The sequence below is a fragment of the Danio aesculapii genome, chromosome 9 (assembly GCF_903798145.1).
Source record: "Danio aesculapii chromosome 9, fDanAes4.1, whole genome shotgun sequence".
NCBI lineage: Eukaryota > Metazoa > Chordata > Actinopteri > Cypriniformes > Danionidae > Danio > Danio aesculapii.
In genome coordinates this window covers 8,475,145-8,547,233 of record NC_079443.1, presented here as the reverse complement: position 1 = coordinate 8,547,233, position 72,089 = coordinate 8,475,145, and the positions used below count along the sequence as shown (strand labels likewise).

At 35.3% G+C, this 72,089-nt stretch overlaps 2 protein-coding genes across 4 annotated transcripts; one reads left to right on the top strand and one right to left on the bottom strand.

Moving 5' to 3' along the window:
* Positions 1 to 15,516: 15,516 nt before the first annotated feature.
* Positions 15,517 to 39,254, top strand: LOC130234957 (uncharacterized protein KIAA2012 homolog). The gene is made up of 9 exons (XM_056465308.1): positions 15,517 to 15,578; positions 19,304 to 19,517; positions 25,780 to 25,960; positions 27,137 to 27,260; positions 28,049 to 28,497; positions 31,687 to 31,892; positions 31,985 to 32,157; positions 36,482 to 36,701; positions 38,671 to 39,254. Exons 1-9 carry the CDS (start codon positions 15,542 to 15,544, stop codon positions 38,846 to 38,848), a joined length of 1,782 nt encoding a protein of 593 aa, XP_056321283.1. The 5' UTR covers positions 15,517 to 15,541; the 3' UTR covers positions 38,849 to 39,254.
* Positions 39,255 to 42,296: 3,042 nt separating this feature from the next.
* carf (calcium responsive transcription factor) lies at positions 42,297 to 65,676 on the bottom strand. 3 transcript variants are annotated; one of them, XM_056465172.1, is made up of 15 exons: positions 65,574 to 65,676; positions 64,887 to 64,993; positions 63,833 to 64,006; positions 61,028 to 61,139; positions 60,811 to 60,931; positions 60,636 to 60,717; positions 59,246 to 59,435; positions 56,711 to 56,831; positions 56,478 to 56,621; positions 54,736 to 55,011; positions 54,495 to 54,657; positions 52,264 to 52,333; positions 48,470 to 48,582; positions 45,623 to 45,926; positions 42,297 to 42,630 (listed from the first exon to the last, which is right to left on the bottom strand). In XM_056465172.1, exons 2-15 carry the CDS (start codon positions 64,965 to 64,967, stop codon positions 42,608 to 42,610), a joined length of 1,974 nt encoding a protein of 657 aa, XP_056321147.1. In that variant the 5' UTR covers positions 64,968 to 64,993; positions 65,574 to 65,676; the 3' UTR covers positions 42,297 to 42,607. The 3 variants fall into 3 exon arrangements, with proteins under 3 accessions (XP_056321147.1, XP_056321149.1, XP_056321148.1); XM_056465174.1 differs by having other exon boundaries at positions 54,513 to 54,657; positions 65,574 to 65,675; XM_056465173.1 differs by lacking the exon at positions 65,574 to 65,676 and having other exon boundaries at positions 64,887 to 65,540.
* Between the last annotated feature and the right edge of the window lie 6,413 nt (positions 65,677 to 72,089).

Below are 72,089 nucleotides of genomic sequence, written 5' to 3'. Positions count from 1 at the left end.
AGGTTCTACGTTTGTTTTTGAGGTGTCTTATCAGATTTGTTGTGTTAAATGTAGCCTTTTCTTTTTCATCTCTAGCAGTGCCAAGATTACATATCTCACAATGTTGGCAATGGCAATGTTGGCAATGGCAATGTTGTCTTTATCAACTTTATAATACCTCCATACTGCAGACATACTCGCACTTTACGATTCAAGCTGCTTCCGTGTCCTACTTTGCCAGCATTTAACCAATAACGTCTCTGCAGCAAAGTGATGTAATGCTGCATGAGTTGCTGTATCTGTGTGAAGTCAAGAAAGAGGTCAAACTCCGTGCCACCGCATGACTATAGATGTGTTTATATATATATATATATATATATATATATATATATATATATATATATATATATATATATATATATATATATATATATACATACATATATACATATATACATGTATACATACATACATATATATTCGAGTCCTGATCGGGAGGTAACGTCCGATTACGATTGAGTCTGAAACTGCGTGATCGGGCCTGATTTCCAATCACATGATTGGATCTGGACATCCCTACTGAATACAGTATACTGACACGGAGGACAACTATTGAATAAAGTTGTTATTTCTGTTTTATGTGCGCACAAAAATTCTACCACACAAATATTCTTGTAGCTTAACTGCGCTGTATGTACGTTGTTGATAAAAAAAAAAAACATAATATGTTTGCAAATATTTAAGAAACATGCTAAGTGATCATAATTTTTTACTTTGAAAATATGCTTTTTGTGCCATAACGGCTGTGTTTGTTTTGTTCATTTAACCCACCCAATGCTAGTTTAGCCAATTGTATTTCAGCCTTGTTGGAAAACCTCGTATTTTCAATTAAATTCAATTCATCTTTATTTCTAAAGCGCTTTTACAGTGTAGATTGTGTCAAAGCAGCTTAATATTAAAGTTCTAGTAAATTGAAACTGAAACTGTGTTAGTCCAGTTTTATTTCATTCATTCAGTCAGAAAGGCATTCTCAAAGCATGCAGCCATGACCAAAATTTGACCTGCGGTGGACAGTAGCAGACTCTGAAATGAGATGCGGATTCAGAGTTCCAAATGAGGTTGTTAATTAGCAAATAATATAAATATCATACACGTAAACATAAGGTGAGCAGGTTACATTGTAACCCCGTGTCCTAACAACATGCTACATGACGAGATTTGCAGTGATAAGCAATTTGGCTGTTTGCACCAAACGAAACACAACAGAAATTTTAATACAGCCTTTCAGAAGCACAGAATATGCACTCTCTCACGAAATGGTAAGGTTTATAATCTAATTAATACATATTAAACTTCGTTAACATTATTAAATGAACATGCTGAATCACTGATGTGTGTTGGTTTCGAGTTCAATTTCAAACGGTTTATTTTATTTTCAAGATCTGAGGTGAACTATCTGCTTCTGCTTTCAGTAGTATGGCAATAAATGTCATGTAAAACGGCATTCAAACTCACATTATTATCATTGAACACTGAATAAAGCACATGAGGTGTACCTGAGGTCATCATTGTTAGTTTTTTGTTGTTCACCTGTGAGAAATAGAAGCCGTTTCTGAAATGGAAATTTCAGTTATTGGTTAGGACAAAAACTCCTTTTAATATGGAGAATATTCCTTCTATCGCGTGCTGTTGCTTTCATTTAGAACCTGACATAAATCAGCCTTTAGGCTCGATAGTCAGGCACACTCCTGTCGATTTTGTCAATCTGGCAACCTGCGCTTGATTTGTTTTGATATAGAAGTGCAATACCAAGTTCAACCACTGGGTGTCAAACTTACATACTGCTGCTTGAATAATATTCAGATTGAACAACTAAAGAAATACAGTATGATTTTTTTCTGGTTTATTTGGTTTCTTTTTCTGGAGCATTACTCTCTATGGAGGATGAGAGAGCACACAGATTCCATCTAAAATATCTTCATTTGTATTCTGAAGATGAATCAAGGGCTCATGGGATTGAAAAACAAGAGAGTGAGCAATTAATAACATTTGGTAGGAATAATAACTAATGCCATAAGATGTTGTATATTCCTTTTTCTATGTGCGATATAAGCACAGGTCCAGTTAAAACAAATCCAGTGACCTACATTCTGCTTTCATCTCATGTTTTGGAAAGACGTTCAGCAGGGGCTCTGACAGAAACAGACAAAAATCAAGAAGAAGCGAGATGGAGAAAGCAAGCAGAAGAGCGCTCCTGTTGCTTTTTCGGCAGGATGTGTGTCATGCAGGATGAATAATTGAAGTGTTGGGTGTGTGAGATCAGAGGGCGTGGAAGGTGAGTGTGGTGTGGAGAGACGGAGCAGAGGTCTCTCGCTTGCAGCGCACAGCAAGAATGTGGAACAAAACGCAGCCCTTCTCTCTGGAGGATGAGGTCGCTGCTGCGTTCACAAGCCAAACTACGAGGCTCTTTCCATCCCCCCTCGCTCCCCCATATCGTCTATCTCCTCCACACACCCGTTGCTTTGCCTCATTGACATCAAAGCAGCGCTGGAACCCATTAAAGCAGACAGACTTGCTGAAAAATAAACCATCACTGGCTGCAAAATAACCGGCCGCTCTGTGTCCAGACTGCAGGCCGTGATCCAGAGAGAGGCACAAAGAAAACACGGCCGATCCTACAGCGGGACACCGAACAAGCTGGCTGTCTCATGGTTTAACGCAGAAGACAGAAACCTGGCATTGGAAAGTGAATATCTGTGTCAGAAAAATACAACGTACAAGTGGCAAACTGAGTAGCTGCGGTTGCTTTTCTACAACCTAAATCAAACCACGCTGTAACTTCAGAACTATTTTCTCAGACAAAAAGACATACCGGATTTGACGGAGAAATGACTAGACATATAAACATGCTATTATGAGTAAATTTAGCATGGCACGCTGTGCTGTGCTGTTGAGGATTTTGTTAGCCATCATGTTTGGCACAGTTACTTGTGCCCCCTGGTGGCACTTTCTTTTTTGTTCATGAGGTTCATCCACATGATGAGAGCATGCTAGACCTTATCCTAATGACAAACCAGAGCATTCGTGGCATGTCAGAATGATTGTGTTTACAAGCTGAGCGCCACCATGAAGTCGTAATTACCAGTGGGAGATTTACCAGCGCTGACTTTCCAAACTGTGTGTCAAAACCAAGATTTATGGCAGAGGCAAATTGGTACTGATGGAAGTACAAATGTTGATGGTTCAGTTTAGTTTGTAGGCAGTTTGTAAACTCAATTTGCTTTTTTGTTTGTGAGCAACCCAACAGGAAAGACAATATGCAGGAATCTGATTAATTAACAGCCATTGGCTGTTTTTGTTTTCGCTTTATTTTATTGCCTTAGCCATTTTTTTTGGTAATGAAGTCAAAAGTAAATATATTTCATACCATAGAAAATGTTCTTAACATTCCTGCCACTGTCATTGACTTTCAGAGATAGTGGTCCTCGATTATGGAGGGGAAAATACATAATAATGATTATTTTACAGTGGTGGAAAGTGTACTGAAAAATCATACTTAAGTAAAAGTACCATTACTTGCCCAAAAATGTAGTGCAATTAGAGTAAAAGTATCTGTTGTAGACATTACTCAAAGAATGAGTAAAAAGTAGACATTTTAGAAGTACTCAAGAGTAGTGAGTATTGAGTATTATGCTTTAAAGGCTGATGCATTCACATGCAATTTGTGTGAAAACATAACATTCTGTAGCGCATTTAGACTATTCGGTGATTTCAGTTGGTAAAGGTTTGTCACCTTCTCGTCAATGTCAAAACAGTCTGGGTCATTGCTTGTAAAGATCTTATACATCTTCTTGGACACTGTTAAAGCTTATAAATAGTGTGCTGCATTTATAAAGTGCCCATGTCTTGAGGTAGTTCAGTATGATGCGATTTACTTTCTATGTGCAATTTGATTTGGACAGGAATCGCAGAACTGGTTTTTCTACGTAGCCAATCCCCATAGACAAGAAAAAATAAAGTAGTGACTGCAGGTTGAAGGAAATTAGTGGAGTAAAAGTACCGATACTGCACTAAAAATGTACTCAAGGGAAAGTAAAAGTACACATTTTTAAAACTACTTGGTAAATTACAATTCCTGAGGAAAACGACTCGATTACAGTAATTTGTAATTCATTTCTTTACACCATTGTTATGTAATCCCGTATTCACGTTTATTTAAAATGATTATAAGTAAACTTTAGAGCCAAAACTTTTTTGATTGATTTATTTGAAGATACAATAGTATACAAATATACAAATAAAACTAATTGTGTTTTAAGCATAGTATTCAGTGCAAAAATTTGCTTCATTTCTTTCTTATTAAAGTTACTAAATATTAATAAAGATATTAATAATAATAATGATAAGCACAGTTGGCAGCAGAAATTTACAGCTTTGTCTACACATGTTTAGGTACTTATGTTTAGCTATTATAAGGGATTTAAAAATTGTCATACAGAATAAGACATTAATATTTGAAGAGTTTAGATACAAAAACCTCTAAATGCCATCTGAAATTTTCTTCTAAAATGAGTATTTTTATCAGTCTCCTTTGTGTATGTTCAGTAATATCACTTGTATGGCAAAGAAAGTCCTTTTCCTGGTCTTTAAAGTAAAATATCTCAACATAAACAAAGAAAGCTGAGAAAAATGTTCATTTTCGATGGAAATTTCATACAGCACTTATAGGTTTTTGCATCTGAACTGTTTATTTGCTTTATATAGGTTGAGCTAAAAGGGCACCTATGATAAAAATCATCTTTTGTAAGCTGTTTGGACAGAACTGTGTGTAGGTATAGTGTGTCCACAGTCATATGGAAGTTAAAGAAACACAATAAGTCTCTTTTTTTAATTTTCTGACATTAAAAATAGGATCCAAATCCCTCCCATTTTGAGGTCGACCACAACATGATGTAGGAATGCGGTTTCCCCAGCCACCTAATTGATTGACAGCCGCATATTAACATGTCTCCATAGTAACACGTATAATCATATCTACAAGACAGGACGTATGCAAATAAACCAGAATTAAACAATTTATTTAGCTTTTTGTGATCAGCAGCTCCTCAAGAATGAGTTTTACAAGTTTAAAACGTTTCTAAAACAGTGCATGTTTGTAATAGACAGAAAAATCGCTTTGTAATTCTTAAAAACAGTCACATACCAGTACAAGAAGATGCTTCAATCCCAGTTTGTGGACGTTAAATCAGGTTCATTTTGTTATTTTGTACATTAAAATAACGGATGTCCATACAGTAGAGTACAGTGCATCCGGAAGGTATTCATAGCGCTTCACTTTTTCCACATTTTTTATGTTACAGACTTATTTCAAAATGGAATAAATTATTTTATTTCCTCAAAATTCTACACACAATACTCCATAATGACAATGTGAAAATATTTTTGAAATTGTTGCAAATTTATTAAAAATAAAAAAGCTGAAAAATCACATCTACATAGGTATTCACAGCCTTTGCCGTGAAGTTCTAAATTGAGCTCAGGTACATTCTGTTTACACTGATCATTCATGTGTCAGAAGCTTAATTGGAGTTCACATGTGGTAAATTCAGCTAATTGGACATGATTTGAAAAGGCATACAGCTGTCTATATAAGGTTCCAGGGTTGACAGTGCATGTCAAAGCACAAACCAAGCATGAAGACAAAGGAATTGTCTGTAGACCTCCGAGACAGGATTGTCTCAAGGCACAAGGCTGGGGAAGTTTACAGAAAAATTTCTGCTGCTCTGAAAGTTTCAATGAGCACAGTGGCCTCCATCATCCGTAAGTGGAAGATGTTTGGTAACACCAGGACTCTTCCTAGAGCTGGCCGGCCATCTAAGCTGAGTGATAGAGGGAGAAGGGCCTTAGACCGGGAGGTAATCAATAACCCGATAATCACTCTGTCTGAGCTCCAGCGTTCTTCTGTAGAGAGAGGAGAACCTTACAGAAGGACAACCATTTGTGCAGCAATCCACCAATCAGGCCTGTAATGTAGAGTGGCCACTCCCTGCCTGGAATTTGCCCCAAGGCATCTGAAGGACTCTCAGACCATCAGAAACAAAATTCTCTGGTCTGATGAGACTAATATTGAACTCTTTGGAGTGAATGCCAGGCGTTACGTTTGGAGCAAACCAGGCACCACTCATCACCAGGCTAATACCATCCCTACATTGAAGCATGGTGGTGGCAGCATTATGCTGTGGGGATGTTTTTCAGCAGCAGGAACTGGAGGACTAGTCACGATAGAGGGAAAGATGAATGCAGCAATGTACAGAGACATCCTGAATGAAATCCTGCTTCAGAGTGCTCTTGATCTCAGACTGGGGTGACAGTTCATCTTCCAGCAGGACAATGACCCAAAGCCCACCGCCAAAATATCAATGGAGTGGCTTCACAACAACTTGGTGAATGTCCTTGAGTGGCCCAGCCAGAGGCCAGACCTAAATCCTATTGAACATCAATGGAGAGATCTGTAAATGGCTGAACACCGTCGCTTCCCATCCAACCTGATAGAGCTTTAGAGGTACTGCAAAGAGGAATGGGCAAGAATTCCCAAACACAAGTGTGGCAAGCTTGTGGCATCATATTAAAAAAGGTTTGAGGATGTAATTGCTGCCAAAGGTGCATCAACAAAGTATTGAGCAAAGGCTGTGAATACTTATGTACATGTGATTTTTCAGGTTTTTTATTTTTAATAAATTTGCAACCATTTCAAAAATCTTTTTTCACATTGTGATTATGGGGTATTGTGTGTAGAATCTTGAGGAAATAAGTTATTTTAATTCATTTTGGAATAAGGCTGTAACATAAAAAAATCTGTAAAAAGTGAAGCGCTATGAATACTTTCTGGATGCACTGTATAATAACATGTATTTTGTAACATTTGCCGTGCAGAAACAGTAAAAAGCTACAGGCATGTGGGTGTGTTTGTAAGTGTGTTAGTGCGAACTTTATATACTTTATAACTTTATACTTTACTATACGACATTGTGAGTGACTTATTGTTGTAGAAAGACTTGAATTAATTCCACAACAAATACATCAAATAACAGTTGGTAAAGTTCTTACTGTAGTAAAGGAAATCTGTTTTTATTCTTGTATGTCACTTCGCCGCTTATGCTTGAGACGCAGCAAGAAAAGCTTCACCCATCATAGCAGTAGCAAGCAATCTCTTTGGCACTGACATGCATGTGGGAATGGTGAACGGGGAGAACCAGCTCATTCCCATTAAAGGCAAAGGCAACAAAAACAGCTACAACGTCAAAGCAGCTCAAATTTCCAATATACACAAAGGTATAATAAATAATCTGATGGGTATTTTGAGCTGAAACAATACAGACACATTCTGGACACACAAAAGACTTATCTTAAATCTTTTTTTTTTAAAAAAGGGTAAAATAGGTGCCCTTTAATATAGTGCATTATATAAGTTGACATATACCTATGCGTCCTCTTTTTTCGAGACATGAATTTCTAAATCTTCTAAAATGCTAGGGATTCTGCATTTTCTTTATACAGTCATCATTAATTTTAAGCGTTTTTGCAGTAATTTAACCTTTCTGTTTAGGTCTGTTGCCCACCACCATTGGTCAGTCACGTACTTATGCAAACATTGTCCAGTGCATCTCAATCCCTGAGCACCAAGGTCTCAACATAGACCTCAAAAGGCCTCAATCACTCAACCAAGAGTGAAAGCAGCAGCTTTTACATGTTAGAAGGTGCCACATGGCTCCTGAATAGTGTATAAGTAAAAGTGAATAGTGTTGTTCTTTTTAAAATTTAAACTGATTTTATATTTTACTTCAACCAACAGAAAATGAAAAGTGTCATGTAAAAGGTGTTAAATGCCATACATTTTTAATTAGTTTGTTATTCTTCTATTATTCTGGGTCAAAGGTTTAATGGAAAGGATGTTGTTGCTTAATGTACACTGCTCAAAAAAAAGGGAACACTTAAACAACACAATGTAACTTTTGAAACCAAACTGCCCACATAGGAAGCAAGACTGTAGTGCAAATGGAATAGACAACAGGTGGAAATGATAGGCACCCCCAATAAAGGAGTGGTTCTGCAGGTGGTGACCACAGAGCACTTAAATTTCGTATGCTAACTGGCTGATGTTTTGATCACTATTAAATGCTGGAGGTGCTTTCACTCTAGTGGTAGCATGAGTCCACAACCCACACAAGTGGCTCAGGTAGTGCAGCTCATCCAGGATGGCACATCAATGCGAGCTGTGGCAAGAAGGTTTGCTGTGTCTGTCAGCGTAGTGTCTAGAACATGGAGGTGCTACTAGGAGACATGCTAGTACATCAGGAAGCTTGGAGGAGGCTGTGAAAATCTGCTACCTCTAAATATTCGACACAATCTCATGGCAATTCGTAACTTTTTGATTTAGTGGCTGATTCGCATCTCATTCGTACAATTTAGCTTGATTTTCTCATGCCCCAATGATGGTTGGGTTAAGGGGTGGGGTACATTTTTGTATGACTGAACTCCACTTAACTGACAAAACGTAAAATAGTTACGTTTCCTTGGGAGATCAGGCTGGAATAATTGGTTAATTCAGATCAAGGATGTGTTATTTTTGATGTTCCCTTTATTTTTTGAGCAGTGTATTAAACTAAAGTAACATACTGAAGTTTCATGGTTGTGAATGCTTATGTCAAGTATTTACAACCAACCCTATTGACCTTATTCTTCAACGCGGAAGTGCACTCGTTTTTGCGATTGTTTTAGAACTTCCGATTCAGCTGCCAATGGGAGAAATGACTATGAATAATAAACGGCAGAAAACGGTTGAACTACTTTCTCTACAAACAAGTATTTGCATGACAATACAGACAAAATAGAATAATATAATAAGAAAATATCAGTTTGCAACATCAAGCAGCAAAACGAATTAAAAATGAATAAGACCGGAAGTCTCGTGCCAAAATGATTCAAATGGCTGCGCCCACTCGTACGCGGAGAATAAGGTGACTAGAAGTGTCATTAGCAACAAATCTTACTGACCCCAAACTTTTGAATGATAATGTATATTTGATTGCATAATGTCCTGTAAAAAGCAATTTAGAAACATGCTATTTCTGTTTGTTTGCAGAGGAAGTCAGCAGTAATACTGAAGAATCTACTTGGGAACAGCTTGACTCTAGTCATGAGGTATGACCTCAAGCAAACCTTTCCATTCTGCTCACTGTATCTGCTGAGCTGGAGAGACACTTTTATAATCCAGTATGATGTATTTCACAGCGAGGGAGGAGGAATTAACCATGAACTAAAGTTCAGTGCACCCCACCTCGATAAAGCAAAGTCAGAAAAATGCCTTTGAATCAAAGCCAGCAGCTTTTCCATATTAATGATTTTTCCATTACACCGAGCAATCCAGAATGTGTTTCATCTCAATTAATTTCCTCATTCTACTTCTGTATGGAGTGCAGCGTGTGTTGATCAGTCGTTGTTATCAATCAAGTAACATGTAAGGTGCGATTCATTTTTACATTGATTTTGAGAACTCAAGGACACCGCTAAGAGCTTTTTTGGCACTGGAGATGTTTTCCGTCGCTGTGATCCTTAACATTGTGCAGAGCAATGGCAAAAACACAAGAACTTTGCTCTGTAAACTAATCAAACATTTTCTTTAGGGTTTTTGATCTTGACTTCAACGTTTGCCAAGAAGCCTTTAGTGATCTATGAGACTTAAACATCTAGGAATTCTACAGGATAATTGGTTTTGTGAAAGTCACACAAAATGTGTGCGCTGCTGTTTTCTGTAGGTGTTTAAGGTCAACAAAGCTGCAGAGAAAACCAATGCTAAGAAGAGGCAGTGTCTATTAGGTTCCTGCAGTCAAAACGTTCAGGAGACACGGGTGAGTCTTTTTCCACCAATGACTAAAGGAGATCAAATGTGACCTTGGACCACAAAACCAGTCTTGATGTAAGTTGCATGAGTATATTTTTAGCAATACACAAAAATACACTGTTTGGGTCAAAATAAATAATTTTTCTTTTATGCCAAAAAGTATTAGGATATTATCATGTAATTATGATCATGTTCCAGGAGCTCAGTTTCTGATTAGTAATAGCTAAGCACTTAATTTATGGTCTGTTGCCACTGAGTAGTACGGTACAGTACAGTTCGGTCTGCTTTTATGGCCGTTGTCACTGTCAAAAGGTACCAAAATGCGAATCGTACCATACTACTTTTTGGGTACCCTTTCAAACAAACAAAAGTGTACCAAAAGGCAGAGCAAGATCGCTATTGGCTTACAGGGATACGTCACTAGCTCGTGCACAAGCTAGGAGAATCAAAACAAAGGAAGTGCCATTTTAAAGAGTGAAACATGGCAAAACAAAGGAGAAGCCGGAAAAAAAGGAGCAAATGATTCTTTCAGCAACCTAAAAGATGAACAAACTGCCATGTTTAACTATTATCATCACCTTCTGGACTATTATGAACTCGGAATGACGGAATTACTTTCTAACAAGAGGTTACATGTGCTGGTGAAAATGAAAGATACAGATGAGAGGTTACTGTGGGCTATGTTGCGTGTTGTTTTTGAATCCAAATAAGGACTAAATGTATGTGTGTGTAGTTTTTCTGTAATTGGTAACATGTAAGGGTCTGTATGTGTTCATATATGTTGTATTATTTTATTTATTTGATATAATTACAGACGTTACAGTAGGCTGTTCCGCAGTTGATCTGCAGTTATAATCAAATCATGTTCATAGAAAGGTTAGTAATGAACATTTATACACAAGTATTTATGTGTATAAAGCATCTGTTTTGTGAGAAGTGCTTCTCGTATAAAATGTAAACAACCCGTACAGCTTTACTTTGGCATTTCCTCAAGCGAGAATGACGTAGACTGAAACTTGCTGTCAAACACCCCACCATTGGTACCCTTTTGGTAGTAGAAAGGCAAGCCTGATAAAGGTGACCCATATTGACCTGTACTGTACCCCTCAATGGGCCATTATAAACAACTTAACATGCGATTTTCTCAGTATTTTTATATATATATATATATATATATATATATATATATATATATATATATATATTTAAGTTTCAAATAGTTGTATCGCTGCCAAATATTGTCCAGTCATAACAAAACATACATGAATGGGAAGTTTATTATTTATTCAGCTTTCGTTTGATGAATAAATCAATAAAAAAATATATACACGTGACTGGTTTTGTGGTCCAAGGTCTCTTTTGTGGTTATTCAGGATAGATTTTTTTTGTTTGTTTTTTGTACGTTATTAAGGTCAACACTGCTGGAGATATTAGCACAGAGGAGGAGGAAGAGGAAGAAGAGGAAGATGAGGAAGATGAAGAAGAGGAGACTGATGAAGAAGAGGACTGTTTAAATTCTGACAGCAAACTCACTTCAAATGCACAGGTGAGTTTCTTTTCAAGCCATTGTTTCCTTTCAAGCATGCGTTACACATTCAGTTATTTACAAAATGAAGGAACATTTTGCATGGAGAAATACAGTATCACTGCTGAGTTAGTCACATTGTGTTAAAACTTTCTCTAGATGTTTGGGAAGAAGGCTCACACATGGCAACCTAAAGCAGAGGATGATGATGATGATGATGATGATGATGATGATGATGATGATAATGATGATTTTGACTCCAACAGTCCAAAAATTCAAGAAAAAAAGGTGAATATTCCTTGTTTAGTACACCATTATGGAACTGATTGATTAATTGATTGATTGATTGATTGAATGATTGATTGATTGATTGATTGATTGGTTGATTGATTGATTGATTGATTGATTGATTGATTGATTGATTGATTGATTGATTGATTCTTAATGGAAAGAGCAAAGTAAATTATAATTTTTACAATTTTCAAGACATTTAAGATTAATACACATTTCCTTTTTTAAAAAAAACATTTTCCTGAATAGCGCATCAGCTTGGGCAACCTGAAAAAATGCAGATTTAGTTTGATTCAAATGTTTAGAAATTAAAATTATGAGACAGTTGTTTAATTTTATTGGTGGTTCTAAATATGTAATGTAACCGTAAGCTTGGCAAACAGTTTTGGAGTATTTGATGTTTCACCATTCAGACAGAATGCCCAACCATACTGCCCGAGAGGTGTTTCAAAGATGGCCGCCGAGTGAAATGACTTGCCTTAAAGGGACTTTGGTAAAACATACTTAACTGTCAATGCTCTGTTATGAAATTTGCTACAACCAAGTAGGGGTGTGCAATATTTAAAGTCTACGATGATATCAAATAATGTGCGAGTAGACAGATTTAATAATAAGTATTAACAATAAGAATAAGTCCCTCAATTTGTAAGAAACATATAAAAAGGCATCTTGAGAGTCAAAAGCATTGACTGTGTGGCATAACCCATTAGAATGAACCTACAGTTCAAATTATAAAAGGAAAATATATTTTATTATATTTTATTATATTATAGTGTTTGTTTTTAACAGATGATATTGTTAAGTCATATCACGTAATATCATACAGATGAGAGTGCAGTTTTCCTGAATAGCATTGCCTGACAAGATTATTAAATGATATTGCTTTTATACAACAGTTCAGCAGTCAGGAAGTTGAAGGGATAGTTGTCATCATTTAGCAGCTCTTCACTTGCTTCAATTCGGACTTTCCTTGTTCTGTTGAACACAAAAGAAGACTGTAGTAAAGTAGTACCAGTAGTAAACTGGTAGTCAGTAGCCCAAGATGGATCCAGCAAAACTGGAATATCGCATAAAAGCAGCGTTTCCATCCAATGAGTCGAAGAAAACAAAAAAATGCTGACACGCAATGGAGACGTGAAACTCTCTTGCTCAACAGTCCTGGAGGTTATAATGATGTAATAACATAAAGACTTTGGTTGGGACAGTTTAGAATGACTAAAACAACATTTCAGATGTTTTCCAGTGGCCCGCTGGTTTTTTTGTTCATTAACACTTTCTATTGCACCATTTTTGATCATCACATGATCAAAATCACAGACATTTTTTTTATGTGCATACTAGAATTTTTCAGTAAAGTTTATGCACATTTCGAACAAAAGGTTTATCCTACTCATTTATGCACATGCATTTTTTTTATGTACATTTTCAAAACTGATGCACATCTTTCCATTTCCATAAAGCATTTTTTAATGTGATAAAATACAGAATGTGCATAAGAATATGTGAATGGAAACATAGCTATTGACTTCCATAATATTGGTTTTCTCACTATGGAAGTGAAAGGTTTCCAACTTTTTTCAAAATAAATTCTTATGTGTTCAACACAAAGTTTTGGTTGAGATATCCCTTTAATATTGAGTGAGTTGAATTTAGACATATGATTGGTTTCTGTTTTTTCTTTTTCACCAATCAAATAAGTGTTAACAAGGTAGAAAAGAACAACGCTCAGTATGTATTTCCTGAGAGAATCTGTTTTTGAATCAATCAAGTGAGTCAGCAATAAATAATCCATTCATAAATATTCCAAATGAATCAGCCAACAAAACAAATCAATTGAATCAATAATTCAATGAATCATGAATTAAGACAGGGACTTGCTGCCATCTATTATCAGTATTAGTATCAAAATTATCCATCATAGGCTATATAAATCTATTATTAGTAGTATTTTGTGGAAATCACTATAGAATATGTGAGATGCTGTTTTCTGTAGGTGATTAAAGTCAGATCTCGTACAAAACGATTGAAAGCCAAGAGGAAGGAGGATTGTTTGGGTGTTGAAAATGAAATAAATCAAGAGGAAAAGGTGAGTTGTTTTCTATTTTTATCTGTACTGTTTAGTAGCTATGATATGTCTTCATCTGTCTAAAACATTTAGTTAGAGTTGATTTAAGCGCTACAAATTAGGGTGGAAATAACAAACGTGCAATAAGAAAAATGCTGCTTTCATGTGGGAGATCAAGGTCAGATCTCATACAAAGAAGAATAAGCCAAAGAAAAAAGAAGATTGTTTAGTCACTGACAGTGAAATAATTCAGGAGGCACAGGTGAGACATCCTTTTTTTTTAAATGATGTTTGGTATATGTGTGCGGGTGCGTGCATGCGTGCGTGCATGTGTGTGTGTGTGTGTGTGTGTGTGCGTGTGTGTGTGTGTGTGTGTGTGTGTGCGTGTGTGTGTGTGTTTGTCTGAAGCTTGAAAGTCTCAACATTTTAAAAAGTTTACCCACTGGAACAGCTGACAACAGTGTTACAGATTTAGATAATGTAAAAGATATGATGTAAAGAGTCTTTGTTTTCTTTTAATGATTAAGGTCAGATCTCGAAGAAAGCAAACTAAGATCAAGAGAAAAGAAGACTGTTTAGATGATAACAATAAAATAATCCAGGAGGAACAGGTAAAGCTACATTTACCTATATATTATTTAGAAAGAGCTTCGTTCAGTATTGCTCAATCTAAAATTTATGGGGGATTTTTTTCATAACAATAATGAACCTATATTTTGCTGTGTGTTTGCTGGTTTAGGCCTGTTAAGTATAGTAATTATAAAACTAAATTGTTATTGTTTGAATATTCATTGAATCAAAACATCTTATTCATTTAGAGCGCAAAGAAGTATTTATTAATATAACAGTGAATCATTGGCTTGCTTGATGCGTTCAAAAATTGAGATTCATTCAAAAATTTAAAAATCGAATCAAAATCAAATCAAAACTTTGCTCTGGCTTTAATTGAACAATTTTTTTGTTTGCTAAGACAAGAAAAAACAGACTGTAGATTATTTAGACAATAATTAGATTTTATTCAATTTATTTATAGTGCTCAAATACATGTACAGTTTACATATGCTGCTGTGTTTAGTTGTGTACACTTGCTGATTTCCCTCTACCCTTTGTTTGTAATAGTTTGCTCTGCCTTTATTGGACTATGTTAAGTTACACAATGCAAAAGTGAGAGCAAGAAAGATGGAGCAACACAGTTCTTTGACCGGAGTTTATTGTTAAAATTCTTAAGCTTTCACTAAACATTTTTCATTTGAACAAAACCGAGTCAATTATTTGCCCGACTAATTTCTTGAAAATTCTGATACTACCATATTGTCTTCGTAATATAGCTAATACATTGATCAGTGTTATTTGTATAATATCTATAAAATAATCACATGCAACCAAGCTCTGATATTTGAAAAAATGGCACTCTTCATCACATACTGAATACTTTTAGACTCATTATGATACTTCTAGATCATAAATAACTGGCCACCTCTATTATAAACTGATTAATTGAACGCTTTAATAATCTGTGATGGCCAAAACATCTGAACGGTATTGTATAAGTGATGCTGTTTTCTTTAGGAGATTAAGGTGTCACGTGCAAAGCAATCTAAAGTAAAGAAGGAAGAGGACTTTTTCAGCTCAGACAGTGAAATAGCTCAGGATAAACAGGTAATTGTTCCTCCGGTATAGCATGTCATTTTGAGTTATCCATTAACGCCTGGTTTAATCTGACTGAATCTTATCCCGTCTCTCTCTCAAGGTCTATTTACCAGAGGAGAGATTAGAGGAAATGAGCAGCTCCACAACTCAACAGCTCAACAAAACCGGTAACCTGAGTAACAGCTCAGCTTAGATCTGCTATCCAAGCTTTATTTTTCCAATGCATGCAGAAACATCCCCCAAAGTATGACACTTCTCCTGCACCTTTCACTGACTTCTTAAAGGGTCATGAAACCCCCGAACACATTTTTGAAGATTTTAAGATACTGGATACACATTGCTGAAAACAGTTATGTGTTTCGTAAATTTAATTAGGTGAAAATCGATCAATCATTTATTTTTACGTAATTTTGTTCTTTCGGTGGGCAGCATGGTGGTTAACACTGTCGCCTCACAGCAACAAGATTGCTGGGTCTGGTCCAGTGGGTTTCTTCCGGGTGCTCCGGTTTCCCTCAAAGTCCAAAGACATGCGGTATAGGTGAATTGGATGAACTAAATTAGTGTGTGGATGTGAGAGTGCATGGGTGTTTCCCATACAGTCAATGCGTAAAACATATGGTGGAATAGTTGGCAGTTCATTCCGCTGTGGCGACCCCTGATAATAAGGGACTAAGCCGAAGGAAAATGAATGAATGACTGTTCTTTCGGTTTGAAGTTGCAACAACATCATAAAATGGAAGTTCATTTCAGAGCAGTGATTGGCTGTCAGGACTGAAGAGTACAAAAGGACGTCGACAGATTCTGAACACTTCTCCACATTTATTCATAAGATAGAATTGATTCAATTCAAATCCCCATGCATTATTATGAATCAGACATTAATACTTATTATTATCACCAAATCACAGCATCACCAAAAGGCGCTTGTCCACTGCATGATATGATGTAGTGCGGCTTAGTACGGCTCACTTTTGGTGGCTTTTCCACAGAATTTGTGACCTAGTACCTGGTACGTTTTTTAGTACCACCTCATACCATTACTGAACCATGACCTATACAGACTACTAGATATTCAATACAAAAGATTCACATGACTAAACCATTTTTATGCCCCAAATTTTTTCAGAAAGTAAGAGCAGTAGAGGCAGAAAACATATAGCAATTATCCCACACAATTTAAGTGATACCAAACTGAGTGGAAATGCAAACTGAGCGGAGCAGAACAAGCTAAATCAAGCTGGTCCATGCCGAACCTTACCACACCATACAGTGAAAAAGTGGCTATAGTCTATATTCTTTGGTATCACTTATGACTCCTCTACCTTCTCTCACTGTAAACATATAGAGACATAGGTTGAATGTGTGACTTTGGCATCAGTCTTTCCCCAGGTTAACCCCAAAAGATTAAACTTGCTTTTCTTACTAAAGAGAAATTTGGACCCGTTCTCTGTCCACAACATGCTCTTCATTAAAGGTTAGTTTAGTTCAGTTCAAATTCTGCTTTTCCCAGCATAGGCTCATTCTGAAAATGTAGCCCTATATACATTTCTGGAGATCGCTAATTATGTAGCCAGAGAAACGTATGGCTGCATTTCGTCTTTAAAATTAACGCTATGAGGCAGTATGATGCTGTTCCTTTTCGCGATTACCAGAGGACCACTTACCTCTATATGGACGGCTTTTCCGCTGTTTGTCCAGTGGCTCGCTGTGTACGTCGGAGGATTTGAGACACAGATTGGAGTTGACCGTGACGACGGGGTATGATTCCGGCAAAAAAGGGTTCCAGAATGCAGGTAAGACAAAAACAAAAGAAAAACATAAAACAAACAAGTAAATAAAAGGATGAGAATGTGGTAAAGTCTGAAAACGTGGTAAAATCCAACTGCCGGGTGGGCTTTTCTGTTTCTAGATTGCATTTTAAAACACTGTCGGATGAGTTTAGGGAAGTGGGTGGCCGCTGGACAATCGGTGCTTTTTAAAACACTATTGGTTGGGTTAGGGAAGGGGGAGGGTGGGTCAGTCGATCGGTCTGTCAGTCAGTCAGTGGACAGCAGCGACCTCTTGTGGATTTCTGCGAGAAGTGCGGGTGCGAATGGCACTTTTTTTAGCATTTTGAGATCTCAAAAAGCAGCCTCTGGTGGATTCGTGAAAACAAAAACTGCAAAAAACGTAGTTGGCGCTGTCCATAAATGTATATAGAAGTATGTAATCAAAATGAGCCTGGGTTTGTTTTTCCCGTATTGTGCCAAACTGTTCTATTAAACAATCAGGTACGGTTCTAGCTGTGTTTCCAGCATGATTTCAAGCTGTTCTTGATCCAGAATTCTAGGCATGATTAGACAACTGTGCTGAAATAGTAGAACGTGTGTGCACATGATGTAGCCACTCTATTGCCTGGCAGCCAGTTTCTCCATAGTTGGCTAGGTGGAAGAGCGTTACATATACTTTTAGTTATTCAACAAAATTATTATCAGAAAAAGAGCCCCAAAACCGAAAAATCTAATCCTCGTCCATGTCGCTGTTTCTTACACCTGCGTTTACTTTCCAGAGAGATTTGTTTTATCAGTACCACAGTGGAATATGCAACCCAGTCTCATTTTGATTACGTACCCCTATATACATTTCTGGAGAGAGCAAAATACTTCCCATGAGCTACGCTTTTTTGCAGTTTTTGTTTTCACGAATCCACCAGAGGCCGCTGTGTACTTTTTTTGAGATCTCAAATTTATCTCGCGAGTGCCATTCGCACTTGCTGTTCTTGCATTAATCCACCAGAGGTCGCTGTCGACTGATTGTCTGCTGACCGAATGACTGACTGTCTGACCAATTAACTGACCTACCCTCCCCCTTCCCTAAACCCAACCAATCGTGTTTTCAAAAGCATCGATTAACCCACCCACCACCTTCTCTAAACCCAACCGACAGTTTTCAAAAGCAATCCAGACAAAGAAAAGCCCTCATAGCCAAATTTTACCACATTCTCACCCAGCTATTTACTTGTTTATTCACTTTTTTGGCTTTTGTTTTTGTGTTACCTGCTTTCTGGAACTGTTCTTCACCGGACTCGAACCCTGTTGTCGAGGTCAACTCCGCTCTGTGTCTCAAGTCCGCCGACATACATGTCCAGCTACTGGACAATCTGGTAAAAGCTGGAAAGCCGTCCATACAGAGGTAAGTGTCAGTTTATAAGTGCGAAAAGGAACGGTGTCATACCGCCTCGTAGCAATCATATTAAAGATGAAATGCAGCCATACGTAGCTCTGACTACATAATCCACCATCTCCAGAAATGTATATAGGGCTACGTTTTCAGAATAAGCCTTTGTTGGGAATATAAAACCCTATCCTGGCCCAGATCAGCACGGAATGGAACAGTTAAGCTAAGAGAACTGTTCTGCATGATAATGGAAAAGTGGCTACTAAACCGACACTTAGATCCCACTGAGATTTGCCACATTATAAAGACCTTTTGACATTTGTCTTTTAAAGACAACCTTTATGGGGCACTTAATGAGCTAATGACATTGTAAATATACAGTGTTCTAGAAACAGAATGGCTTGCAAAATCAGTGAAAACTGGAAAGTTTAGCTGCTAGTTGCAGAATTTATCAAAAAAGGAATTTCCCACCAGGGACCAGATTAACACCAATAACTGTGAGGAACCTGAAAGTGTTTTCTAATAATCTCATATACATTTTTAACACTGTGCTTCAGAATACATGTTATTGATGAAATATGCTTAAACTCTTTTTTTGTTGTTGTTTTTTTTGCTCTTGTTAACTTTGAATAGTACTAAGCATTGAGCTTAAATGTAAGAAACTGTAGGCTGTTCTGTCATTTTGATCTCCACTACACAACATCAATCAGCACAAATAGTTGTGATTCTCCCACAGGAGAGGAGGTCACCGGGGTGCAAAGAAACCGGAGGGTAAAAACAACAACTTTACAGCCGGAAACTGGGGTGACACAAAGGTCAAGGAAGTCCAAAGGTGCAACGTCTGCTATCAGCCCAAAATCAACACATTTCACTGCCAGAGCACATTCACCGGAGTCTCCATCTCCTGAAGGACAAACTAAAATCCAGACAGGATTACCAGGGGCTGCAGAGTGAGTCTCAGTCATATGTCATGTTGTGCTCCTGTGTTTGTGTTTATGAAGTCTGTACTGATGTGCAGTGTGATTGACACGCTTGTGTATTTGAATTCCAACTGCCAAATAACAAAACATTCCCCGAATATGTTCCCAGTGTGCACATGTAACCCCTCTGTCTAAATAAATGATGCATGAGGGATTGTGTTATATGGCAAATGTTTGTATTATTGTGATAAAACCTAGTCAAAAGTGAAATGGTATCAAATGATGTGTTGTTGTAGTGTTATCGTTGAAATGCTCGTGATTTTTATTAATAGTTAATAATAATAATAATAATAATAGTTAATAATTAATAATAATGCCCTGGCTGTGTCAGTTGGCATTTCTGTTTGAAGTTTGCATGTTCTCCCCCTCTTCGTGTGTGTTTTTTAAGTCCAAAGAGATGCGCTATAGGTGAATTGGATAAGCTAAATTGTCCGTAGTGTATGTGTGTGAATGAGAGTGTATGGGTGTTTCCCAGTAATGGGTTGCATCTGCTGCATAAAACATTTGCTGGATAAGTTGGCGGTTCATTCCGCTGTGGCGACCCCAGATTAATAACGGGACTAAGTCATAAAGAAAATGAACGAATGAATGAATAAAGTTTATATTTTTAGATTTTCTGTTTTCAGTTTAATCTTTATTGATTTGCATATGAGTTCATTTGTCATTTATTTTATTTATTGTCATTTAAACTAAATTTTTTAAAAAATGCCTGCATTCATTTTTTTATTAATTTTCCTTATGCTTAGTCTCTATTTCAGAGGTCGCCACAGCGAAGTTTTACACAGCGGATGCCTTTTCAGTCACAACCCAGTACTGGGAAACACCCATACACACTCATTCACACACATATTTATACACTATGGCTAATTTAGTTTAATTCACTTATAGCGCATGTCTTTGGACTGTGGGGGAAACCGGAGCACCCGGAGGAAACCCACACGAACATGGGAAGAACATGCAAACTCCACAAAGAAATGCCAACTGGACCAGCCGGGACCAGCAACCTTCTTGCTGTGAGGAGACAGTGCTAACCACTAAGCCACCATGCCACCTTGCCAAGATTCATTTGATTTATTTTTATTTATATGTCATTAACAATTTAGTTTATCAAGTTAAAAACAAGTTATTATTTTAGTACTGAGAAACTACTAAACATGTTTTTTAGCTTTGTTTTAGTTCTGTTAAGAACAATTGCTTTACTAATATAATTTAATATTTTATACATGTGTATATTTTACGTGTTTAAAACAACGTTTATTTTAATATAATGTTTATTTTATTTTAAATAACAAAAACGGTTTTAGTTTTATGAATTTAGAAGTAATTAAACAAAGAAAAAAAAAAAAAAAATATATATATATATATATATATATATATATATATATATATATATATATATATATATATATATATATATATTAAGTTAAAGTCAGAATTATTAGCCATGCTTTGAATTTTTTTCTTTTTTAAGTATTTCCCAAATTAGGTTTTTCCCAAATTAACACATCAAGGAAATTTTCACAGTATGTCTGATAATATTTTTTCTTCTGGAGAAAGTCTTATTTTTTTTGTTTTAAAACCATTTTAAGGTCAAAATTATTAGCCTCTTTAAGCTATATATTTTTTTTGATAGTCTACAGAACAAACCATCATTAAACAATAATTGCCTAATTACCCTAACCTGCCTAGTTAACCTAATTAACCCAGTTAAGCCTTTTAATGTCACTTTAAGCTGTATAGAAGTGTCTGAAAAATATCTAGTCAAATATTATTTACTGTCATCATGACACAGATAAAATAAATCAGTTATTAGAAATGAGTTATTAAAACTATTATGTTTAGAAATGTGTTGAAAAAATCTGCTCTCCGTTAAACAGAAATTGGGGAAAAAAATAAACATGTATAAATAATTTTACTTTTTGTTAATCTGGCAAATTGCTCACCAGGATTTATTATTCATAATAACAGTTTAAAAGAGATGATTAGAGGGTTTTTAATAATAAATACAGCCTAGTGCTCTCTGTAATTTCTGGACAATCAATCCCCCAAACGTCCTTTTAATTTCCCTGAGCTCCTCCCTCTCGCTTTCCGCCGCTTCATCACTTCTTACCTCCTTAATCATCATCCTGCTTGCGTTCCTGTTGTGTTTTGGTGTACACAAAACAGGCTGCGACTTCAGGTCAGAGGTCAGCCAGAGGTCACTCAGCCTGGCTCCAAGGTTTTTGGGACTCATTAATATCCTGTCTAATCACTGTTTGCATTCCTCTGTCGTCACTCCATCCGTCCTGGTCTCCGGCGCTCTTTGATTGTGGCTCGGGTTTCAGGCTGAAACTCTTCTCAGGCTCTGCGAGCAGAAAGAAAGCAGAGAATGGAGATTAGAGTATCGCTTCACATCTGAGCTCTTATCGCTCCGTCTGGCCTATATCTTTACCTCTGACACTCTCCTCCACTTCATTCCCATTAAAGACGTCATGACATGGATTTTTGTTACAGTTATTTTAATCTTCCTTAAAGGGATAGTTCATCCTAAAGTGAAAATTCTATCATCATTTACTTGTTTAAAACCTATTTGAACAAAAAAGATGATATTTTGAAGAAACTGAAGATCGACTTCCATAGTATTTGTTTTTCCTATACTTCCTATTGATTTTAAGGTATGAGTCCCTTTAAACTTGTCAGTTAATGTCCACTATTTTGATTAGTTGACGTCACTGCATGGTAAACAGTCTAAAGGCCCTGATATACGTCTGCTGAATTTCTTTTAAATGCTGTGATGGTGTGCTGATTTCAAACACTCAAAAATGTGCACCCAGGGCCAGCTCTGTACATCCGGGGGCTCTAAGCAGAATCATTTTGGTGCCCTGCCTTGCTGTAAGTAGTGCAGTACTGCCATTGCAAACCAGCAACTGTATACAATCGAACTTTTAATCCGATTTCCCACTATGATTTTGTTGCTTATTAAATACAATCAATGAAACAGAAAAGTAAAGGTTAAAGATTTGCCATATTTCTTCTTAATAACTGTAAATCCTACTTTGCTTTCTTCTAGAGTGTTTAAAGCATTATATTAATTTACAGTAGCAAACAGATTAAAGATTCTACAGCAAAAATAAGTATTTATTTTTTAGTATATAAATTCGATCAACACAAACTTTTGGCTAATAATTCACTGACGTTACATTGCAGTGTTTTTTTGTATAGGTATAGGTATTATATATATATATATATATGTGTGTGTGTGTGTGTGTGTGTGTGTGTGTGTGTGTGTGTGTGTAAAGTTAACAGCATATAAAATGCAAAGAATGATAAATAAATAAATAAATAAATAAATAAATAAATTACAAAACCAAAAAATGTAATTGAAAATAAATTTTAAACATAAGAAAAAGGGAAGCAACATATACTGGGTTAAAGTTAATACCCAAACACAAACTTTACCACTTATTTCACTGATTAGTTTCTAATTGGAAAACTGTTTAGTAAACATCAGGCAAACAGCTTTCTCCAACTTATCGAACAGGGGTGCGTTTCCGAAAACCATCGTTAGCCAAGTAAGGTCGCAAGTTCCGTCGTTACAAACAAAGTTCTTTGATTTGGCGTTTGATCTGTCATTCCAATGAACATTCGCAAACTGCACTGCAAAATTGTATACTTGCAAGAATACCTCTAGAGCTGTAGTTAGCAGCACAGTTCCTGGCTGTGTTCTATTTCCCCCTATATTCACTTAGAATGTTCCAACATTTAAACTTGGAATGATAAAAACAAACATTAAAGTCATCTCTCTTAAGTGTAATTTGCTTCCAAAGAATTTTCACAGTTCAGTTTTAACAATCTTCAATTGCATTTCCTTCACAGTGCACTTTGAAAACATTGATATCATTTTGAACACAGCCGTGACTCATGACAAAAGCTATGGGTAGCCTATTATTTAAAAGTGAAATTTACATTACGTCTCCATATTTTGTGAATCAAATATATATATATTTATAAATTAATCAAAACATATAGACAGTTGAAGTCAGAATTATTAGCCCCCTTTGAATTTTAATTTCTTTTTTTAATATTTCCCACATTATGTTTAACAGAGCAAGGAAATTTTCACAGTGCGTCTGATAATATTTTTTCTTCTGGAGAAAGTCTTATTTGTTTTATTTCGGAATAAAAGCAGTTTTTAATTTAAAAAAAAAAAAAAAAAAAAAACCTTTTAAGGTCAAAATTATTAGACCCTTTTTCCGACTGTCTACAGAACAAGCCATCGTTATACAATAACTTGCTTAATTACCCTAACTTGCCTAATTAACGTAGTTAAGCCTTTAAATGTCACTTTAGGCTATATAAAAGTTTCTTGAAAAATATCTAATCAAATATTATTTACTGTCATCATGGCAAAGATAAAGTAATTCAGTTATTAGAAATTAGTTATTAAAACTGTTATGATTAGAAATTAAACAGTTAAACAGAAATTGGGGGAAATAAACGGGGGATAATAATTTTGACTTGAAATATATATATATGATGGTTTTAAGGGCAGCATGGTGGTGCAGTGGGTAGCACAATCGCCTCACAGCAAGAAGGTCACTGGTTTGAGCCCCGGCTGGGTCAGTTGGTATTTCTGTGTGGAGTGTGCATGTTCTCCTCGTGTTGGCGTGGGTTTCCTCCGGGTGCTCCGGTTTCCCCCACAAGTCCTAAATCATGTGGTATAGGTAAATTGGGTAGGCTAAATTGTCCGTGGTGTGTGTGTGGATGTTTCCCAGTGATGAGTTGCAGCTGGAAGAGCATCTGCTGCGTAAAACATTTGTTGGATGAGTTGGTGGTTCATTCCGCTGTGGCATCCCCAGATTATTTAAGGGACTAAGCCGAAAAGAGAATGAATGATTGAATAATGCTTTTAATTTATAGTGGGTTATTTATTAAGTATCTGCACTGTATATGCCATGGGCCTGTTGTTTAGAACATTATTGCAGTGGTTTGAATGTGTTAAATTGTAAATGTAGACCTTTCAAAAAAATTAAATAAAAAAAATAAATAAATATCCTACTTAATAATAATAATAATGTAAATTAGACCTACAACAATTAACGATTTATATGATTTAGATACGATATTAGAATATGTGTTAGCTTAGTGCTTTTATATGGAATATTCTTAACAATATTTGTAAAGGAAATATATATACTGTAGGTCCTATATGTGCCATTTGCATATATTTCAATTAATATGGAAAGCGAGTGTATGTTTTTACCAAAGCTAATATTGGATTTTTTTTTAAATGTGTGTGCGTGAAAAACAATATAATTTGCACAAAAATTATGGGGGTTTTCTCTAAAGAAGTTGTTACTCCACCCCATTTAGAGCATCATTATGGGCGTTTTACGTTACTAATGTGGTTCAAACGAAGGACAGAGAAACTACGATTTTGGGAAACACTCATCACTACATCGTTCTTTTCCCAAACGATGCACTGTACTATGATAGTTCAACCGCGAGTTATGTTATTGTTTGGTAAACTCATGCCAGGACGAGAAGCATCCCATCTTTACATTATTTTTATTTGCCACAGACGGACACCAAATGGAAAACAATGTTTAGAATTTAACGCATGACATAGTGCACTTCTCATCAGAGATTTTGATTATTATGACATTATTAACTTACTTATTCAGCGCAGCTGCTGACAGATCCTACAGTCACTACTACATTTTCAAATGTACAAACCTTTGGCAGTCAAATGCTCTGAACAAAATATCTAATCCTCGAAAATGATATGTGACACCGTTAGACCATCCACTTGTTCCTGCATTCTGAGATGCTACTGAAATTAGCTGTTTAAACTAGACATGTCAAAGTAAAAGTTCTCTTTTTAATTTGTCCTTTGTGTCAACAGATTCAGCTGCGTACGAGAAACTGAACACACAACCGTATAGGGCATCCACTGTAGAGCAGCATCGATTATAATCACTTCTATTTACTTTTGAGCTACTTAATAAGAGTGGCCGGAGCCTGTGCTCTGCAGACAGTGTTTACATAACACTGTGATGTCACACACCACCTCACTTGCAAACGAAACATTTTCACGGCCTGATTAAATTATTGCTTTATTTATAACAATAAAGACAATAAAAGTATTTAAACTTGCAGGATGTTTTAAATAAACAAAGACCTCTAATATTTAAAAAGATGATTTCTCATTTCATGACCCCTTTTAATGTCCTCCGTTGTTATTTTTTGACAGAAAGGGACAATCAAAAAATTTAGGTGATAGAAAAGATGCAGAAGACAAGCTGCTGGAGAAAGTGAAGAAAAACAAAAAGCCTAACAAGCAAACAGGCAAATCAAAGGGGAAAAGTGTTCTAATTCAGGAAGATGCTGAGATCCAGAGTGTCCCCGATGTTCCCTCTTCTACCTCAAAGAAAGTGAGATACATATTAAGTCCATATGCTATTTATGAAAAAATGATTTACTGTTTAACCTCTTGAACTTTTGCTCCAACTATTAACAAAAACTGAAGAGGCTTGACTTTGTTTTTGCCATTTTCAGTGTTTTTCTGTTTTGTTATATCCATTTCCTGAATCTCAACAAGTGTTTTCCTGACTGAATTGTACTAAAACTGTAAAATATCAATGGGAATATACTTTGCACATGAGTTAATTATGTATTTTTACATCATCGTAAATTATGTATTTTAAATTTTTAGCAAATGGTCTGAATGTTAAATATAGAATACATTTACATCCTTTTTTTATTTACCACTTTATTTATTTTCTCATATTTAGCATGCCTTGTATTCAGTGTTGCCAACTTAGCAATTTTGTTGCTAGATTTAGCAACTTTTCATACTACCCTAGCAACGTTTTTTCAAAAAGCACCTAGCAACAAATTTAGCCATTTTTAACATTCATTTGGATACTAGGAGCAGTGGCTGCAGGCTTGACTGAGTAGAGTAAATAGCTAGCTCTATTTTTATGTTTTTCATAACTGTTAATTTACTGATATTTGTTAACATGTATAATTGTTGGTAATTTAGGTAGCAATAAATTTCAATAGTGCTATAATTGTTGTCACTTTCACAAATGTGTTAATTTCACAAGTTAAAAAGAGTAAGTAGACAAGCAGTGATTGTTTAAAAGAATGTAACTGTAAGAATGTTTATTATCAGTGTTATATTTTTTAAAAAAGTGTTTGTATTACCTCTACAAATAGTCTACTATATTTTTCTAAAAATTTAAATGGACATATTTCACATAATGTTTTTGCTAAGATGGCCAGTCAATTTGAGGAAACATGAATTATTTTGTATACTACATAAAGATGTAGTTTTGACTTGAGATTACGCAATGACATCATCACACAAAGTAATATGTTAGTAAAAACCTATTTATTGGGCCTCTGGATGTAATGTTTTAATAAAATATAATACACCGCGTCTCAGAGAGTAGAGACATGACTGGTTCACGCTTGTCAGATACTACGTGATGACGTTACTGATATGCAAATTAGTGTGTGACGTCACCTGGCAACATTTAGCTACTTTTCATTGGAAATAGTTGGCAACACTGATGCATTTGTAATATTATGCTCTCGATCTACAGAAGAAAAAGAAAACAGAAAAAGAGAAAAAAGAAGAGATTGAAGAAAAGGTGAACCCTATAAAAGCCCAGAACTCCATATTTAAAGCTAAAAAGAAGAAAAAGGGTCAGCCGGCATTTGTTGTAGGTGAGTTTGTGTTAGCTGATCCTTCAAAGAAAATCTTTCATTCTATTAACATTTTATACTGTACAGCATCACTTTTTAAATTGCGCCTACCAAAAGTATTGCCTCTTCAGGACACAATGGTTTTGAAGGCCTGAAATTGCTGAGACAGTGTTTAATTTAGCATTTTTACACACATTTTGTAAACATTGTGTAATAATACTTCACCGTTTTTTTTTGTTTTTTTTTTTACAATAATTATTATAATTGCTTTGGTGAGCAGAATTTACCAAGAAGATACTTACTGTAGGTCACAATTTATTTTGGTGGTGTTTGTTACATCGCATCTACATGCCAACTAATTCTCATTAGATTATAAGTAAGACTGTTGGGTTTGGTGAAGGGTTAGATTTATTATAACATTAGATTATAAGTAGACTGTTAGGTAGGGTTTAGGGTTGGGGTCAGGGTTAGTGTAAGTTGGCATGTATTATTACATTACATTGTAGTCAGTTAAATGTCTGTTGAAGGAGCAGAATTAACAAATATTAAGCAGACAGTTTACTAATACTCAAATGGACCATCAAAGTAAAGTGTTACCTATACTTATTTTAAAAATGTTTCAAAACATGGAAAGCCCAAACTTTAAAGTGATTATGCTCCTCTTTGATTGTTCATTATATGGAAAGTGATTCAAATGAGTCACTTGTTAGATTCCATTTCATTTATGATGCTCCCTTAGAAGAAGCAGGCCAATCATTCGAACCAAACCATGCACAGAAGAAAATGCAATTTCACTGCATCTGTTTTAGGTAAACCTCAACCGCAGCAAGCTGAATGGATGACAAATCCAGAAGATGAGCCAGAGACACAGATGAGCCATGAGAAAGCGGTGTCGCCTTGCAATACAGAGGACACCCAACTAGAAAACACACAAGACCACAGCTATATTGACTCTGGAGATGACGTGGATGCTTATACAGACTCCGAGAGCTCATATACACATGCAGACTCTTTCAGATCGGTTTACAGCACTAGGAGATCGCAGGGCTCACTCATTACAGCACATTCGGATGTCAGCCTTCACAGACCCTCACAGACGTCCATCAGGAGCAGCTTAATGGGAACAGCAGCTCCCTGCGGCCCAGCACAACTTTCTCTTATCCACCTGCCTCCTCAGTCAGCAGGCTCAGCAATCCTTCCTGCCTTAGATTACAACAAATCTGAGCCAGACCCCACTAAATCTGATGCAGGCCACAGTGTGAGTATTTCTGATTCAACAGCTAATATATTAAGCTAATCACACAAGCGTATACTGTATACACCTGCCCAGAAATTAAGTGTACATCTGGGTTGTAACGTATGTTCCAGATTGACGTAAAAATGCTTTGAGATTTATTAGATTTCAAATATTAAGTCAATATTTTGTGGGGTTATTATTTCTTCCACCTGCACAGAAATCAACAGTGCAACTGGTTGTAACGTATGTTGCCAGATTGAGGTAAAAAACGCTTCCAGATTTATTATATTTAAAATATTTCGTCAATATTTCATGGGGTTATTATTTCTGCCACTTGCACAGAAATCAAAAGTGCAACTGGGTTGTAACGCATGTTGCCAGATTAAGGAAAATGCTTTGAAATATATTATATTTCCAATATTTAGTCAATATTTTGTCGCCTTGTAATACAGAGGACATCCAAATAGAAAACACACAAGACCACAGCAATATTGACTCTGGAGATGACGTGGATGCTTATACAGACTCCGAGAGCTCATATACACATGCAGACTCTTTCAGATCGGTTTACAGCACTAGGAGTGCTGTAACTGGGTTGTTACGTATGTTGCCAGATTGAGGAAAAAAATGCTTCCAGATTTATTATATTTAAAATATTTCGTCAATATTTTGTGGGGTTATTATTTCTGCCACTTGCACAGAAATCAAAAATGCAACTGGGTTGTAACGCATGTTGCCAGATTAAGGTAAAATGCTTTGAAATATATTATATTTCCAATATTTAGTCAATATTTTGTCGCCTTGCAATACAGAGGACACCCAACTGGAAAACACAAAAGACCACAGCTATATTGACTCTGGAGATGACGTGGATGCTTATACAAAAGTACAACTGGGTTGTAACGTATGTTGCTAGATTGAGGTAAAAAATGCTTTGAAATGTATTATGTTTCTAATATTTCGTGGGGTTATTATTTCTTCTACCTGCGCAGAAATCAACAGTGCAACTGGGTTGTAAGATTAGTTGCCAGATTGAGGTAAAAATGCTTCCAGATTTATTATATTTCAATTATTTCACCAATATTTTGTGGGGTTATTATTTTTGCCACTTGCACAGAAATCAAAAGTGCAACTGGGTTGTAACGTACATTGCCAGATTGAAGTAAAAATGCTTCGAGATTTTTTATTTTGCAAACATTTTCCTCAATATTTAGTTTGGTTATTATTTCTGCCACCTGCACATAAATGAATAGTGCAACCTGGCTGTATGTTGCAAGATTATATTTTGAGTATTTCATCAAATGTGTGAGGCGATGGACTTCATATAAGATCTGGCAACTTGAGATCTGGCAAACATGGAGAAAAAGTGACTTTTCGTAACTAGATTTGGCCATACAAATCACAGGAGTTTCCCGAAATAATAAAATGGGAGGGTGGTGGGAGATGGGTGTGAAATACAGGAGACTCTCAGAAAAAACAGTGTCGGCAGGCATGATATACACACACTTTCAATAAATCTGCCAATGAATTTTTCAGTAACTATATCCAGTTGCAACGTTAGACCAGTAGATGGCAACAAATGCCTGTCTTTGCAAATCATTCAAGTCGAAAAACTATTTTTACATCATTACGTCAGGGTTCCAGACTGCGACAAAGGCTATTTTTACATGACAACAATGTAGCCAAAACGGAAAAGAGTAAAAAGATTTTGATCTCTTACTTTTTCTACATAACGAAAAAACAAAACACAACAACAGTAAAATATGTATTCAGAAGACAAGTGATATATATATATATATATATATATATATATATATATATATATATATATATATATATATATATATATTTCCAGTGATATATGGTTTTTCATGCCTATAGATTAGGATTTAATTGCAATATAGTGAAGTAAATTTGGATGGCGTTGTCGCCTCACAGCAAGAAGGTCACTGGTTCGAGCCTTGGCTGGGTCAGTTGGCATTTCTGTGTGGAGTTTGCATGTTCTCCCCGTGTTCGTGGGGGTTTCCGCCAGGTGGTCCGGTTTCTCCCACAAGTCCAAAGACATGCGCTATAGGTGAATTGGGTAAGCTAAATTTTCTGTAGTGAATGTGTGTAAATGAAAGTGTATGGGTGTTTCCCAGTGATTGCAGTTTCCCAGATTACACAGTGAGCTTCCGCAGCGTAAAACATATGCTGGATAAGTTGGCGGTTCATTCCACTGTGGCCACCCCTGATTAATAAAAGGACTAAGCCGAAGAGAAAATGAATGAATGAATGAATGAACTTAGCATCCTATATCGGCACGGTGACAGTTAAGGGGTTTAAAAAATGATATGAAAGAATGCAGATTGATGGCTTCAACAGAGGCATATAAGAACCTTATATCGACAAAATTCATGGGACTTTCATCTCTGAAACCTAAATGTTGCCCTCATAAATTAATTTAATGTCTTATTAAATAATTGCGTAAGCAGTATCAGATTTCCAGCAGCACAGGGCATCTCAGGTCTACTAAGCGCAATCCTTTGTATGCAAAATTGTGGTCCCACTTTATATTAAGTGGCCATAACTAGTAGGTACTGACATCCAAAAATAAGTACAATGTACTTATTGTGTTCATATTTGTATTGCACACTTATGGTGCCATTGCTGTGGGATTCGAGTCAGGTGAGAACAGATTTGGTTGTTTGGGTAGATGAAAGAGTGGTTAAGTTGTAAGGGATAACAGATGGGTATACAGAGCATTTGTAACTCGTAATTACATGCAGATTTTTTTTAAATATACGTACAATTTAAAAACATGTATATACATAATAAGTGCAATGTACAAAATAATTATATATTTAAATGTATGTACATCTAAATTAAGGCCAATTAATGTAAAGCGCCACTAATTTTGCTTCAGTATTAAACAGTGATCATAAAACAGTCACAGGTGGCTTAAAGTAAGTTACTACTGGCTTATTCCCTGCCTAGTGTTAAAATAATAACTGTTTATTAGAACTTATAAAATATGATCTAATTTTACATCCGTAATCCTACCCGATACCTAATCCCAACTAACTTTTAACAATTAGAGTTTACTGAGCTAAAAGTCTTACTTAAAGGTTTGTTAATAGCATAAATTGTACATTAAAATAGTGTGACCCAATGACTTGTCATGTTACAGTTATATTCATAACCATACATGCTAAAATATGTAACCATTAGATTAAAAGCAGTGAGGCTCCAACTGACCCAGCAGACAAAAAAGCTGCAGCGCTGACAGAAAGGGCAGAGCGCCGTCGTCTGGAGGTGGAGAAGAAAAGGCGAGAGAAAGAGGAGGAGAAGAAGAGACAGCTAGAAAAAGAGGCGACAGAAGAGAGGATGAGGCTTGAACTGGAAGAAGAACAGAGGAAGAGATCTGAGGATACAAGGTATAATGTGGCGTTGCTTTTTGGAAACAAATACTGTAACGAAACGCTGTCCTGCAGACACTGGCAAGAAACTATCGCCATCGTATTTACAGGTTACAGAGGATTAGAGAAGAAGAAGAGAGACAAAGAAGACTTGCAGAGGAGATGGAGAGACAGAAGAGAGAGCAGGCAGAGAAGGAGAGGGAGAGAAGACGACAGGAGGAGAAGAGGAGGCTGCTGGAACGACTTCAGAGAGAAAGACAAGAAGAGGAGAAACGGCAGGCTGGTAAATAATTGTGTGCACACATGGTTTCTGATTGGTCAGAGCCTTAAAACTGTCATCCGATGCATTGTGGTAGTTATTTTTATTTTATTTATTATTTTAACTGGATGATGTAGCTAAGGTGATTGTGTTTTTGTTTGTTTCATGGTAAACTAAAGAACAAAAATATATGGTGTAATGCACAAATGCTGCAAATAAAAGAGCACAGCTTCAAACGCATTTGCTTACAAAATTATTGAAAAGCAGCTAACTAAGCAGCAACTTTATGAGAGTGGATTGTACAAAAAATGAGACTTTAAAGTAAAAAGAAGCCCGGGTTTAGAATAAAAAATGAGTTTAGAATGAATAAAAAAACAAGCAATATTTAAACGATTAAATAGAATTTAAAAATGCAAGGTGCAAGGCAAAGTAAAAATAATAATTGTAAAAACTTTTCTGTTTTAAAAACATTTTGTGATGCTGGCACTGTAAAAGAGATCCCAAATGGCTCGTTTTCACTGACTGGTACGGTTCGGATCGGTACGGGTCACCTTTGTCAAGCTTGCGTTTCCACTACCAAGGGTACCCTTTTGGTGGGCGTGGTGTATGACAGAAAGTTTCAGTCGACGTCATTCTCGCTCGAGGAAATCTCTACAATAAAGCTGTAGAGATCGCTCACATATCATATGAGAAGCACTTCTCACAAAACAGATGCTTTACACACATCAATACTTGTGTAGAAATGTTCATTACTAACTTTTCTATGAACATGAGTTGATTATAACTGCAGATCAAAGACAGTGCGAAACAGCCTACTGTAACGTCTGTAATTATATTAAATAACTAAATAAATGAACATATATAAACACATACAGCCCCTTACAGTCTCCGATATGTTACCAACTACAGAACACACACAGCAGACATTTCGTCCATATTTAGGTTAAAAAACACAAAATATAGCCCACAGTCAGTGTAAATCTCTCATCTGTGTCTGTAATCTTCATGTAGCCTCTGTTAGACAGTTATTCCGTCATTCCCAGTTCATATTAGTCCAAAAGGTGAAGATAATAAGTTAGTTATACATGGCATTTTGTTCATGTTTGCTGAAAAATAATGTGCGCCTTTTTTTCCGGCTTCTCCTTTGTTTTTTTGCGCTTCTCTCTCGCGTTTGTCAGTGTCTACAGGATCGGGTTTCAAAAGCACGTCAATAATCAAGCGCAGGTTATTATCGTGAGCTCAAGAAGTTTGTTATTTCAGATATAGATGCGCGGCGAATGCAAGCAAGAAAGCAAAACCGCTCGCGCTTCAGACTGCCTCGTAAAAACTACGCGGTACAGGGTAAATCTGCTCTACTCCATGGCTTTGTGGCTGTTTATCAAGACGACGACAAGGTTTGTTTGAGCCCAGATCGACCATGGCTCGTTATTATATGTATTTATAATTCCGCTTTAATCTCTCGGCTGTGTGTGTATTTCAAACATGGCGGGTTTTTTGTTTTCATTCTGGCTGGTTGCGTAAGCGAATGACGTATCTCAGTAAACCAATAGCTTTCAGCTGCGCGTGTGGCTCCGCCTTTTGGTACCCTTTCTCATGTTTGGTACCCTTTCGAAAGGGTGCCGAAAAAGTGGTACTGTACGGTTCAGTTTGTTACATCTTTTTACAGTGGAAACAGCCATAAAAGCGTACCAAACCAAACCGTACCGTACCGTACCACTCAGTGAAAACGGGCCATAAAATTTACACAGAGAAATCTGCAGCTGTGGTTGCCAGAACTTTACCATAAAACATAAGACAAAATGTCTACGTTTTACGGTAAACTACTGTATTTCATTCATTTATAGTATTATACACCATTGTTTGTTGCACAAACAAAAACCCAGCCATAAGCAAATGGTGCTGAGAAAGGCATATGATGAAGCAAAGAACTTTTCCCAGGAGCAGAGAAACGTTGTTAACACAGCTAAACATCATTCATAACACACATAAAATTAAAATTATGAAATAAACATTATTTATCAGCATTAGATGTTAGGGTTGCGCCGATAGACGATGCCATCCTCCATCGCCGTTGGCCGATAGACACCACGATGCTGAGATTGTCGACGCCATTATAACGACACAGATCATTTTGTCTATTCATTCCAGAGTCCTGTGGAAAAAGTGATTGACAGGTGGTAATTATGTGTAACTTATCTTTATTTATGATTGGTTATGGGTAAAACAAAGACCATGCTGGTCAAGTAGTTAAAATGGTAGGCTACGAATAATTAATTTGTTATGAATTAATTAATTATTCATAAATAATTAATTCACCGCCGCCTATGACGACGATGCCATCGTCCATCACAATGTTTCAAAACAGACATCGTACAATGCCAAATTGATCGACAGCGCCCAACACCCTATTAGATGTAACATAAAACTTTAATGTACATCACTAATAAGGAAAAAACCCATAGTAAATGTCAACAAAAAGGCTTAAAAGTGAAGTGTCATGCAGGGCATTATGGGAAAGTAAATTTTCGATTATTAACCGGATATATTAAGGAAACAAACCAGAAAAATGTCATCATTTACTCAACCTTTACTTGTTCCAAACCGGTTTGTCTTTTTTCTTCACACAAAAGATGTTTTGAAGAAAGCTGAAACCTGTAACTATTGACTACCTTAGTATGTGTTTTTCCTTCTGTGGAAGTCAATAGTAGCAGGTAATTGATGCTAAATACTGCTGAAGTCAGAATTATTAGCCCCCTGTTTATTATTTTCCCTAATTTCTGTTTAACAGAGAGAAGATCTTTTCAACACATTTCTAAACATAATAGTTTTAATAACTCCTCTCTAATAACTGATTTATTTTATCTTTGCCATGATGACAGTAAATAATATTTGACTAGATATTTTTCTAGACACTTCTATACAGCTTAAAGTGACATTTAAAGGCTTAACTAGGTTAATTAGGTTAACTAGGCAGGTTAGGGTAATTAGGCAAGTTATTGTATAACAGTGGATTGTTCTGTAGACAGTCTGGAAAAAAAATAGCTTAAAGGGGCTAATAATTTTGACCTTAAAATGGTTGATAAAAAATTAAAAACTGCTTTTATTCTAGCCGAAGTAAAACAAATAAGACTTTCCTCCTGAGGAAAAAAATATTATCAGATGTACGGTGAAAATTGCCTTGCTTTGTTAAACATCATTTGGGAAATATTTAAAAAAGAAAAAAAAAATCAAAGGAGGGCTAATAATTCTGACTTCAACTGTATGTATTGCTAATGAATCAAAGAAACATTGACTTTCATCGCTTCTTGCCTACTTTAAAATTTGGCTTGGGTCAGTAATAGTACACCATCTTTTTTTAGGACTACACCACTGAAACAAACATTAAGCTTATAGATTTTAACTGTAGCCTTTTTACTGTTTGTTTACTATTGAAGTTATGGTCATTTTTACCTGCCTTCACAGATGACTCTGTGCCCTGACAGGCTAATTACAACATTTGGCTAGCTTTTTGAAGAAAAATATATAAAAGAAAAGACTTGAATTTTTTTGTAAACCGTGTAAACGTACCCTATAAAGCTAACAACTCAAGGCTATAATGTGAGTTAGCACTGTGTTAGCACTTATGTTTAATATTCTATGCATCTAATTATGCACTGAGTATCTTAGCACTATGTTAGCACTTAACTGATCACACTTAGCATGTAGCTATTTACTACTAGCATGAGCAGCATATTGGAAGCCCTGTCTATCAAATAGCCTGTTACAGCATATTGGAAGTCCTGTCTATCAAAAGACCCAAATCATGTGTATAATTGTTTAGTGCAAACCATAAATACACAGACATCTGAATTAACAATCAATATTGAATCGATTTAATCTATTATTTTTTAGCTACAATCCACATATTTTTCAACATATTAGCTGCACGTTTTTCCTCCCATTATGTTTGCAGTTCAAGTTTTTCAGCTTGTTTTACTGTCTTCATAAGTTAACATCTGGCTTAATACGGAATGTCTGAAACATTTGTGGCCATGGTCTGGATTTCAGCTTTCATAAGAGTGATACTGACCACAGTACTAAGGCCTTGTCACATAAATGACACGCTCGATACAGACTTGTGGTCTTGTGTCCTTCACTTGCACATCCACAAAGTCCACACGAGTCCCTTTGATAACTTTAAGATGCAAGATGATGCTCACGAGGGCTTTATAACCCCTTTACGTCCTTCATTCCAAGCCCACAGACTACAACCAACAGTCTGGCTTTGGTGGAGAGCCACACAGATCATAATGCATTAAAGTTTACGAGCGAGTGAACAAACGAATAAAGCACTGTCCTTGTTTTTTAGTTGAACTGGAACGCCAGCGTCTGGAGGAGGAAGCTCGGAGGGAGGAGGAGTGCAGGAAGCTGTCAGAGATGGAGGAGACGGAGAGGATGGAGTACCTGCGCAGACAGCAGGAGGAGGAGGAGGAGAAGATGAGAGCTGCTGAGGAGAGGAGGAGGAGGGAGGAGGAAGCAGCGGCCAGCGCAGAACTTGAAGCCAGACTGCAGGCTCAGCTGTTTGCCAGGTGTGTCACTGCTTCAATGCTGCATCAATGAGAGCTCCATCATTATGAATGAATCTTTTTTCTGACTGGATACAGATTGTCGGGAAAATCAGTTTTTTTTTTTTTTTTTGCCTGTTTATTTTTTTTTTATTCCGTTTTGTTTTCATGAAATGTAAACATTTTCTGACTTCCATTTTTCTGTTTTACTTTTTGGACCTATATTTAATAGTCAAAATTTATTTTAGTAGTCAAAAAGCATATCCAATTAACTAAAGTCATAAAGCCAGCCTGATCTCACGAGGAAACTTAACTATTTTACATTTTGTCAATTTAATGGCTAATTCATATGAATTCCTACGAGTTTAGTTGTATGAAAATGCACAAATTTTAAAAGGAGGCGTGGCACCCAACCCCACCCCTAAACCCAACCACCATTGGGGGATGAGCAAATCGTACTAAATTGTATGAATGAGATCATACAAATTCATATGAATTAGCCACTAAATCAAAAAGTCACGAATTGTCGTGAGATAGCATTGCATAAAACAGATACACTCTCAGAAATAAAGGTACAAGAGCTGTCACTGGGGTGGTATCTTTTCGAAAGATACATATTTGTATCTAAAGGGTATATATAAGTATCTCAAAGGTATATATTAGTACCAAAAATTTGTAAGAAGTACTCTTTTGTACTTCTTAGGTACTAATATGTACCGTTGGGGTATTATTAAGGACCCTTTGAGTACAAATATGTACCTTTCAAAAAGGTACCACCCCAGTGACAACTCTTGTACCTTTATTTCTGAGAGTGTACAATAAGAGCTCCGTCATTATGAAGGGTCTTTTTTCTGATTGGATACAGATTGTCTGGAAATTTTTTCTTTTCAAAAGTTCAGTTTTGTTTTCATGAAATGTAAACATTTTCTGACTTCCGTTTTTCTGTTTTACATTTTTTTGGAACTCTATTTTAATAGTCGAAATTAATTTTAGTAGTCAATAAATAATGTTAAAAAGCATATACAATTTAATAACACTATTTAGACATCAACAAACTTTTTAATAAAAATGAAAATTTGGCTTTTCTAAAAACACAAAAAGTGCAGAACAAGCAGTTCTCTTTAATATTTTAATATGTAGTAATTTGATGGGATGTACTGCACTAGTATTGGTTTATTAATCCAAATTTTGCCAAATCAATAATATTCCACGGTATATACGCTGTATAAAAATCTGTCAAAAAACAAGAAATGCTCTGGCAGAAGTTTCAGTAAAACTTAATTTCATTTTCTTGATTAAAGACTTTAAAAACACAATGCTGGGTTCCACACAATCGATTTGTGTTGGGACAACATGATGGAATTAAGTTAACTTATTAGAAATCAAATTTTTAAAAGCACGTATGTGTAAACTGCAGGTTTTACATGTGTAACTGAAAAATGTATGAGAAATTTTCAGACACATTGTCTTTTGTATGGTTTGTTTGTTTGTTTTGTTTTCAGTGCAGCTACATTAATTCTGTTTTTCTGACTGGATTTAATGACTGTATTTTCTGGATCACTGAAATGATGAGATTATTAGCTCTATTAGCATGATCAGTGGTTGCATTAGTTAAAATTCTCAGTATCCCTAACTCCATTTACTACTAACTTATTACCTGCCTGTTAATAAGATATTACCTGTCTTAATTTTAGTAGTTACAAAGTATGATCTTATTTTACATGCCTAGTCCTACCCAACACCTAAACCCAACTGCTACTTTACTACATATTAATAAGCAGCAAGTTTATTGAGCTAAAAGTCTTAGTTAATGTTTTGTTAATAGCATGAACTGTACAATAATATAAAGTGTGACCAAAATCTCCTTAGATAAGCAATTTGCACTGTTTTAAACAAAAGAAGATGGTCCAATAATATTGTTTTTGTTTGTTGGTTGGTTTGATGAATCTGCAGGATGTTTTTGTGAACTGTAGTGTATTTCTGTGTATGACAGGCAGAGGGCAGCACTGGAGCAGCACTTAAAGTTTCACAGGGGTCTTTTTGCGGAGGCTGAAGGACTGGAGCAGACACAGGACATCTCTCGGCCCTGGGTTTTTTCCTATTTCGCCCTGCTGAAGCTGCTTGGCTTGGCTGAGCCCACATCAGAGGACACACTCAAAGACATGCTGTGATTCTTTCACATAGATTTGCACAGTACAATTAAAGCTTTGAGACCAGTTACACACAGAAATGATTACAATACAAAAACTGGCGTGATGCTGATTTCTAAAAGAAGTTCATTAATTTTCCTTCAGCGTAGTTCCTTATTTATCAGTTGCTACAGCGGAATGAACCGCCAACTATTCCTGCATATGTTTTTCGCAGCGGAAGCCCTTCCAGCCACAACCCAGTACTGGTTAACACCTATACACTCTTGCGTTCACATACACACTCATATATATGGCCATTTTAATTTACCCAATGGAGCACATGGAGGAAACTCACGCGAACACGGAGAGAACATGCAAACTTAACACAGAAATGCCAACTGGCCCCAGCCGGGACTCCAACCAGCAGACTTCTTATTGTGGGGCGACACTGTGCCGCCCTAAAAAAAAAATACAAAAATAAATATATATATATATAAATAAATAAATATATATATATATATATATATATATATATATATATATATATATATATATATATATATATATATATATATATATATATATAAAACCTTATTCTTTCATGAGTTATTTACAAGCCCCCTTCCATATACTAATGTGCCACAAACAGGATGTTAATATCACCAACCATTCCCATTTTATTAAGGTGTATTCATATAAATGGCCCACCCTATATATATATATATATATATATATATATATATATATATATATATATATATATATATATATATACTGTATATATATATATTCAAAATGTGCTTAATCTCTTTTTTCTTCTTCAAAAAAGCAGATTGTGTTCACAAATGTGGCAAGTTCACAAAAGTTAAAAGTTTAAGTCTACATTTTTTCAAGCAAATTGATCATTCAAAACAACTGAAATACAACAGAAGTTGATGATTTGAAGCACTATCAGCGTCAAATAAATTGAATAGGGTCTAATGTTGTGTGGGGACGTTTACACATTCAGTTTTGTGCACATTCCTCAAATAAAAGAGCTTTCTGTTGTGGTCTCACATGGAACACTGGGTTTTTTAACTCAACAGATCAGCACTTTGTAATTGCGCAGACTCAAACTGCATCATGTTTTTATTTTTTGAAATAGAAAATATTCATAAAAATGTTTGCTGCACATGAATGCACCCAGCCAAATTATGTATTGCTTTCTTTTGTTAGTAACTCTCCTGATGTTTTTGTTGCTGCTCTTATGTTGCACATGCTCTCTATGGATAATAAAGCATGTAATAAAAAAGAAAAGGTGTAGTTCACCCAAAAATAAAGATGTAGGTGACTATTTTTCATCAGTAGAATGTTTAAAAAGATTTATGTAATGATTATACAGGAAGCTAGAACTCCAGACTGTCGAGAAAATAAGCAGGACTGTTTGTCAAAGCTTGAATTTAATACAGACCAATCATTGAATAGAATTAGACATCAATGTATCATCAAAAGAGCCAGAGGAGATATATATTTATTTTTTTATTTTTTATTTTTTTCAGTCGCCACTGACATCACCAAGGACCACCGTTGTGTTTTTAAGAATCTTATCTTGTTCACCTGGAGAAAAAAAGTCACATATTTGTAAGAGTGAATATTTTAACAGCTTTTTTTATGAATAGTATTCCTTTGACATCTACATGATTGTTTGAGCAAGGTCGGTATCAGCATTTGTTGTTAACTACAATCATCTGACACTACAAATGAACAGTAAAAATACCTTTTAAAAACATCATTTGCTAAAGGCGTCTTAGTCTTGAGTCTTCGTTGCATTTACCGTTTTGACCAGCAGATGTCATTGTGTGTTTGTTGTTTGATAGAGCGCTTTGAAACAATAAATCAATCAATCAATTGATTTGTAGTTTTGTATAAGTCTTCACTACCTCCCAGGAGAGATGAAATCCTAATCATTTGTGTATTTTGCTCTAAGAGTGTTTTATCTTACCTTCTAACTGGCCTTTGCTGTACATCCGAGAACCTGGAGGTAAAAGCTGCTGTTCCCAGTGGGTAAATCTGAACCGGAACGGCTTTATAGTGCTGTCTTTATGTCCTTCGCCCAGTTATAATGATTACATTTAATTTGATCATTTAAAGATTAATTGGCTTTTGTTTCGTATTCTTTTGAGGAAAGCAAACAAACGAAACGGCACAAAGAACGTTTGCATTAACTGCAGTGATAAACTGTAAATTTCAGTATAAAAGACATCTTCTTCTTGAGATTTTATTTTATAAAAGACCTAAATAGTTTTTTCATAGTTGGGGCTTTTTTAAAATAGAATTGGTGGCTATTTTAAACCTTGACCAAGGTGACACATGTTGGTAATAATATTAAAATAAGCTTTATTGTATTTAAATAAGAGTATAAATTTGCTTGCTTGAGCAGCACAGCCAAATACGTTCAGACACCTTCTTGTAGATAAACAAACCCATATAGTGATAAGACATATATCTGACGCAAGCTCACGAGTGTTCATTAGACCTCATTAGTGCAACGGACAGGTAATTTTCTATTTTTTGATCTATTTATTTATTTTTTACAATAACCGGTAAACTGTTGTGAGCTTGAGAATCAATTGTATATGCTTTTGTTGAACCTATTGTCTGCATTAATTCAATTAATTTAAAACAATTATGTTTACAGGGATAGTTCACCAAAAAAGAAAATTTACTCAGCCTCAAGTGGTTATAGACCTTTATGAATATACACTTAGATGCATAGTAGGGGAAAAAAAACTAATTCTATGAAAGTCAATGATAACAGGTATCCAGTTTTTTTTTCCATACATCATCCTTTGTGTTCAAAAGAAGAAAAACTGACATGTTCGGTACTTGTGAAGGGTGAGTAAATGGTGACATTTTCCATTTTTTAGGTGAAATATCCCTCTGATTGGTAAGTTTGTGCAGTAAAAAACTGATGTAGTACAAACATTCCACCAATCAGTGTCATTGTGAGTAAAGACCATTATAAAAAAAACATTAGCTTCATCCATTCATGAATGATAGGATTTGCCTCCCTATAGTCGCAAAATACTTAAATATTTGTATACACATTCATATTTTGCAATCAACTTCAAATAAACGGTTTCTATAAATACAAGCATCCGTTGTTTCTGATTCAGTCGTGTCGTTTGCAGTGCTTCATGGATTGTAGTCCTTAAGCAAAGCTAATAAGTACAGTTTTCTTTTTTGTCTGATTTGTATATACTTCATACAAAATCAAAGTTTGTAATGTGATTTTAGTCATAGCTGTTTGGTTTGGTTTACTGCATATAATGTGTTAACAAAAGCTAAAAATGAATATGAAAAATACTTCTGAAAGTGGGCAGACATTAACGCACTCTATTCCACTAGAAATACCTGCAGGAACACTATCAAATTATATTTCTTTTTATAATAGAGAAACAAAATTGTGAAGTTTGTGTCTGTGAACAAAAGATTTCTAAAACACAATACGTTTAATTTTAAATATTTAATTCTGATCTCATTTATTCAGTTACTGAATGAGAGCTTGAGAAATCCCATGTATCCTACAATCCTCACTGTAATAAATAAAAATAGCAATGAACTGAAAATGAAAAAAAATTCGATATCAATAACAGTACATGTTCACATAATACTGTCACTAATACAATGAATCAGTCCTCCAGTGATCAAAGAGTCATTCGCTGACAGTTTACGGACGTTGAGGCTTGTTTTCTTTTCCCCATTGTTGTATTCCCAGCCTTCCTCTGATGCTGCTGACACATCCATAGGTTTCCCACAATCCTACTTCACAGAAGTGTCGTCCGCTGAAGAAGTTAATGTTGAACAACAGGAAACAACAAAAGATTTACCTTTCATTTTCATGATTATAAAGAGTTACAAAGGCAAATCAATAAAAATATACAAGAACTATCCACGACAGCAGTCCTTCAAGAAACACATTTTCCCACAGGGCCATTTTCACAATCCCAAGAAAAGTGGTGTAAGGCAGCTTGACAACTGGAGATTAGAGGATGCCACGATATAAGCTGTGTTTACACTGTGTGTTGTGGGATTCATTATAATGGAGATGAAATGTAGAGATTAAAGTTATGCATTTAAAATGGCTAAACACAGGTTTTATGCCAAATTACTGTTACATAATATCAAGGCTGAGAAAAGAAATCAGCACTGCACACAAAAGGCAACAGGTAGATGCAGCTAACGTTAGCTTTCTGTATGCGTATGTCTTGAAACACATTAAATCAATAAAAAAGGGTTTAAAGAGGAAAACAAAAGTGTTTTTCCATTTCTAAATCATTTTTGAATCCATTCAGTCGATATCAGAGTTTGACAGTTTTAGCTTAGCCTAACATAAACCATTGAATCAGATTAGACCATTAGCATCTCACTCAAATAAATTTAAAAAAGAGATTTGATAATTACAGTCAATCACTTATCTGTTGAGCATATGGCCAATCAGCAGTGTTCGAAAAGCTAGCTGGAAATCCTGTGATTATCACATTTGTTCAATTTCAATGCTGATTGGCACCGAAGTCTGTACTTTTGACAACACTACCTGCGGCCCATCATGCAAGCTTAACGCTTGCACTCTCACAGAAATTACAAGAATAAAGCTATAAATTAGCCATTTTCCCCTACAGTTAAAGCTAAACTGCAAAAACTTCCTATCTAGTCAAGAGTTGCAATCGTATTTCTAGCCAAAACATCCATCTTTATCTTGTTTTAAGAATACAACACTATGCAAGATCAGATCTGTGCAAGATTGTTATGATTGTTTTAAGATTATTTAATTTTTTTGTTCTTAGTAAAGTCTAAAGTTAGGTGTTTTACCTGAAACTTTAGCCTATTTACAATCAGAGACATAATAAATAAAGACCAGCGCTGTATTTTAAGACTTCATTTGTAGATGTAATAACTTATTTCAATTTTGACAATTAAAAGAAATGTGTTCTTTAGTGACAAAATACATTATTACGCTTTGTTGCAATATAACATGTTATGTTTTGTTTTGCGATACGCTACTGTATTTTGAGAAGCAACAAATAATAATTAAAATATATATAAATAATTCAAAATGTTTAGAAAACAATGTGGACAATATTAATGTGTGTGTGATCCTGATTTAATTCATACAATAATCTTGTTTTCAGATTAAGGGTGTACTCACACTCTAGGCACGGTTGTCTTGAACCTTGCCCAAGCGTGATTGTCCCCCCTCCCCTCTCCGCCTCAGCCCGCACTCACATTGCATTTTTTGCCTTCCGAGCCTGAGCGCGCTTACATCATCGATGATGCAACAGTTCAGTTTAACAGAAGAGAAGCACTCTCGCTCCGTATAATGGAGACTGCTTTAGTTATATTCATTCATTCATTTTTTTTTTGGCTTAGTCCCTTTATTAATCTGGGGTCACCACAGCGGAATGAACCGGCAACTTATCCAGCATATGTTTTACACAGCGGATGCCCTTCCAGCTGCAACCCATCACTGGGAAACACCTATACACTCCCATTTACACACATATACTACAGACAATTTTGCTTACCCAATTCACCTGTACCACATGTCTTTGGACTTGTGGGGGAAATCGGAGCACCCGAGGGAACCCATGTGAACATGAGGAGAACATGCAAACTCCACACAGAAACGCCAACTAACCCAGCTGAGGCTTGAACCAGTGACCTTCTTGCTGTGAGGCGATTGTGCTACCCAATGCGCCACCATGACGCCCTTTAGTTATATTGTTTTGTATTATTGTAAGTCGTTTAGGATATGATAACACACAGTTAAATCTTTAGCTGAACAGATCCACAGCTTTTGACGCTCATAAACTTTTATGAAAGTCATCATGCAGCACATATTAGGAGGTTTGCTGAAGGTACAGCTGTCGTGCAGCGAGGGGTTTGCGTCTTTAATAAACTATGACAGTTTGCGTTCATTGAAAAGTAAGAATGATTAATAAATCCATATGAAACAGTACCTTAAAAGTGACGTCGGATCCTCAGTTTTGCGCTAAGGCATGGTTTGCACTCGCACTACAAAGCATACCGCGTCAAAGCTCAACCGAACCGCGCTCTGGCACCCCTCATCAATTCAGGGCTGGCCAACTGAACTGTGCCTGGGCCTCATTCGGAACACTCACACTTGTCAAACGAGCCTGGAAATAGGGGTCAAACGTGCTTGGGCACGGTTCGGATAGCCTAGTGTGAGAACACCCTAATGTTTTGGCTCATTTTAAGATAGAATATATAATGACAATTCTTAGTTTCAAGACCTTCTCACACAAAATAAGACAAGCAAACAGTTTACAAGCTAGTTTTAAGATAAATAGGCTAAATGCACTGCTTGAATGCACAGCTTTTTTAGTTTTTTTAATCTCAAGTATTATATTACTGTTATGTGCTTATTATATTACTATATTACTTGTTTCTAGGCTGTATTTTGTTAAACCATTCATTTCCTTCTTATATTTCCATGATTTTTGCAGTGTAACAGCTGCTTAAATCTTTAAAATTGTAGTTGAGGGTTTCATGGCCCTTTAAATGCATTCCTGTTTTATCATAGAGCATGCATTTGACCAATCAACGTACACTTTGATGGTTCCTATTGTGCTGAGATACACTACACTCTTAAGAAGAAGCTAAATTAGTCCCACTGGAAGTCTGTAGTCTTTCTTACAACTAAAATCATTTCCAGTTCCTGTGGCGCAAACACACTAAACAATATGGTACTTCCACCAGTAGTTATAGGAACTATGAGAACATTCCAGCGGTGTTAAAAGCCTCTCATAAACTCACCTATGTTTGTCGGCTCCACAATCTGGACTGGAACGGCCTGTCCGTCTTCCAGCAGGATCTGCGTGATTCCTCCTTCAGCTCCAGCATTAGAGACACTCACCAGCTGGTTCATGCCGAGCAGGGTCGGGGTCTCGCACACAGACATGCCTTCGCCAGCACTGGGACTGGACTGGAGGAACTGGGACGGACTCAGGATTACAGGCTGTGAGGCTGCAGGGCTGGACAGCTCGTGGGCTTCTGGTGCTGCTGTTGAAAGTTGAGCAGGGTCTTCCACTGGACACAAGGGCGGCTGGAGCTGGATGGCCTATCAGATGAGAGAAGAGCGCTCTTAGGGTACTTTCACACTTGGTTCAATTGCCTGAACCGTAGAGCTGGGCGATTAAACGAAAAGTAATCATAATCGAAATCAACATTCAGAATCTGTAATCGAGCAAATTTGTCCAGGTCATTTTTTTTCAATTACTTTCCCTAACGTGTGTGGAGTCACGTGACCCTGCTCTGATAAGGCTGAATTATACTTATTATATTATGATTTATACTTATTATAATAGTATGATATTATACTTCTGCCAAGGGCACGAAGTACAGTCTGACGCATACTTCGCATACCCTCGCACCTCTCAATTAATGTACTACTTACACATCACAAGGACGCATAACGGATGTGATCAGTTGGTTTGATAGCGGTGACAATGGTGAGCGGCGCAGAGAGCGCGTTTTAGGCAATGTGTGTTTTAATTTCAGTTGTATAGCATTGGTCAATAAATCATAGTTAGTAGATAGTGTGTTTATTATAATTATTTTAAAATCAAGTAATGCACCCTTCATTCAGAAATCTCTCACTTGTAATATGTGAGCATATTTACTGTACAAAACTTGTCAGTGAACTATGAGGGCAAAAACACAAAATAAAAAAATAAAATAATTGTTCATTAATCGTCAAAGTTAAAATGTTCAATTAATCGAGATTTTGATTTTTGGCGAAATGGACCATACCCAAATTCGATTGTCCCACCCGGCAATTTTTTTTCCTTCTGAACCCCGGTACACTTGCGTCATCGAGCTGTTGTTGTGTGTACGGCTGTTTCTAGATGACGACCACGAAAGCAAAAGAACACCAAAGTGGAAAGACGCACGCACATCGCGGTCTTTCTGCTTTTACTGAATCTTTTGGTTTTGGACATACAGAAAGCAACTCACGTCTATCTGCAGCAAAAACAATATAAACGTTCAGAACATAATGTGATGTCTGCAGAAGCTGTTTTTGGAGGATACAAGCAGACATCATCACTGTTTGCATTGGGTCAGTCCCGCTTGTCACCAAGGTACAGTACGTCATGGCCTTACGCAGCTTCAGCATTAAAAAAAGTCAGAACTATCAAATGTTTAAAAAAAAAACTGTTGACACTGACATACTGTACAATTATGAGGGTCTGCAGGGCTCATCTCTATGAAATAGATTAACAATTCATGGATCAGTTCCTTCCTCCATTTCACAAGTGTAAGTAACTTAAGTGCGATTAAAAGAGTTGCCGCCTTGTTTTCTCTAGTTTGCAAAATATGTATTTAATAGTGTCTTGTTATTTGTAACCGCTTGTACTGTATCTGGTAACTCTTTATATTCTCATATTAAAAGCATTCGTGAGTTCGCGATCCACTGCCATTTGTCGTTGCTATGGCCACCGTCAGCTGTTCCTACACACATGCGGCAGTCAGGTTTCAAAATAGTTCAGCTTTTGAAAACGCAGTCAACCAATCACAACAGACTGGGTCATCAGACCAATCACAGCAGATTACTATTGCACTAAGGAGGGGTTTGGGCCTGTTGTTGGAGACCCCAAAACCAAAATATGACCCTTTTTAATGCATAATAGGCGCATTTGTTTGGTTTAATAAAATTTGGGATATTCCATTTTAATTTTGTTAAATTCTACAATTGATATATATAATTGATTTATCATTATAGTTTGTAATTATTTATTTCATTTTATACTAATGCATGTTTATTTATTAATGTTTAAATATTGTAATCTTGTTTATGTTTAAGTTATGTTTTGTTTTCTTTTTATTATGCTTTTTCGACAAACAGTTAATTTCCTCAGACCCCTAGCACTCCCTTACAGCCCCCTGGGTCTAATTTCCTTGACTGTACAAATTTACACCCCGCAAAATAATAAATAAATTTTTTAAAAATGCTAAAATTATTTTCAATTCTGAAATTAAAAACATGCTTATAAAGGAGTTTTAGTTCAGCTTTATATATATGATGAGTATGTATAAATTATATGTTTTCATTTGATTTAAATACTTATACACAGATGCAGTCAGAATTATTAGCCCCCTGTTTAATTATTTACCCAATTTCTGTTTAGTAGAAAGAAGATTTTTTCAACACATTTTAAACATAATAGTTTAATAACTCGTTTCTAATAACTGATTTATTTTCTGTTTGTCAAAATGACAGTAAATAATATTTGACTAGATATTTTTCAAGACACTTCTATACAGCTTAAAGTGACATTTAAAGGCTTAACTAGGTTAATTAGGTTAACTAGGCAGGTTAGGATAATAAGGTAAGTCATTGTATAACGATGGTTTGTTCTGTAGACAGTCGAACAAAAAATATTGCTTTTTAAATAAATAAATAAAAACTGCTTTTATTATAGACGAAATAAAACAAATAAGACTTTCTTTAGAGGAAAATAATATTATCGAAAATACTGTGAAAAATTCCTTGCTCCAATAAACACCATTTGGGAAATATTTTAAAAGAGAAAATTATTTTTAAATAATTTGGACTTCAACTGTATATACACTGAAATCAACAGGAACTCAACACATGTTCACCTGTAAATGTGCAAAGATCTTGGGCTGCAGTGATGTGAGGGAGCTGAAGAGATGCACAGCTTCTGGTGAAAGAGTGTCACTTCCTTCCAAGAGCTCTTCTTTCCCAGAGGAAACTGTCAATATAACAGCAGTACATTAGCGGTATTATGGCATAATAAACAATGGTTAATCTTTAACTACAGGTTTGCATTTTCTTTTTGAAGGTCAAAATTTCCTGCACTCCCTCAATTATACTCAATGATTCCAATGATGAAGGCTGGAATACACCATACAACCATCTAGACATATTTTACTCTAGGCAATATACACTTTTCAAATGATTACATAGATAATATGCATCATACATTAAATGACTGACATCAACACACACTACCATGCTTTTTAAGTGATCCTGAACAAATTCACTCAGAATTATATTTTTGCTTTCTAAATGTGTTCTTTAATCAGCTCAAAATATCAAGCATGTTTGATCTTCTTCTTCAAAGAAATAAATAAAAAAATAGAAGTCCATCTTGTTTTTCTGTGAAATCCATCAATTCTGATTGGCAAAAATCTGGACTGAATCAGACTCAAACAACAAGGATCAACTCTCCTGACAGCAAATCAAGGCAAAAATCTAAGCAAATGTTATGTATTTTAGCTTTAGGACATCAAAGTATGAGGCGCCGTGTAGGATTTAAATCAAACTTTGCTTATCAACACACACATAAAGCACGTGCATATACACGTATAACTTACACCTATACTATTGGATGTTCAAAACAACATATATGAAACTTGCGTATATCCATACAGTATAAACTTGACGCATGCATACACCCACATACATATAAACTCGATCCTTGCATAAACACCCACATTAACACATGCACATACATATAAACTTGCTGCATGCAAACATACCTGTACACACTTGCATAAACATGTAAACTTGATTCTTGCATATTCACTCACAACAACACGCGCACATACACCAACTCGCTGCATGCAAACACACCTACAGTATACTGGCATATAGCCCCAATGCCTAAACTTAATGCGTGTATAAACACCCAAATAACACTCGCACAAACATACAAAATAAAATTCACAAACATATTTATCACGAATCAGGTTTTTGCAAAGCTTATGAAATAAAAAGAATGGGATAAATAGAGGTATTAAATCTGTTAAATAATGAAAATATGTTATATAAAATAAAATAATAATATTATTAATGTTACAATAATAATATTATAAATATTAGTGTATATAAATAGACTATATAAAATGTGTAAGAAATATTTTCATGTAAAACCTTTTTATTTAATTAGGTAATTATATACACAAATAAAAATGGACAGATAGAACCCTTAAAGGACATTCAAGTTGAAAAGCAACCAGAACTATGAATACTGTATACTTAAAAAACTAAACTCCTCTTTTCTATTGCAGATGTTAATGTAGCCTATACCCTTCTTGGTTTTTTTAATTATTATAATTATTATGCTTTTTATATGTTTTTTACAATGTGGATGTCATAATTGCAAGATTTTGGTATCATTTTGATTGTTAAATATTCAGCATATACAAAAAAAAAAAACAAGTCACTGTTCATCACGTTAGTCAAGTTAACCCCCATGAACCAGCTCTATATATCCTCTCTCTATATATCCTCTTTTCTGTTTAATAACTACTACTTATATTTTTATAGCGGCTGGCATCCAGCGTTTTGGTGCATTAGCCTGTTTATTGGTGACAGGAAAACCTACTGGACATAAGTGTGTATCGTAACCCATGACGAATATAGTAAAACCAATAATAAAACAATCATAAAAAACTAATATTAACAAACATATTTTATTCTAAATAGTTACTTATGCAACCTTATATTTATTAAACCCATAGCTTTTCAATAATTTAACTGCACAATAAACCTTTGATTTTGCTGGAGCATTCCTTAGCAATATCTTTTTGTATTTTTTTTATAATTAGCATAATCTATTTTCAATATTCAACAGATGAAATTCCTCCATTAATCACATTAGTTCTGTTTCTTGAGCTTTGCAATAACAAAGATTCATGACAAATAATGATATCGTTCATTTATGCTCAAACGACTTTTACGCTGAAATTAAACTACTTCCTTTTAAACTGAAATTACTTCCTTTCACACTGAGAATTCATGCATATACACATGAAATCACTTGCATATATGTATATACACAACTACTTGTATATATGTTTGTGAATTTTATTTTGTATGTTTGCACGAGTGTTATTTGGGTGTTTATGCATTCATCGAGTTTACATTCATATGTGAGAGTTTATGGGTGCATATGAATAGATCGACTTTATATGTATGTGCGTATGTGTATAGGTGTGTTTGCATACAGCGAGTTTATATGTACGTGCGCCTGTTTTGGGTGTTTATGCGAGGATCGAGTTTATATTCATATGCAAGTGTGTACAGGTATGTTTGCATGCAGCAAGTTTATATGTATGTGCGTGTGTATGTGGATGTATGCATGCGTCAAGTTTATATGTACATACGCAAGCTTCATACATGTTGTTTTGAACGTCTAATAGTATAGGTGTACATGCGAATACTTTATAGGTGTATATGCACGTGCTTTATGTGTGTGTTTTTTATTTAAATCCTACACGGCGCCTCACATCAAAGGGGTTATGAAATGCAGCATTAAAATGTACTTGATATTTACATGTTTATTCTACAATAAAACATACTTCAAGAATCTTTCTTTTAAGCCCTTCAGAAACACATAGATTTAAAATGGGCAGAATCATGGTGTCAGTGTGCAATATCATGAATGTAAACAAGAAAGTTTTAAACAATTCGAGTCTGTCCATCAATCCTAAGAGTGATACTTCAGTCTGTTCTGTCAGTGGATGTAGAGAAACTACAATTTCAAAGACATTAAGATTGAACTACTGCTTCTTCTTCACTTTTAGCAGCAGGTTGTTTTGTGAAAATACACCTGAGCTTAGTTTGCAGTGATCTTTATGCAAGGATCATTATGCATTCAGTTTATTTGTCAGTATATTTATTTGTTTCTTATTTTTAGATTATGTATTTTTGTAGATGAAACGTAAGAATATTAATAACTGCATTTCTCCTAATGGAAAAGGTTGGTTTGTTGATAGAACACATCAAATCATACTAAATTTGTTGTGCTATTATCTGATGGGGCAGTGGTGGAGCCTCTATGGTTAAATCAAGGTGCCCTGTGCAGTGCATAGTAACATTGTGCCCCTGCTGTAGGCATGGTCTGTCATTCCTTGATTGTTATGCTGGAATGAGAGTATGGTTCCTAGCCATGCCAGCCAAGAAAATATAAACTTTTCATTTTCCGTTGGTCTTAGAACATGATTCAACTACAGAAGAGTCAAGCTTAAACAAGGAAAATTATTATTAACTCTTTGCTCATTTTAAAGCAAGATTTTAAAGAGAGATGCTAATGGTCTAATCTAATTCAATGATTTACGCTAAGCTAAAAGTGCCCCCACCAAACCGGTAGATCGGTTGAATAGATTCAAAAGTGGTTTAACTCAACCATTTAACTCTAGTGAACTTGCAAAATGAGCCTATTTCGAAAAAAAAGTGGAGTTTTCCTTTAAGACAGACATAAAAAAGCATACTCAAAGATCACTATCCATGCCTTTTCATCACAAACGTTTTACTACATCCTGACTGTGGTTTTAAACACCAAATAAGAGTATGATTTGGGTGCAAGTTGTTAGTAAATCTGCCCATTATGTGTAAACTTTCACACAGTCTCTCAGCAATGATTTACCGTCTACAGTAGCAGGAGTTAGGGTCAATGTTAAAGTCTCTGATAGCAGGTTATCAGCCTCTTCTTTCCACTGTAAAGACAAAAAAATAAATAAAGGATTACTACAGAACCACTATACTAATATTAATTTAATGTGGTCATATTATTGATAGCTGCTTTCGAAGTACAGCTTCATGAAGCTTCTAAACCTTTACAAATCTTTTGCTTTGAATCAGTGAATTGGAGCACATATCAAATTGGCAAGATCACATTATTTCAGTGAACTGAGCTTCATTACATCGTAACTGTTTTGAAACATTTCAAAAAAATCAATAGTTTTCCATTAGCGAATGATCTGTGTAATATCATTAAATCCACATGAATTGTGTGGGTTAACTGAGACCTCAGTAGCATATCACTAAACAGGTTTCATTGGTATTAAGAAGTTTGTAGACATTTTAGTGAGGACTTTGTAAAATGAAAAAGATTAATGTCAGTTAAAAGTCTCTTGTTGGTCAGTTTAGAAGAGCCCACCAAGGGGAAAAAAAACTATGGGCTCTACTATCTAAGCGCAAAGTCTAAAGCACATGGCACAAAAGCATTAAGGGCGTGTTCAAATCCACTTTTGGTGGATTCGAACATCTTTTGCACCCTGGCACAAGGTCTAACAGGGTTGTCCTTATTCTCTTAATGAGTTATGGGTGTGTTTTGAGCATGACTTGCATTAAACCAATCAGAGTCTCATCTCACATTCCCTTTAAGAGTCAGTTGTGCCACGCCATGGCGCATTTGCTATTTACATTGCGGACTTTGTAAGTGGAAAAACTGAAGGCTTCACTAGTGAGAAAACAGTTAAACATACCATCTTCAGCATGAGGATAAAGAACAAGCCTCCTCCATTCGGCCTCTTTACTTTCTCTTTACTTTTACTATTTTCTTTACTCCTTTACTTTCGTGGAGTAGGGAAATGGCGGAAACTCATTCCTCTGAAAACATCCATTTGCCTACATATTTAATTTTGTTAGTTAAGCGCAAAGGTTTGATTCAAAACTATTTCTAAATTCAGTTCTAATTTCCAGCAAACGAATAAATGAACAATAATAATGAAGTGTGGTGAAAAAAAATGAGTTATATACAAACAAATGTCCTATTCTTATGCCCCATATGGTCCAAAACCTGACAGGTGGACGAAACTAAACTTGTTTTTATTAAAACAAATATAAATATGCATATAATAAATAATATAAATGAATGTATAAAACATTATACAAACATTATACAAACGCAAATTGTCATGAATAAATTGAAAAAGCCCCCCCGAGGGGATGGTTTTTATAATTATGTAAAAATGTATAATTTTTGTAACATTTATTATTTTTTTGTAAAGATATTTGTGTATTGCTGTACATCCTGTGTGTATTAAGCAATGTGTAGCTTGAACCTGCATAGGCGCACAACTAACATGCTTTGCACTGGATTTTAGACCAGCTTTCAGTTGGTCAATTGCACAGTCTATTTCAATTTCCAACAATGCCCATCGGTCCACAAAGTGGAGCAAATGAATTGGCTAATTAAAAAATCTGACACAAAATGTTAAAAATTTCAGTTGCACTGGTCTGAAAGTAGCAATAAATCCCACCAAACACATCTTGCGCCTTAATGCACCAGGTCTATTTGTTAAGTGCATTTATAGGTTATTCTTTCACATTAAAAGTTTGTAATATATTAAAAAAAGCATTCAGTCGGCGCCAATAGTCTAGTGGTTAAGTGCGCCAACATATAGCACCATGGTGCTCACGGCAACCTGATTTCGATTCCCGGCTCGAGGTCCTTTGCCGACCCTTCCCCTCTCTTTGTTCCTAACTATTTCCTGTCAATTCTTTGCACTTTTAACAATCTAATGTTGCTTCAAAACAATGAATGATTTTGCTAAGCAATTGGTTCAATTGTTTTAAAAAGCTTTGTTTCTCCCATTGCTAAGTCACATTAATGAAATCTCCTTAAAATGTATGTGTAAAAAAAGGTCAATTCTGCATTGTTAATAGCATGATGACTTATGAAGTAAACAAAAATCACATTCATACCATCCAAGTTCCTATGGTTCACAACTAAAGTCACATGACCCATATAAACATGAAAAAAAAATCAGGAACTTTTTCACCTTCCTGCAAAAATGCATAGACGTCAACTGAAATGTCTACAAACTACAGTTTCACTACTAGGTGAAGGTGATCAGACCTTCAGAAACATACAGTATTTTCTGTCCACACCTCAGTATCTGAGGCATCCAGTGGTCCAAGAGTTTTCTGCGCCTCGTGGATGTGGTTCTTGATGTCATTGACGGTGGGAAAGTAACACAGGTTGTGTCTCTCGGGCACTTCCTCTGACTTGAACATCTCACGTTCCACAAACTTCCTGCCAGGACATTCACAAGAGCTACAGTAAACAAGTTTCCAGCAAATCCAAACTGATTGGAAACCATCGGAGTCATACCTGAGCTGTTTGCGGACGGTGTAGACCTGGTTATGACCGTGAGCCACCAACTCACAGATCTTCTCTGCCACCAGCGGGTGTAGTCGAGACTCGGGTAAGGATACCCCATCCTCCACAAGGACGTCCTGCATGGCTTGATACCCCAGCTCTTCTGTGTCTTCCTCTTCATGAGGATGGTCCTCTGTAAAGCAGATCTGCTCTGGAAGAGGAGGCAGGTTTGCAGTGTCCACATCATGGTACAGGTGGGCTTTTTCTGTAGGTAGCTGAACGTAATATCTAGAACAAAAGTAAATGGGTGAGTGAAGTAGATTCTTTGCTTAAATTGAGAATCAAATCTGTGTAAAAATATATATTTTTTACAGATTTTACACTTTAAAATAGACAATTAAACTAAACAAATTAAAGTTTTTGACATAGTGCCACAGTCCATGTAAAAAATAAAATAAATTAGAACTATCTATTCAGATTTATTGAATTATTCGATAAATAAATCAAAAAAGCTTTGCTGTCAAAGTCAATTGATCTAACAAATGTCTAACAAATGTCACTTGTCGCCATCTACTGGTCACACAATTGATGCTATCTTCAGCTGAATCATCGAAAGGCGACATAAAATTATTCTTTATGATCATTTTATATGAAGTTATAGAGGGTGGGTGGGATTGGGAAAAGTCAGGACTCAAACTTGGAATGCCTGCAGCGCAGTTATGTCGACAAATGAAATCAATGTCAACAAAATGTGATTTACTCTATTTTGGTTGCTACAGCAGACATGTTGACCATGTTTATTATCAGTTCTATGCATTGTGTAATGAGGAAAAACTCATTATTGCGTAGTTATAAAGACTCCAGATTGAAGATGTTTCATAACTATGCAAGTCAACTTTACTCAATACTGTATGGATCATCGGCATCAGAAACACAGATTTTAATGTTCCTCTGTAACACCGAAAGCGACGAGAGCGTCAAAGTCACTGGAAGCCATTCATTTTCAATGTGAGCTGGCAGCAAGTAGCTGCGCCGTGCGTGTTCGCCGGTGTGGGCGTCGAGAAGAGTTGAAATCAAGTCAACTTTATGGTAATGAGCTATGATGCGGTTCATCGTTCTACATCGGAATGTAGAAGTCCAACACTTGAGAGGATTCCAGAAAACACAGTCCTGTGAAATTTGGTTCCTACCACAATTGTTCCCAAGAGTTTGATTATTGCAGTTGTCTAATTTCCAATTACTTATGATGTCTTACAAAAAAGGTGAGTACTGGTGAGTTGATGTGCATTAATGTTTTCTTTTTCTTAAAAAAAAGCGGGAACCTCACTCTAACTATTGCTTTTTCAGAATATTTCAGACATATGGGCACATATTGAATAAGTAAATCAAAGCCACAGCACACGTAACAACTTGATCTTCCATAGTTAATCAATTTGATAAAAAAGCATGCAACATTTTTACACTAGAAAGCACGTTTTATGTGGGAATGTAACTGATTTTCTTATTTGCTGCAACGGCTCCTTTAAGTATGATATCAATCTAGCGAATTTTGACGCTCGCCGGCAGAGCTGTGAAGGCAGACAGCGTTGTCGTCAGGGCGGCCAGAGCGAACTTTGATGTTCTCACTGCCTTCGGTGTGAACACACAGTAATGTAATAGGCCTAGTTGATTTATTGTCATTTAAAAACAAGAATGAACCTCAGAGTAAGCCACGTCACATGATGGACTTTTTAAAATTGTGATGTTTTTAATACCTTACAACACCTCCTTCGTCCCATAAACTGTTCTTGAGGTTGAAGAAGGCTTTCTCCTGCTCTTGTCGCACCACCTTCTTGTCCACTTTGGGGTCTGTTGGAACCTTGTACTCCAGGAACTTTCTGACTTTCTTGATATATATTCTGAAGAAACATTGTTAGGTATTAGCTTCATTGCACTTTTTAAGCATAGAATAAATCTGATGTACTTTGTTCAACTCTAGGCTATGTACCTGGCAGGACAGGTGGCTTTGTAGAGCTTGTTTTGATACATTTCTTGCTCTGACCCTTTTTTAGGTTGGACGCCCTTCCTCCGTGGTCCAAACTGACATTCCATTACAATGGCTCTGCTCCCTTAAAAACCATGTTAAATGACATGCTGAGATTATTGTATACATTATCTACAGCTAGATACATCCTTAAAGGTGCAGTATGCAAGTTTGACACCCAGTGGTTGAACTAGGTATTGTAATCCTGGTTCAAAACATATGCAAGTGCAGGTTGCCAGATTGATGAAATCAACAGGAGTGTGCCTGACTATCGAGCCTAAAGGCTGATTTAAGTCATGTTCTAAATAAAAGCAAACGGACCCGATAGAAGGAATATTCTCCATATTAAAAGGAGTTTTTGTCCTAACCAACACCTGAAAATTATATTTTAGAAACGGCTTCTATTTCTCAAAGGTGAACAACAGAAACCCATGACAATGATCACCTCAGGTACACCTCGTGCTTTGGTCAGTGTTAAATGCTAATAATGTGAGTTTGAATGCCGTTTTACATGCCATTTCTTGACATACTACTAGAAGCAGCAACAGATCACCTCAGATCTTGAAAATAAAATAAACCATTTGAAATTGAACTTTAGAACTGTGACTTTCGCTGGAGTGCAGTGAGTGCACAATTTTTTGCTTCTGAATGGCTGAGTTTAAATTTCTGTCATGTTTCATCTGCTTTTCATTTCAGAGAGGGGTATTGTCCACCAGAGGTCGTATTTCGGTCGCGGATGAATTAGAGAGCCTTCCTGACTGAATGAATGAAATAAACGTTTTTTTTTCACCAAGGCAACTTGGGGTGCTGACGTATAATTGACTAAACTGGCATTTGGTGGGTTAAATGACCAAAACAAAGACGTTCTAGCACATAACGCACATTTTCAAAGCAGAATATCTGACTTCAGTATTGTTTTTCAGACAAACAAGAATGTTCACTTGACGTGTCTTAAATGTCTGCAAACATATTATGGTATTTTTATGCTTTAGAAAAGTCAAAAACTTACATGCAGCACCTTTAAAAACCACAAAACCACAAAAAGTGCTTTGTGCTACTACTACTATTACTACTTACATTCTCCTGGGGGAAAAAAAATTAACTAAAACTGTGATGTTTATAAGTGTAATAATAAACAGGCCTATAATAATTTGGCCTGTTTTGTTAATTGTTTTTTTTAGTTTTTGAAATAAATCAATTTTACAGCATTTTTCACTTTTCACAGTACATACACATATTATGTAATTTGTGTCATTTATTCCCATATTTTCAGCATCAATAATTTCACTCTTCAATGTCACAAGATACTTCAGAAATTTCTCTAATATGGTGAGTTGATAATGTACGCTAATGGTTTAGTGTGGAAACTGATACATTTTTATTTAATATAAAGGTCAAGGATGAGCAGTTTTTTTAATATACTTTTAAATGTTTTACTGTCACTTTTGTCACTATTGCGGTTGAATAAAAGAATAATCATGCAGACCAAGACTACATTTATTTTATTTAAAAAAACAGTAAAAAATGTACTGTATTTTTCACATTTCATAATACTTCAAATATTTTGTCATTTGTGTATTTTATTCCTGTGATGCAATGCTAAAGTTTCAGCATCACTACTCCAGTTTTCAGTGTCACATGACTCTTCAGATATCACTCCAATATGTTGATTTGATAATATGTTTCTTGTGCTAACTAATACCTTTTTGTCAGGATTCATAAATATAAAGTTCAAAGATCATTATTTATTTAACTTTATACTTTCAAAAAACAGTCACTTTTGTCACTATTACTGTTAAAAAAACAAAACTTTTTTTTTTAAATGTATACCCTGAAATATTGAATTTCCTCAATCTGAATATCACAGATGAATTCAAAGTCAATTCAATTCACCTTTATTTGTATAGCGCTTTTACAATGTAGATTGTGTCAAAGCAGCTTCACATAAAAGGTCATAGTAAATAGGAACAGTGTAGTTCAGTTTGTAGTGTTTAAGTTCAGTTTAGTTTAGCTCAATTCAGTGTGGTTTAAAAATCACTACTGAGAGTCCAAACACTGAAGAGCAAATCCATTTATTGCGCAGCTCTACCGATCCCAAACCATGTAAGCTAGAAGCAACAGCGGAGAGGGAAAAAAACTTCACCAATTGGTGAAAGTGAAGAAAATTACCCCAAAAGCTAACAAATATCAACTAAAGATCCAAAATTTCTTTAATCTTGAACATGGTTCTTTCATCAACAGCCAATTCAATAACTTTCAAGGACATTTTTAAGCAAATATTATATATAAACCATATATTAAAATCAAGCACCATTGGAATCCCCCCCTAGCATATGTAGCCCCATGAAAGTCCTAACTGCACTTAACATTTCACTTACACTTAACATTTACATTAAAAATGTCAGAGTGGAGTCACAATTCTGGCATTCAAATGAACACTAAATGGCATTAATATTGGAGTATATCTGACATAACGTCAAAACAGCCAGACAGGATTACCTGCATTAACGAAGGGAATGCCATCGTAGGGCACATACTGTGATTTCCACATGAGCCTGGTGGCAGGTTTAGCTGGTGATGGGGACTGACGGGTGCCAAAAACAGCGTGGGTCTGCTGCTTATGTTGAAGCAGAACAGCCTCCAGCTCGGCCTCTGTGTTACAGTAACCACGGTACGAGTCTCCGATCTTCTGCTCGCACACAAAACAGAATTAACAAAACACATTAGCCTGACATCATTGCACCATTCTGCTGAAAATGGGTCTGTTTCACAAAGGAATCTTAGTGTTTTCATCTTTACACATGATCAATTTTATTGCACTTTTTCCGCATTAATATTACACATTAATTTATATTGTTTAAAGGAGAGCTATTTTGACCCTGTTTACAATATATAAATTAAGTCCCTGATGTCCCTAGAGTGTGTATGTGAAGTTTCATCCGAAAATATCCCACAAATAATGTTTTATAACTCTTTGAATCTGACCCTTTTAGGCTTTGACCAAATTGTGCCATTTCACTTTAAATTCAAATGAGATTGTGCTCTTTTCAAAAGAGGGCAGGGCTACAAATGCGTAAGCATAACCCATATAGCTAATGAGGGAGAGATCGTCACTTATAGGCTTGGCTTTCCTTCTCTGATGACGCATACAAAGGGAGAATGTCAATCAAAGTGTTTCTGCAGACTTTATGAAGTGTGATTATAAGAAGTCAAATGAATACATTTTTACCATTAGCAGATGGATATATTCCCAGACTGTTGCCACACAACTGTGTTTAAACGCCTTATAAAAGTGATTTTTGCATAATAGATCCTCTTTAAATTATCAAGTTTCAAGTGAAATAAAAAAGAAAGAAATATTTGCCCTTAAATTGCATTAATTTGAACTTTATATTTATATGTAATTATATTTTACTGTCACATAAGACAAGTTTATTTTTATAGTATATTTCATAGCAATGGTATTTCAAAGAGCTTTACACAAAATGTGAATTAAAAAGAACTACAAAATAAGTCATAAAAAATAAAAACTAAATTAAAATGATTAAAAACTGATTAAAATGTATTAAACAGTTTTAAAAAGAGTAAAAAGAAAATGACACATAAATAGGGCAAAAAAGCACTTATTACAGTAACAAGAATGATCAGTTAAAACATGAGAACATTAAAAAAATATTTAAAAATTAAAATGATTACTCATGGACAATATTTACGGTCAACTGACTTGAATTAAGTCAATGCCGGAAAACAAAACAACCATACTGGTCCTACATGTACACTTAATTTTTGCACTAATTATAACTTAATATACTATAATATTAAATTAAATATTAAACATAAACTTAATTTTTTAAATCTTAAACTCTGTAAACTTTTCAACTGGACAAACCTCACACCCGCGCAGTCTCAGAGCCCAGTTTGGTGACCCTGGTGGCAATGGCTTTACCGGGGGCTCAAATACATCAGGAAAACTGAAAGAGACAAGACAGCATCTTATACTCAACAAATAAGGCACACACTGAACCAACGGTTAAAATCGGACAGTAATAAAATGTGTTACTTACTTTTTTTTCTGAATTTTAATAGTAGTAATATTCTGAGCCGTTACTGCAGGTAAACTATGAGCACCGTCATTCTCTTTTATGGTTGTGATGACAGGCTGCTGGCTTTTTTCCACAAAGACGCCTGTTTAACAGAACAAAACAAATGGCAGAACTGTAAATCAATCATTTTTTAGAAGAGAAATAATTAATTCAATTCAACAATAATACAATTAATAACCTGATGACTTTGCTACATTCAACAGTTGACCATGAGGTAGTAACATCTGAGCACCCCTTAAAGGCACTGATGGGACGCCAAATATTTGACCATTCTCTCCTGTCACAATCACCTAAAAAAAGAACAATGAATACATTAATCTGTGTTTGAGTCATAAGCAAGCAGTTCATATCCTGACCTAGATAACAGCAAAATATTAATATTTTAAATGATAACTAATTTGGATTTCATGGCTAAACTGTGGTTCTCTAAATGTTATTATCAAAGGAATAGTGAATAAAATACAAACAGGACATATTCTAATATATGAGGTAAAAACAACTAAATGTAAAGCTGTATTACACTTGTTTTGATGCTTAAAATACTTTCCGTTAGACTAACATATAATGAATACATGAATGACAAGTATAGGGGTCAGCATAAATGAGTACACCACTCACAGATCTCTCTTTCAAACTAATATTTTCTATAGGACACTTTACAATAGTACATGTGTGCCTATAAATTAGATTAGTCAGTATCAAAGACAAATCTGGAACTAATTTAACAAAATATCTCAAGATCACGGTCCAAAAATTGAAGTTAATATGCTAAGAAAAAGCATTAGATCAAATTTGAATAAAGAGCAAAAATCAAGAGAAACAATAAAAATATTTTGCAGTTTGTGATTTTTTTAGTTTAGCACAATATTTAGTTTGAATTTAAATGTATTATCTTTCAATTCCTAAAAATAGTAAGTGATCAAAGTCTTACTTTAATAAATATACTTGTTTATTAAAACTGTTTTGTTCAAATGCACTAAAATATATTATCTGAACTCACTGAGGAATGGATAAAAATATTTATTTTCAAAATAGGGTATGCTCATTTGTGCTGTGCACTCTCTCTATATACATTCATTCTCTTTTTGGTTTAGTCCCTTTACCAATCCGGCGTCGCCACAGCGGAACAAACCGCTAACTTATTCAGCACATGCCTTATGCAGCTGATGCCCTTCCAGGCCTTCCACCCATCCCTGGGAAACATCCATACACTACGGACAATTTAGCCTTCCCAATTCTCCTGTACCGCATGTCTTTGGACTGTGGGGGAAACCGGAGCACCCAGAGGAAACCCACGCGAACGCAGGGAGAACATGCAAACTCCACACAGAAACGACAACTGATTCAGCCGAGGCTCGAACCAGCGACCTTTTTGCTGTGAGGCGACAGCACTACCTACTGCGCCACTCTTCTCAATATACAGTTTTATGCAAAAGTTTGGGCACCCCTGATAATTTTCATAATTGCAATCCATAGCCTGCTGGGTGTATGGCCATACACAATAAATGCGCTATATAAATACACATTACATAACAATACAGGTGCAAAAATTTTGGCACCCCAAAAGAATAAAGACATCAATCTTTTGTATAGCCACCTTATGCTCAAACAACAGCCTGTAGACGGTTCTTATAGCCAAAGATAAGTCCCTGAATTCTTGCTGAAGGCATTTTGGACCATTCTTTCTTGCAAAAATGTCCAATTCAGTCCGCTTTGATGGGTGCTGAGCATGAACAGCCCTTTTCAAATCAATCCATGGATTTTCGATTAAGTTCAAGTCTGGGGACTGGGATGGTCATTCTAGAACATTGTATCATGTCTGAGCTTGAATTCCTTGGTAGTTCTGGAACTGTGCTTTGGGTCATTGTCCTGCTGAAACATCCAACCCAGCCGTAACTTCAGCTTCTTGGCTGATTCCTGAACATTGTTCTTCAGAATCTGCTTATAATGGGTGGAATTCATGCGACCTTCAACTCTGAGAAGGTTTCCAGTACCTGTGCTTTCCACACATCCACACAGCACGATGGACCCTCCACCATATTTTGCACCAGGGAGCATGTTCTTCTCCTGGAATGCTATGTTCTTTTTTTAATGTGCCTATGGTTGTAGCATCTCATATATTTTGTCCAGATGAGCATTTCCTTTGTATACCTCACACAACTCTTCTTGTTAACAGAAAGCAGAAAAGTCTTCTATTGCATTACCTTCCATTGAGCTGTTCAATGAGAAGAGTTTGCTGGATCGATACGCAATCTACAAAGACATTATTAGTAGCTAGATGTTCCTGGAGCTCTTTGGAGGTGGTCTGTGTCTGTGACCATTCCAACCATTCATCCCCTTTAGCACATCTTTCCTTGACAAGAACTGTTCTTACTATATTTCTGACTGTGGAGATTAAAACTTTAAACCTTTGTGATAGCTTTTTGCATCCTTCTCCCAATTCATGTAGAGGAATTATCCTAGTTTTTAGGTCATTATGAAGTTCTTTTGAGGTTCCCATGTTGCTACTTTCTGGTTCACAATAAGGAGAAGCACAACTGACAAAATCAGCTATCTTCAATGTCCTTTTTCATGATTGGTTGCACCTGTGTTAGGACTGTTAAGGTTTACTGAGACAAGCCGCAGTCACATTAGAGTTTGAGCTTGAGAAATTCTGTAGTACTGCGTTGCTAAAAGGGGCGAGATTAAACAAGATAATTAGACATTTAAAAAAGCAAGCGATTGGTCCATATTTGAAAAATCTGTCTAGAGAGGTCATGTTTTGATCTTTGATTGGTCTCACGCAATCATGTGATGCGATTTCGCAGGTTAGAGTTTACTAAGCTTAAACTTTCCAACGCAGCGAACTGCAAACCTTGTCGCACAAGCTTGCATTTCCAGTCTGATGCATACGCGTGCCTATGAATGGAAATTTATGGGGAGAAAAGTGCAGTATATATATATCATCCAGTGAAAGTATAGTGCATTTACTGTATGTCCTTACCAATCGCTCATACGGAATAGGATGTCCGTTTTGGTCAACTATAACAAAGTTGTCCAATCGTGGGAGGATAGAAGGCTTCTGATTGGCCGTCCCAGATACAACAGGGGCTTGAATGACTAAGGGAAGCTCTTGTGCATCTGCAGTTTCTTCAGTGTTTAAGATTGTGTCAGGTTCCTAAGATACAAAATAACAAAACAAATTATAATATAAAACAATTAATAGATTAAATACAACCCGATGACATCTGATAAAGTATTTATAATGTAATTAATTTTGGAATTAACTGTACAGTATTTGTAAAAAAATAAATAAATAAATAGTCTGTGTATAGTCAACTTTGTGTAGTATATGTATAGTTAGATTACCCCCTCAATTAGTTATGTACTGTTGTGTTCATATTTATGTTTATGTAGCACCGTGGGCTTTGAGACACAACATTTTGTTCCAATACTTTAAAAGCCAAGGCAAGTCAAGATGAGCTTTACTTGACGACTTTAAATGTATTAATTGCATTAAGATTGATGTGTTTAATTCAATTTAATCATGTTTTAGCTTGGATTAAGAAATACTTTCAAAGTAGCCTTTTTATTTGAAGTGAAGTGAAGTTTCATTTTAATTATTGTAGTTCATAATAGTTTCTTTGTATAAATATATATGAGTCTTTAATTTGCACTTCACTACAGTTCACTGTGAATCATCTTACTTCAAATGATTTCAAATGAGCAATTTAATAGGTGTTACAGAAATTCCTCGTAATTTTAAAATAGAGGAAGATGAAAGAATGCATATGAAAAGGATCATTTGTGCTTTATACATGCTTGTGCTCAACATATTGAAACAGAAATGATTATAATCACAATTATTCATAATCGTAATTATGATTGTTGTAAAAGTAAACTTCATACAAAAACGGAATTCATATCTTAAAGACGTTTGCGAGGTTTTCTTGCTCATGTTTGTTTAACATTGTTCTGTATAAAAGTTAGTTATTAAAACAAAACAAAAAATAATAATTAGTTTAGTCCACCATAAATATGGTTACATCTTTCTTTACCAGTTCTGCTTGTGTTTCTGCAGGCTGTGCATCTTCTCCTTCAGACTTAACTTCCTCCACATCTCTCTCTTCCTCCTCCATTTATTCTCTATCAGACACACAGCTGTCTAAATCAACAACACACATCACAAATAAACAATAATTGTTCGTTACTTTAACTGATTTATTTATATAATGTATAATAAATATTATATGGTGGGTGTGAAACTGCCTTTAGTCCACAACATATCAACAATAACACATGTAATTCGAGTGTTTAATAATTTTGTGTAGCGACAAAGCCATTTCGTTAGATTTCAGAATGCAGGTCAAACGTGACTCTGCCAACCTCTCGTTAATATGCAGTTCAGTGTGACTCTTAACTCATTTTAGTCAAAATATTATAGTCTGTGGTCCGAGTGAAGTATTATAGTTCATATTTTTAGACAGCGCTTCAAAAATGTGACAAACTAGTTAATATCGTTTGTAATATATAAACGCCATGTTGGATCGATGCTCGCTAGCGCAGCAGTTTCATAACACAACGCGTAAATGAAAGAAAACAGGCTGATCTCCAGCTATAGACTGCATTTATATAACTTTCTTCGAGCCAGCTGGCTGTGGAAGCTCTTCCCAGAGTACAGGATGCCGTCGAGCCAGGGCTTTATATACAGGAAGGTGGAAAATTTGAAAACGAGTCTACTCAACCTCGTCTTCGTCCAGGATTCCTCTCGTCGTAAAAACGCGTAAGCTGTGCATCATCATCCGCTAGGGGTTTAAGTCTTCTCGGCTTCCGTAGGACAAGCTCTCTCTTTCACTTTGTGTGTAGGTACAATAAGCATATAACTTCATAGATATATGATATAACGTAATGGTGTATGGTATGTAACATATAGTCTATGGTGTGTTATCCATGAATTAATTTATTTACTTGTTTTATTTAAGTTTATAATTTTGGAAAATAAATATTCATTATTTGTATAAATAAATGGGAAGTCACTATATGCAACGGATTTTCTGTGTTTTGCACATTCCTGATAAAAATATGGTGACATTACTGTAAAATCGTCACCAAAAATGAAAAAAGAGCTAAATGTCACAACAAATATGAAAAAAGTGAGTACTACATGACCCGATAAGTATGACAATAATAAAATAAATTAATAAACAATACAGTTGAAAAAACACAACATTGTGGTTTAGTGTATTATATGTGATAACAAAATATATAACAAATCTTAGGTTTAAGTGTCATTCCACATGGAAAGAACCTATATGATATATGTGCATATATGAAATCTATATGCAGCATGTACAAATATGATAATATATACACTGTATATATGCCCCATATAGGCAAAATTGAGGTGCATATATGTGCATATACTTCTTTATATCCACATGTTAGCTCTATATGTACATACAAGATATGTCTCCTATATAGCTCATATCTCATATCTTGATCTTGCACTATTTGATTGTTCTGAAGTAAATTAAAATTGCGGCTTTTATTTATTTTGTCTAGCAGTAATGGATTTTAATAGTTTTAATCATATATAGGTAAACATAAAGGTGAACATGTTGGTAAACATATGTGCACACACACACACACACACGCACACACACACACACACACACACACACACACACTCACATACACATACACATACACACATATATATATATATATATATATATATATATATATATATATATATATATATATATTCTTTTTACAGATATTGTTAGACTACATTTCATTTATGTATATTTTTTAGATTTTTAGATTGCATGTTATGTATAATTGTATTTATTGTAAATTCTTTCTTAAAAACTTTACTTTTTGTATTAATATTATATGTTAGGCAACTAGGGTCTGAGAGTAATGTAATTTCGATTCTCTATATGTCCTGTACATGTGGTTGAATTGACAATAAAGCTGACTTTGACTTTGATATGTTTGTATAGGTTCTTTCCGTGTGGGATTTTGATAATGAAAAATACACTGGAATAAATTGAAAATAAATATGTTAGCTAGACTTATTAGCTATGGATGCTATCCTTGTAATAATATACTGCTCAATACTAAAAGCAAATGTACATTTTGTGATTTGGAAGAAACCATGGTTCATCTTTTTTTTTTGTGAATGTACTTGCTCTGAATGTACAAATCTCTCAGAAGAGATACATGTTGAAATTTGTTTAAATACATTTGACATCATATTTTTATATTCAATTCTAAAGCTCGCATTCAGTACATTGTTAATCGTGTTAAGTTTTTATTCAATCTTTGGAAAAGTTTTTTAGTTTTTGTTGTTGACTATAAGTCTATATATATATATATATATATATATATATATATATATATATATATATATATATATATATATATATATATATATATATATATATATATATATAATCTTTAATGGGCATGAAAAACTTTTAAAGTCAAAAATGGCTTTCGGAGTATAACCCAACATAAATTTTCCTCTGTTTTTTGTTAGTTTTTTAATTATTTATTTTATTTTATTATTATTTTTTTATTATTGTTTTTTCCCTCCAAAATGTAATATGCATAATGTAACATCATTGCTGTATTTTTTCTAATGATCTAAGTTTTAAAGTTGATGCAATCTTTCATTAACGGTTTTTGAAAAAACATATTTGCTATATATTATAAAGAAATTTTATCCGTGTATTCATATTTAACAGCTGACTCCTTATGATTGCTATACTATTAACTAGGCTTATACCCAATAAACTGTAGTATACTTTAGTTTTTACTACATTATAGTAGCCTTTTGTAGAACGGTTGTTTATATTTGTTAAATTACCTCAGTAACTATAGAATTACCACAACAGAATAATTCAAGTACTTTCACAATCATTGTAGCGTGTTCAATGAATTCATAATAGGCTATTAAGTATGTTTTTCATGTAGGAAAAGTATAGACATCATCTCACCAACAAGTGGCGCTATCGCTAAACAAACAAAAAAATCCTCCCGTTTCTCACATCTCTCAAAAAATCACCTCAAATCCCCATTTTATTACTTAAGTAGCAGCTCTCGAATGTTAATGACAGGCCCGTCGTCTGTCAGCATTCCTCTAGAAACCAAAAGCAAACAGGAAAGGCTCCAATGGTGCTAATTTAGACCTGGAGGAGTCTGTGTGTGCTTGTGTTGAAGCAGCAGATCCTCTGTCAGCTCTAAACTAACAGGACAGAGGTTGGAGCTGAGCCTGAAACAATGAGTCCTGCACGCTCACAGCGGACAGAAAGGTGAGGAATCTGGGCCTGTGATCCCAGGCTGAGAGTGAGATTAGATGGAGAGCGGCCCGAGGGCCTCAGAGGGCTGTCCGGCTCCGTTCACACTCACACGCTGAGGGTCCGATGATGGGACATGTCTGTAGAGCCGGTTCGAGCTCACGGGGAGAACAATTTCCTGTGTGTCTGAAGAGTTCTAGCAACTTTGTGAGATGCAGGACTGAGTTTACTTTCCATGTGCTATTCAGATTGATACATTTTTTAGAATATTTAAGAAACAGCTGGTTAAAAGTGGGGCTTGCTGTTGCGATTGTGAGTAGGGGCTACTTGAAGTGAACATGAAATCAAATCAAAAACCAAACAAACAAAAGAATAAATGTCGCATAAATATTTCAAAACAAATACTGCAATTTTCTTGTAAAACTAAAAGATGAAATTTGTTTTAGTTTTACAAGAAAATAGCAGCATTTGTTTTGAAATATGTATTAATTTTTGTTTTGTTTTTTCATGCGTCATTTATTCGGTTTGTTTGTTTTTGATAACTTTTTTTGATTACGTTTTTGATTAAAACCACAACAATCCATTAAAAAAATCAAATCTTGTCATATTTTTTTTTGTTTAGTTTAGGTTTTTTTTGGCATATGAAAAGTAAACATGGAAGCCTGTTTCCACCATAAAATTGAAAAATAAAAAGAAAAAAAGCATTTATATCTTGTAATTCAAGTTTATTCCTCAGAACACTGAGTTTATATATCCAAATAATGAGATCACATCTTACAATTCCAAGTTTATATCTCTCTATTTTGAGTTTACCAGTGGTGTAAAGAGTACTGAAAAACTTACCATACCATTGCCAAAAAATGTAATGCAAGTTGAGTAAAAGTGTCTGTTGTGAATATTACTCAAAGTGTAATGAGTAAAAAACCCTTTCAAAAGTACTCAAGAGTAGCGAATATTACAATGGGAAAAGCTGATGTATTTAAATGTAATTTGTGGATGTGTGTAAACGTAACATTCTGTAGTGCATTTAGTTATTGCCCAGCAGGCACACAACATCATAAGTAGGCCCACGCGGAATCTGCGTGCTCAGAATTCTGCAGATTTTCAGCCCATCATTAATTCTGTTTATTTACTTGAGTAAATGTGTGTAAATCTGCATTTATTCAGTTTTTAATGTCATTACAGTAATATTATTGACTAATATGAAAATGTTCATCTGTTTTATGTACAATGCAGTTTGTACAGTAATATTTTCTGTCTTTTAGTAGATATATTATATGAGAGACTTGCTTTGTTTACCAAATAATGTGAATCTAATTGGATTTACATTTTAAACATTAAATAAAAGTTAAAAAGATATTATTTTTTTATTTCACATATTAAGGTTTTAGTTATGATACATTCAAAATAATTCCGCAGAAATTCGCAGATTTTTTACCAAGATTCTCTGCAGAAATAGCAAAAAATGTCCTCAGATTCCATCTGGCACTAGTCATAAGACATTAATATTAGGTTAGATTTAGGTCGTGACATCAGGTGACCAAAATTCAATGTCTAGCCAGCATCTAAGGAAAACGTTATTTTGATGTCCAATAACATGAAATGGTGTTGATATTTTATTGATTTTAGGTTGTGTTAGAAAGTGACCAAAATCCAACGTCAAGCCAACATCTTAAACCAACGTCATATTGACGTCAAATACTGACATTTATTCCTCGGGTATGGCAACCAAAATCCAACATCTCATAGACGTCATAGTGGTAACGTCCACACAACATCAAGCTGTAACATCATTAGGTGTTAATATTTGGTTGATTTTAGGTTTGACATTAATGTTTTGATGTCAATGAGTTTTGATGTCAACCCAATTTTCATTTCCAAACATCTCCACATTTCAATCTGACGTCATGTTGACCTCTTGTGCCTGCTGTGTGTTTAAGGCCATTTCGGTCATCATAGAGTAAACATCTGTCATCTTTTCATCAGTGACATGCATCTAAACAGTCTCTGGTTCATTTAATGCGATATTTTAATGCGATTTGATTGGACAGGAATCACAGGACTGATTTTTCTAATCCCCATAGACTAGAAAAAATAAAGTAATGACTGCATGTTGAAGGAAAGTAGTAGAGTAAAACTACCAATACTGCACTGAAAACAGTATTAAACTACTTAGTAAATTACAATTTCTGATAAAAAACTACCCAGTTACAGTAATTTGAGTATTTGTAACTTGTTACTTTACATCACTGGAGTTTACATCCCATACATCCCAGTTTATATGTTGAAATCCTATCTTAAATCTCATAATTGCAGGTTTATTCATCAGAATATTCAGTTCTTATCTCCCAGGTCTGTTTATATCCCACCTTTCTGAGTTTATATCTTACAAATACAAGTTTACAACCCACACTTCTGAGTTTTTATATTGCAATTTCAAGTTTAAATCCAACAACCTCTAAGTTTACATCCCATAATACTGAGTTTTGTATTGCAATTCCAAGTTTATATCCCACAAGTCTATATAGGTTTACAATGCCTTTACACTGTATACATTACTGTATATTCTATATAAGTTCTCATACTTCATTCTGTATCTGTCTTTTAATGCAAGACACTTCAGGTGATTGGGTTTAAAAAATGTTTAAGTATTCATCACCTGTTGACATGTTAAGAATTTTAAACCATAATTTTAAACCAAATTTTTTTTTATTACAAGCTTTCTAAAATATGCAAATGAGATATGAATTAAATATACACTCATTTGCATACATTTATATCACAGAAAAATCTGAACATTGGACCAATTTAAAAGTTTTCCTATGTATTCATTCATTCATTTCTTTATTTAACATTTTACATTAGAGTGGAAGGATTTCACAGAGGGGATTTTGAGAATCTCTTTTTACCACTACATAATTCCGAAATTATTGCAAACAGTCTGAAAAATAGATTTGCACATTTTTGGAAAATTAATTGCTGTAAATAATAAGGCTGGCTATCCTTCTGTAAAAACTTTTATATATGAATAAATCGTTGACCATTATATTAACCCTTGTGCACTGTTCCAGTTCACTACCCTTTTGTTATGTTTGGGGTGAAAATATCCACTGAATTAAACTGCTGTGAAATGCATCAGATAAATATTTTTTTCAATTTTTTTTACATAAATCTGTTAATCAACCTCAGTCCTGATCAAAACTACTAAATTGTTTAGAAAATTACAGGATTTTAACTGTTTATTTGCCAAATTCACAAATGATGTCACTGATTTAGTGAAAAAAAACAGACAAAATGACGTATCTTCAATATAAAAAGTAATTGCGGACTGGATTTTCTTTAACCTTTTATCACAGTCTTGGACATGTGAAACGATTATAAAAAGATTGGCTTTGATGCATTGTTAGATTTTCCTTTTTTCATTTTCATTTATTGTTGGTGGCTGTTTTTTCCCCATTGACATCCATTATAACTGCATTTGATGGTGCATAAATACACAGATTTTGTTTTTGTTTGCTCCATGTAGTTCTGAGAGCTGAGATGCATATTTGAATTTTCTCATCACTTTAATTTGCTGTTATACTCCATATAAAATCCAGAAACTAAGCTTTTTTTGCACAGGTCTATCTAAAGGGTTAATGGTGCCAATGATGGTCAACAGTAAAAATGACAAATTTGACCTCTTCCCAACAGGTAAAACCACCAACAATCAAATAAATGAATGATTATATGCTGTCGTGGTTTTCTTATTAAATAAATGTGGTTGTAATGGAAGTCAATGGGGCAAAAACAGCCACCGACAGTAAATTAGGGAGAAATGCATCAAAGGCAATGTTGTTACTAACCGTTTACATGTCCAAGACATTGATAAAATGTAAAAAAAAAAAAATAAATCCAGTCCACAACCGCTTGTTATATTGAAGATACGTTGTTTCAGGTGTGTTTTTTTCACCAAAC

Bases quoted from the DNA above. Each gene is read 5' to 3' on its own strand.
- LOC130234957 (XM_056465308.1), top strand. From the start codon at position 15,542: ATGAGCAGCTCCACAACTCAACAGCTCAACAAAACCG. The intron at 25,961-27,136 runs GTGAGATACATA...CTCGATCTACAG, and splicing joins CCTCTTCTACCTCAAAGAAA to AAGAAAAAGAAAACAGAAAA. The intron at 36,702-38,670 runs GTGTGTCACTGC...TGTGTATGACAG, and splicing joins CAGGCTCAGCTGTTTGCCAG to GCAGAGGGCAGCACTGGAGC.
- carf (XM_056465172.1), bottom strand. From the start codon at position 64,967: ATGGAGGAGGAAGAGAGAGATGTGGAGGAAGTTAAGTCTGAAGGAGAA. The intron at 59,436-60,635 runs GTTTGTCCAGTT...GTGTGCGAGCAG, and splicing joins TGAGACTGCGCGGGTGTGAG to AAGATCGGAGACTCGTACCG. The intron at 45,927-48,469 runs GTGAACATGTGT...CTCATCTGATAG, and splicing joins AGATCTTTGCACATTTACAG to GCCATCCAGCTCCAGCCGCC.